Source organism: Syngnathus acus, chromosome 2 (genome assembly GCF_901709675.1).
Source record: "Syngnathus acus chromosome 2, fSynAcu1.2, whole genome shotgun sequence".
Taxonomy (NCBI): Eukaryota; Metazoa; Chordata; class Actinopteri; order Syngnathiformes; family Syngnathidae; genus Syngnathus; species Syngnathus acus.
This window is the reverse complement of record NC_051088.1, coordinates 24718270-24779217: the sequence shown is the minus strand read 5'-3', so window position 1 is coordinate 24779217 and position 60948 is coordinate 24718270. Positions and strand designations below refer to the sequence as shown.

Below are 60948 nucleotides of genomic sequence, written 5' to 3'. Positions count from 1 at the left end.
GCTGTAACCTACAGTCAAAATCGTACTTTAAATCGTTTTGAATTCAAGTTCAGCTTTTTGAATTGGAGTACTAAAATATTGACATTCATTAAAATGTATCTGTGTAAATACACAATCTACTCTTATGGTAACAGATGAATTGAATTTGACCTTTTGAATCCACCTGTTCGATGTTCCATTACTTTTTGCACAACTTGCTGACAAGACGAACGGTCAAATTCCCGACATGGACTTTACTATTCAATTGTGAAATTAGTTGCCTGTTGTTGTTCATGAGACCAGACTGACGTGTTGGTGAAAAATATCTGCTTCTTCATTTTTGTTGATTTTTCCGACAAATGTTACAGATCAAGCCAGCAGCTGAATCATCATGGGTAATTTGTGTGTTTTCTGCATTGCCCGTTTGAAATACTATTTAAATCCGATGAATCAGCCAAATAGTTGACAGGATTGTCAATGATAAAACAACAGCCGTAAAAGTCATTTGGGATTGAATTGAACCAGCAAATGTATCAGTCCATTTACGGATCAAACACCTATTTTGGTTTTTCCTTTCAGTGGAAAGCATGTTGTGCGAAATGCAAGAAAATACTGAACGGGCGCAGATACGTATATATTTCCAACTTTAGAAAAATTCAAAGAAGTTCACCTGTAAAGATTCCACTTAAGGTTGAATGTGAAATTTCATTTTGTGAGTGCCGTCTGACCAGCCTTCCTTCCTATGTGAGGGTCCACGTCGGTCGGCACGGCAGTGTGTTATTTGTGCTGCAAAGCATGTGTGATGGTGTTCAACATGCAGGAGTTGTCAAAATGGATTGACTTGAGCGCCCATTTCTATCTGGCTGCGCCGGAAGCAGACCTTTGCCCGTCCACGAGTGTGCTGACCTACCACTGGCAATTGTATGCATATACGTGTGTCAGCACCAAGGCTCGCGCTGCGCCCGGCCTCGTGCCAAACTGTCTGCCCGCTGCCAGGCGCTCTTCATTAAAGCTAGGCCTTCGCTGCAGCGCTTCTGCAACGACGGCTCGCACACCTCTCGGTGGGGGAGCGCCACCTGTGGACAGTATCCGCACGCTGGTAAACGGACAAGAATCCCGACAAGAAGGAATATATTAAAGACATCCTTCCTGACCCACCTGGAATATGTTCCTCCACACCGTGTCCAATACCTCCAACAGTCTGTCTCTTTCCTCACAGCTGCTAAAATACAAGACCCAAGGTGGAAGGAAGCGATCCCGATCCGTAGCAAACTCCTGCCCAGTAAAACAGAAAATGTGCAAAGGTGAATGAAAGCTACTGCGGAAGGCGTCTTCAAGGCATGCGATACACCTTCACGGGTGTTCACTCACGACGACACAGTACTCCACGTCGGCCTCCAGACTGATGGCCTCCACGTCGCAGATGTCGGCGCTGCCCAGCGAGCGGAAGAAGCTTGTCTGGCAGTCCTGATGGCAGGTCAGCAGCTTGCTGTCCGTGACAACCAGACAACACGGGATACATGGGGTGGGGGCCGTGCCTTGGGGGATGACCTGGAGGAGCGCAACTCGCCAATAAATCTTTGTGGCACTCCAGCAAATACACTCATTCGTGTGTTGTTGTTTTTTTAGGCACTTTGAAACAGCATGGTGGCAGTAACTGTTTTTTTTTTTTACCGACTGCAGTTTTTGGAAACGTGCCATAAAGGTAATCAAACGTTTGGTTGACTCAAAAAAAAAAAGTCTATCCTTACTCCTATGGAAACAGACTGGCAGAGCAGCTGCATCCACTCAGCCATGTCCTGTTCGTTGTTGGCACTGAGCTCCAGCGGGGGGCGCTCCGTCAGGATGACCTGAAAGGCATGCGGACGCTCGGTGCTGTTTGAACGACGGCACCCTCCGCAAAATTCACCCCTGACATAAGAAGGGAGGGAACGTGGGACCATCAGCTGGCATCAAAATGAAAATAAATAAATAAAAGAAAACTTACCCCATAGTGACTGAGAGCACAGGCGTCACATCAGTCCTTTCAGCATAGAGGTACAGAATTCCATTACTAGAAGAAGAACAAGTGATTAGATTGCGGAAAACACCACGACCAGAATGATACTGGAATTGGTTTAAAAGTCAAAAACTATTATTTTCAGGTAAAAATGCTTATGCTTCGAACATTTCGGGACTCTTAATCTAAATTCTTACAGTTTTCAACAAAGTGAAACTGCATACGCCCAATCCAATGTAAACTGAGCTCTAAGCAAAATAACGCTCAATAACACTCAATTTGTATACGAACTTGAGGACGAGGTAGCAACTTTTCCACAGTTCCTTGCCCAAGTACGTGGAACCGGACCGGTACTGAATCAGCCCTTCCTTAGCGCTCGTAGGTGACTTCAAGTTGGGCAAGGTTGCATCCATGGGATCCTCCCAGTGGACCAGTGAATACAGATGGATAGAGACTTCAGAGACCTGTCGGTAAACAGAAGTGGGTTTGAGTGATTCCCTTGGGCAGGTCATTTGATGGCTCTCAAATGTATTTACGACAAATAACAGTGATAGATTTGTGTTCAGCTTAAGAGTATCAGATTCTACATTTTTAAATAAAAGGCCATTTGCCATCAAGCGCGTCTTCACCTCGCAGTGAGATTCCTGGGCGACAAACTTGGTGAGGGCAAGTTTTTCCATCGTGGCGTCAGTCAGGATGGAAGGATACGGGGGCTCGCGGCAACCCTTCACCATAGCCGTCTTCAGAACGGACAAGAACCATCTGGAGGCGAGAGACAAGGAGATTGCTGTTGACAGCTGACGTGGTACAGAAACTCAGAGACACGTCGACGCACTCACAGGGTCAACGTGGCATCGGCTGTGTCGAGCAGGAACTTCCGTCTTCTATTAGTGCAAACTATGCTCAGTGTTTGTTGATCGAGGCCCACCTGAAGTCATGAAAACATTTGATCTAGATTGTGATTTTTCATTTGAGTTCAAGAGGTTATAGGTTACATGAAGGGAGTTTTGAAATGATTTATATTGGTCTCGTTTATTTTTTAAATCACAAAAAGCTGGCAACCAGGGTGTGTAGACTTCTTCTATCTACTGCAGACAGATAGGGAGAAAAAAAAAATCTTACTGAGAGATAGTCAAGCTCATTGTAAGAAACCGCATCTTCCACCGTGTAAGGCTTCTCTGCTGCACCTGTGCAGGGTCAGAAGTTTGATCACATCTTAAAGACACAGCGGCAAAACCAGCACTCAGAGGTCACACAACATTTCCTTGCGGACTGACTGACTGACCTTTCCTCAGCAGGTAGATGTAACAGTCGGTCAGTAGCAGATAAAGAGGCTGCAGGTCTCCTTCCATATGGCCTGTACTCATCCTCAGCATCTAAAAAGAAAAGGTCGAATGTTGTTACAGCGGACTGTATCATAAAGACAAAACATCAGCAGCTGCTTATGAATGAGGAAAAAGTTCCAGTGGTGCCTTGAGAGCCAAGTACCTTGACTTACGAATTTTTCGAGATCCAAGTTGCCAACAGTACAAGGAAAACTTGTGACTCAAGTGCATGTCTGACCCCCACCAATAGATGGCAGCAGCACACCTCGCAACAATCAGTGTCACCAAACATGTTTCCTTGCACTGTCAGTTGGTTTGAGGAATTAATCGTTAAACTGGTTTGCCGAATGTACAAAAAAAGGCCACTACATTAGGTACAGTCAAGTTTTGTGCTTGCACAATGGGGTGAGCAATTGTTTTTACAAAGTATCATCATTTTGAGTTGATTTTTTCTCATGAAAACATCTGGGGGGTTTTGAGAGGGGCAAATGGAATGAATTTCATTCATTTCAATAGGGGGAGATGATTTAACAAATGAGTTTTTTTGCGATCGTCAGGACACTCGGACCTCAAGGCGTTCCTGTGTACAAACTCATAAAGGTGATCACCCTGAAGAGTTGCTCCTCATTCTCTCTGAACACATGGATCATGAGGAGTAGTAAGTGGTTGTTGTCCACCCTAAAAGACAAAAAAGTGGCCATGAAACACACGTGACGTCATTAGAAAGAACAGCTGGTGGTGTCCTTACTTAAATTCTGCAGGATGGGAACTTTCGGAGGGACTGAGCTTCTCCTCTTGCGCAGCAGTCGTTTCACACCCGTCTGCGTCATGTTCCTCCTCGTTCTTCACGTGGGCTTCCCGTCCTGCTGGTGCTTTTGTCTCTCCTTGATCTTCATGGCCACCTGAAAATATTTGCGACTGGCGATGCTCTGTAGGGTCATGGTGCCCACCACTTGCGGGAGCAGAGTCTGGATCGTCGGGGGTAAAGCAGAGTACGTTTTGAGCGGCCTGCAGGAGGTCTGGGCTTGAGTCTGGAGGGTCCACCCGGGAGTCCTCTCGAAAGGGCTGCTGCGCAGGAGGCTCGGAACCTGCCGCGTTCTCGGGCGGGTCCCAGACCTCCTCGTTAAGTCTGTCCATGACATCCCGGAGGGGTTGGCCAACGCTATCCATGGAGGTATCTGTCATCTCGGGAAGCCTTAGAAGATCGTCCACGCCGTCCTCGGCGCATTTATCCGCCACCTCTGTCCCGGTCCTGTCGAGGTGGATTACAGTGCAGTTCAAAGAATCGGAATCGTCCCCGTTTAGCAAGCTGCTGTCCATTTCTACGTGCTCGGACGATATGGAGTTATGGATGCTGCTGATGGAATCTGTGAAACTCTTCCCACGTCGTTTTTTGCTGGATTTCCTCCGTCTTGCCATCCTGGATGTGGAGAGGAGTAAGACGTTGATCAAAATGTTCCCGCTGCCACAGAAAAGTCCGAAATAAAGTCAGCAAATCTATTTTACCGAATGACTTCCAGCTCGTTATTGGCGTCGTCTCCAGCGCATGCCACGTGAGAGGCGGCCACGTGAACCGGCGTGACGTCGGCTGAGGTGTTGGTGTCCGACTCGTGATTGAAAGGGTTGAATCTGGACGTGGGACTGGGCGGCGACAGACGAGCACCCGCTTTCATCTTGCCGTTGCGGGCGGGTAAGACCAGCGAGTCGCTGATGACAGTCAGGGGATCAGAACCGTTGGACCTCGGGCAGCTGGCCTGGTCGGTCAAGTCACCTTCTTTTGTGGAAAGTGACACCAAAGGCACCGAGTTAGGACGAGAACCGTCTTACATTGTTTGCTTTTGGAGTTGTAGAAATACACAATCACATTTTAAAAAATCTGTGTCTCATCATAAATGTAGCCGTTATATGATATGACAATATTACATAAATCGACCTCCGATTCAAATTGACCAGTGTTGTCAATTTGTAGACGTTGTGTATTTCTACATCCCACTTCACACAACACACGAGTTTGGGCTTGCGGCATTCTTGGTGTTCATCAGCAGGGTCCAAAACATTTAGAGGAAGCCATTAAGTAGTAGTAGCAGACAGGAAGACGTGGCACAGGCCTAGTTTAAGCATTTCTTTACAAAAAGGAGAAATCTCACATGACTAGCGTAATAATTGTCATTCAAATCAGTTGATCAAATGCAACAAATTTAGCTGATGATTAAAAATACAGCAGTTTTAGTACACTACTCTAAATCCAACTCCATTATTCAAAAGGTGTGAATGGTTGTAACTTGTCTATGTGTGCTCCAAAGTTTGCTGACACAGGCTCAGGCTCAACTTTAACGAGGAGAAGCGGTCAAGAAAAAGGATGGCTGGGCATTTGCTGATGACATTCTAGGCCAGTGTCACGTATCACACATCGAGAAGAAGCGTACAAAAGATGAGAAGAGTGACAAGAGCCGCATTCGTCTCACCGTGCTAAAGGAAAAGAAGGATTAGGATGCCCCCCACAGAATACTGGCTTCCCACAAGAAACAATTTGCCTGCTATCATGGCACAGCTGTGCATGCGACATACGTTAAGCAAAAGAGTGGTGCGATGGAATAGGACGGAGAAAAGGATTGACCAATTTCCCACCTTCCCAGTCTGCACTTGGCATTGCCTGCAACACGGGGAAGATGTCACCAAAATCATAATCTATAGAAACAAAAAAAAAAAGGATGGATAACATGAAACATTAGAGAGGTTTATACAAAATCAAAATTGAATTATGGCATGCGGACGAAAAAGGTGGGAGTGTAAAAAGAAAAGTCGGAGCTAGAACTATGGAATTCTTCATTGTGAACGCCAGTGATGCGCCCCATCGTCGTAAGGCTAAATCTCAAAAGTTAAATTGAATGTTGTTCAGCTCACCTTCACTTGAGGGCGCAATGGCACTGTCATCCCATTCCAGGTTGGTGGAGGTCAGAGAGGTGAAGGAGTGAAGGGACAAACTGTCCGAGCTGGGCAGCCTCTCTTCAAAATCCAACAGGTTGTGCGGTTTGTAGTATTCGGGCATGTAGGCGGCCACGTCCAAATAGGGCACATCCTGGAAACATGGCATGGGGAAGGTTAGATACACATCATTTGGGAAGAAGAGCGTTAAAGAGATGCCGACCAGTTCCAGATCGAAACGAATGAACTCCAATCCGGCTACCAGCGTGAGGAAGAGCGTCAGGTGGTCATGACTGCAGACCAGCGCGTTCCTACAGTGACAAAGAAATATGATTCAACTTCCATCACATTTGAAAGCGCTGCAACTTCTTCAATTTTTTGCTGTCAAGTCTATCATTTGAGTGCATTCTTTGAATGTAGAAAGGAGCGCCCTCTGGTGGACAAATATGAAACATTTAGATTTTATTTTTTTACACATTTAATGATTGACATTTGTTTTGTATTAAAATACATATACAATGAGTTTCAAAAGTGTGTTTTAATAAGTTTTGAATTTTAAAAAGTTTAAAGCTTGTGGGAATGGTAAAACTGTATTCATAAGTTTTTTTTGTTTTTAGCAATGTGACAAAAATGACAATCTGTCAAAATGGTTGCAAATGGCAGCTTTAACCTGAATACAGAGCACCAAGAATTTTTTAAATCTGATGAAATGTTTCAGGAAACTGAGTTTTTTTTGTTAGTTCTTTCTATGTAAATTTGAGATGTCCTACTTTGCGAGAGGTCAGTGAACACACCTCAAGTGACCAACTGACATGTGGGGACAGTGGAAGTGCATGACAGTCCCTCTTTATTAAAAATAAAATAAAATAAAAAAAAAAGTATGGCATGAGATGTCCCCCTGGATGGCACTTACTTGAAGTAGTACTTCTGTAGTAGTGCTTGGTTCTCTTGGAAGAGGCGTAGGTAGCTTTCTAAAGAGCTCTCGCTCAACGCCAGGTATAACCACGCCCGACCTAGCAGCACAGTCACCGTAAGGATTCTTGAAGCGCGAGTGCAAGTGAGGATGCACGCAAGACTCACTTCGACCCAGGTTAGTTGCGATGTGCTGAAGATCGTCGATCTGTCGAACAGCCTCTCCCCTTGTGAAGTGAAGGACAAGAACCCAGTAGCCTGAAGAGATATCCTGCAGCCTGCGGTGGGGCGTTGGGGGGGGGGGGGGTCATGCTTAAAGGGGATCCTTTTATGACATTGTTGTAGAAAGACGCCAAGTTTCTTACCCGTAGAGTAGCGCGTGGTCAAGGTGCTCGCAGAGCCGCTGAAGAACCCGGTCGTGGTTGCGGATGGCTGGAGTCTCATCTTCACATGCTGCAAAGTAACTCTGCAGCTATAGAAACACCACATGACCACTTGAACGTTGTATCGAAAATACAGGAAATAGTGGAGACGTTGGTTTGATTGCAACTTAGGATAGGCACATTGGTGGAACGAACTGTGGCACAAACCATGAGACTAATTAGTATTTGAAATGGAGGATTTGGTTGCCTAATCAGTCTGAATTTGTTATGTTTGCCAACTAATCCCTAATGTGAAAGACATAAATAAATATGGTTGAATGAGGCCAAGTGTGTCCTACATTGCCAACACAGAGGCTTTGTTTCATTCATCCGCCTTCACTTTCACAGTGACTATACGTTGCATTATGCTGGCAATAGGGCAATAGGTCGATTGATTGATTACAACATTAGGGGCTTTCCCAGTGACTACATTGTGAGCAGATTCAAACTTCCTCAAGCAATATCAATGTTACGCCAGAATCCATTGGACATTCACTGGCCTAAATAGTTTCATAAATTCAACAAACTATTGCAGATGTCACGGTACACTTTTAATATTGTGTTACATTTATTAAGTGGATCAAAATAAATAGCTGGCAAATATCATTGCAAGGCAGACAATATAGATATGTCGACATATACCACCTATAAATAAGTGGTATGTGTCCTGTCTTGTTCAGCCCCATACCACAAAGGTTTCCAAACAAAGTAGAACATAATAAACAACTGTTTATTAGATGAAAATTATTTTATTTAGTTTTCTTAATTTAAAGGTTTCATTCACTGGCATTGTTTTATTTATTTTTTACCTCAAATTAAACCAAAGTAAATCATATGTTGAATATAAATGATGTCAATAATAATAAAAAAGATTCAAAATAAAGAAAAAAAGTGTCTTTGTTTTTAAATAACGCTTTTGGTCATCTGAGCTTTAATGAGTTTACACGCGGCTGTCACAGTTTACTGATCTGGGATATTAATTATTGAATGTTTCCACTTAGCCCCTGCAATGTGCTCACATTCCCGAATCAGGGAAACATTTCCCGTGTGCCGCAGTGTCGCGATGCAGTCGTCATTTACTGGGACATGATGTCTCGCTATTGTTGAATTTGAAATGACAGGAAATAAGCAAAGGGAAACATTAGCTAAAAGATTCGGAGAGGGCGCAAGGTGCTGTACAATAGCTGCTCAAACCTTAGCGCGTTCGAAAATACCAAATACGGCTCTCACCTTCTTAACGGACAGGGAGATGTTTTCCAGAATGCGGTCCTTGACTTTGAGTTGATCCATCGCGCGTCTCTTGTTGACAACAACGGCGGCGGCGGCGGCGGCAGCAGACGGAAGCCTGTCAGCTGACTCCAGCTGGCCCCTGCGCAGCTAGTTTTGCTAAAGCTAACAGCGCCGTAGCCAGCAACAGCGTTGGCGGGGCATTTACAAAACGTTCAATAAACACATTAAATATCGTCGGTTTTATCAAATCAGAAAATCTTAATAGTACTGATACCGTCCTACGATAGTTAGCTAAAACACATTGAAGGTAGTAAAAAGAAATCACGGACAACTAGAAACAGTCTCTTACTATAATGTCAGCAAACGCGACGTCTTAGCATTGCTTCGTGCTCAAGGAGTTACTTTACTAGTACTGTTGTCCAAGTTATATACATTTTAGGTAGGGGCGGCTAACTTGTGCTAACTTTCTGCCCAGCATGGCTATCGGTTAATACGTCATACGTCACTGAAAGTCACAGCAAAAAAAAAAAAAGGGGGCCGCCCACAAAATATCTTATGCATAACCGAATGTTTTCCCCAAGCAATTGTACTCTCACAATATCAAAATAAAATATACATATTATTGCTATTTTTTTTTTTTTTTTACACCAACTTGTGGCTTCTTTGTGACTCTTCCGGTCGATTACTATCTCTGTTGCAAACTGCTGCTGAGACTAACACAAGTTGTACAAATTCTATTTTAACATTCAACATTTGTGTACGTGTAATATGTTGCAAAAACAATCTTGGCCAGTGTGGAATGTCAGTATTTTATTGTTTTTAAAAAAACAAGGCTTTGGACAAATTACCATTTGCAGTTTTTTTGTTCAGTGCATTGTGGCTATCACATTGTGAAACAAGGGTCACTTTAATATCCTGTTGTCGCGTCATCATTATTCCAAAAAAATTTCCACACCAAAGTACTATAAAGTAACATTAACAGAATTCCGATTTTTCACAGGCCTCAAAGTGTAAAAGAAAGCCCAAACACCCGCATTAAAACATCCACAAGCCACTTGAGTACCATTGTACTCCAACAAATGAATTCAAATTCGAGTTGCTTTTAAAGTTCTCATGTCATTTCACATTCTCCTCTTTCCAACGGATTAGTCGGCCTTTTCCTTCTCCTTCATGTGCAGGAAGACAAAGCTGAAGATAAAGAGTCCCGACATCATAGAAAAGACGCTGGCGTAGTAGGGGAACGCCGTAGGGATGAAGCGTTCGTACTGGGTGTGTTGCAGGGGACGCACCGACACCTACGGTGACAGAAAAAAGCGCAAATGATCATTTGTTGTCAGGTTATTTCCTTATAAAAGTATCAAGAAGCAGATTATAAAGTGGAACTAGCCTGAGTGGAGGAGTAAAGATGTGTGTATCCCAGTCGGTTGTAGTCCACCTTGAATTGGAAAACTCCATACACGTCGGGCAACTTGAACTGGACGCTGTATTGGCCATCTTTGAATGAATCAAAACACCTCTACGTTAAAAAGATCAAATCGGCGATAGCTCGTAACTCCATACCTTCTTTCTTCAGGTAAGTCCTGACGAAGGGGTCGATTCTCACAAACTCCAGTTGGATATCGTCACCGTCGAAAGGAGCCCATTGGCCCTCGGAAAGCATCTCGATGACGATGCTGTACTCCTGCATGTGCCACGCATTTTCAATTTCCAGCCATTCAAACCTTTACGCACCCTCGGACATAATTCTGTCAAAACTCACCACGAGGTCGGTGACGGTGTACGCTGCGGGGGGAGAGTCCTCTCCCACGGGATGATGCCGGACTTCACCCACCCTGAGGACGCCGGCCTCTTTAAACACCCAGCGAGAGAGAGCCTCAGCCAATTCCATGTTGCCCGTCAGCTCGTATCTGTGAGGAACAACAGAACAGCACAATTCCACTTCAAAAACACACACACGCTGCTATGACATTGATAAGAAAAAGGGGACTGACAGCTGAGATCCAGCCGTGGCTTTCTGCACGTTGGAGGTGAAAAAAGCGTCACTAAAGAACTCCAGCGAGCCACTGAAAACCACTCTGGCGTTGTTTCTGGCTTGCAGGCCGGCAATCAGCAGGGTGTTTTTGCCCACGGCGTGGGGGTACTACAGCAAAGAGCACAAATTAGTTGCCAAACACACAACTGCAGCGTATGTGTTGCATTGTTACCTGGGAAATGGGTCTGTCGGGGAAAAACGAGTAGGCAGTTGACGAGCCGGTGAGGATGTCCAGGACAAGAGGGTTGTCGGGGTCGGCCACCATGCTGAAAGAGGGATAGAGGCGGCATGTGATTCACATTCATCACTACATGGTGAAGAAAAAAACAAATGTTGGGTGAACTCATTCAAGACAACAACATTTGGGACATTCATAAATGATTGCCATAAATGTCATGTTAGAGGACATTCAAAATGTCTTCATCTTCAAAAATAATGTCCCCTTTCAATGTCATCTTACTTACCCAACACCCTTAAACAGCACTGGTTTATCGGTGTCTTTACCAACAATGGTCGGAGCTTTCAGCAGATTCTTTGGGTCAGCAACAATCAATGTGTGCTACAGGCGGAAAAAAAACCCCCAGATGACTTTGGGAATAACAACGGAGCGACGTGGCATGGGTACAATTCTATTACCTCTCCAGGATCAGACTTGTCGTAATTGTGATGGTCAATGACGGCAGTCCCCTCCTCGTCAAACTCGACGCCACATTCGCTCCCCAGCTCCCTCAGCGGGTCACCTGATTAACAGGCATAACATTTGAACATTCCAAATAATATTTAGCCGAAGAAAGAGCAGGTAGAAGTCAACTGACCAATATCAGAACTGGCAGCAACCAAGACATTTCCGCCACCATCAATGAATGACGTAATGGTCTCCACATTGATATTGCCTCCAAAATCTGTAGGAAGAGAATCATTCAGAACATACAGGACAAGAATGTGACACAAGAAAAGTACAAGTAACATACCTTCAACAGATGGTGAAAAGATGATGAGATGGTCATACAGGAACTGGCCATATTTGATGAGAGAAAGCGACGGGTCATCGGCAGTCTTGAACGTTAGATCAAAGCCACGATCTGAAAAGTCAACATGGGAAAACGTCAACATAACAGAAAATATTCTATATAAAACGACACGGTCATTTATAACACTGTAAAAGTCTATTTAATTTTCTTTTAAAAACTATATTGTTACATAACCGCTTCATTATGACAGATTACACATATCAAACAGTATTAGTCAAAGGCTTGGGCACTCTGATGTCTCAACTAATAATGTCACAACAACTGATTTGTTCCCAAATACTGGTAAGGAATCACTGTAAATTAGTTACACTGGTTCACAAATCTTTAATCTGGATGGCGCAGGTTACTGATCTATAAATTGCTACATGAAACCCACTAAATAAATGTTTTTCTTCTTTTCTCTGCAAAGCGTTCCCACACCTGTTAGCCACATTAGCATACACGTTCATATTGTGATTTTGTTTTTTTGTCATTTTCAAACAAAACAATTTCTTCTGCGGTTGTTTTGTTGCTTTTAACTTGGACTCTTACGAGGTTAGTGTCTTTATTATGTTTATTTTATTTTATTTATTGACTGGTCAGTTCAGGAGTTAACTTTTGTGCATATTTTCTTCTTTTCGCTGCAAAGCGTTCCCACACCTGTTAGCCACATTAGCATACACGTTCATGTGAATAATAAGTATTCATGTTTTTCCATAATAATTCTTTTAAATTATTATTATTTTCACCTTTGGCGGCTTGTGATGTGGCAGGGTTCTCTTCCAGCACAAAGCCAAATTGAGGGAGGGCTGAGTGTGGAATGGGTAACACCACTGCTCGTCTCCTCTGCCTCCTGCACTACCACAACCAGAACCAGTACGAAAGACTGGACCGGAATGGAATGGAGGCTAGTTCCTAAAAAGGTTCCACCAGCTGTCATTGATCCGGTACGTTGAAAATTATGCGACAGTGGTGACGTCATTAGGGTGCGCCAGAGATAGACAACCATTTCATAGGGCTGATTGTACTATAAAGTCCTCTGAATGAAAACCCCCAAATAGCAACTACGTGTTACAAAATAAGTATTATTCCTGATCGTTGTGTACTAATATTGCATAGAGCGGCCACAGTGAGCCGATTTTAATTGGTGGATCATGCAAACGTTAAGGCAGCTAGGCTAATATTAGCCATCGTTTGATCATGCTCAACACAGCGCTACAACCGTCAATGATTGAGCTCGTTCTTCTACACGAGGAGAACAGACATAAAAATGTAGACGCATATGACACCTTACCTGACAAACTGCGGAAAAAGATTGAATGTGTGTCCCTCATGTTGACGTTCTCCAGCAGGACCAGGGTCTTGCCGTTGGCCTCAGCACAGTGCATCAAGGAGGCTAGCGAAAGCAATAAAGCAACAATGCTGCCTAAAATGGTGGACCTCCTTTGAATCATCCCTGTTTTGGATGACAATCTAAAAACGTCCCGGTTTGTCTGCTTGACTGCTATCGACGCGGCCATTATGCTGCTGTGGATGGAAGTCGACGTCAGCGTTAGTGCTAGTGTTGGCTCGTGAGTGGACGATTCGTTCAAAAGACCGACTCCTTTCAGTGAACGAGTGAACGAATTCTTTTTTCAGGTCATATGACTTCTACCAGTAGGTGTCAGTAATGCGCATTGAAGCTGGTGCCACCTCACCGTAAAACAAAACGAAGAAGAAAATGACGTAACTTCCCGTTCACGAACGAGTCGTGAATTGCATTTCCCGTTCACCAACTGAACGGATCTGTGAGTGAACGAGGGAATCTTGGAAAACATGTTGGAACGCGGCCCCGAGGACTAGAGCTTGACACCTGTGACCTTTGACCATGATACTTCCCTAATAAAGTGGCCTGTTATTAGGTACACTTGAAAATGGCGGTGTACCTAATGGAGTGTCCGTGTGATTCCCTCGTTAAGTGCACCTGCGTGAAAGGTTTTAGCTCCTGCAGAACGTGAAAGTGACCAAAAACTTTTCACGCAGGTGCGCTTAACGAGGGTCACTTGGAAAACATGTTGGAACGCGGCCCCGAGGACTAGAGCTTGACACCTGTGACCTTTGACCATGATACTTCCCTAATAAAGTGGCCTGTTATTAGGTACACTTGAAAATGGCGGTGTACCTAATGGAGTGTCCGTGTGATTCCCTCGTTAAGTGCACCTGCGTGAAAGGTTTTAGCTCCTGCAGAACGTGAAAGTGACCAAAAACTTTTCACGCAGGTGCGCTTAACGAGGGTCACTTGGAAAACATGTTGGAACGCGGCCCCGAGGACTAGAGCTTGACACCTGTGACCTTTGACCATGATACTTCCCTAATAAAGTGGCCTGTTATTAGGTACACTTGAAAATGGCGCTGTACCTAATGGAGTGTCTGTGTGATTCCCTCGTTAAGTGCACCTGCGTGAAAAGTTTTAGCTCCTGCAGAACGTGAAAGTGACCAAAAACTTTTCACGCAGGTGTGCTTAACGAGGGAATCTTGGAAAACATGTTGGAATGCGGCCCCAAGGACTAGAGCTTGTCACCTGTCACCTTTGAGGGGACGATTCGTTGAACGATTCGTTTGAACGAATCTTTTGAGAGAACTTATTCCAAAGATTCAGTTCACTTAAAAGAACTGTAATGCACATCACTAGTTTGTGCGGCACTTTCCTATGACCCCAAGAAGCAGCCACTCAGAGAAGGGAACGCGTCATCTGTAGTTTTTCTTCCACCAATGGGATAAAAGCAAAGTTGTAGTCCACTTCCGCCCTGTCATACCTTATCTGGAATACGTCGTTGTGGCGCCACAAAGCATATCTCGCAATTTATTTTTTGTTTTAAATGGCATTAAATCGGTTCAGTTTACAAACAAATTAGGCATTTGCCGAAGGTACGCCAATGCACCACAATTCAGGATGTTTGGGGTGTACATTTCTATGGTTTCACCCTCAAACCCAATTTTTCCGCGTGTGGACATAAAGATAGGTTTGGCAAAATTGGCACTCAATGAATCCTGAAAATTGTTCACCTGCGAAAGCTACTGTCAAATTAGTAATACAACCAATCATTCCACAACACCACCATCACTCGCCATTCATTAATTGCCTTTAATTCAACTTATGCTAATTGTATAAATATGGCCACCATTTTACATTTGAAAAAGGGAACTCCACGACGTAAACAAATTAACGTCACAGACTTTGACGATGCAATTTGGGACAATTTTAATGCAATGCATTTTAAATTGTCCTTAAAAAAACAAACATAAAAGTGGTCATATTTAATACCACTGTAAGACTTGAAAGACAAAATAAGTATACTGTGCTCAAAAAAATCTTTCTAGGAAAATACTTAATACATAAAATAATTTCTTCAAGGAAAATGTACATATCCAAAGTGAGGACACCATGGTGACAAACAACAGCTCATAATGTTGTCTTTTTTTTTCCATAATCGACGATGCACTGTTCAGCAATACAATGCAAAAAATAAAGAGGTTATGTAAAGTACAGTGTTGGAATGATATACATTAGTAGTGCTGCGTCGACGGCTACCTTCCAAAGTATTGCGTCCACTGGAAGGTGTTTTGAACTGTTAACACAGCTTGAGCGGGAAGCTTTAAAAATAACAATGACTACACCTGAACCTCACACACGATTAGTTCTCCTTCAACTTTTCGATCCGTCTGGAGCTCAGCCAGCATCTCCATCTGCCCACCGTCCCCCTTCTTCCCATCGAGCAGTCCGTCTTCCCCTTGTGGCTCCTGAATCACGCCCTCTTCTAAATTTCCCTCTCCATCCTGGGCACGGAAAATGAGCTCCCCTTCCTGGATCACCTGCTCGGATGCCGTCTGCCACGTTGCGGCGCCGTCCCCCTCGGCGGCGCTGACTGCAGTGTACTGGTAGAAGTCAGAGTCCGCTTGAAACATGACCAAGGCCTGGGCTGTGTGAATGCGGATGTGCTGGGCTAGCGAATTAGCATCCAGGAATTTATCCCCGCATGAATCGCAGGCATAAAGTATCTGTGTGTTGGGGTCTAAAAACAGAAAGGGAGCCATTATATTATTTCATTCTGTTGAATGTATATATTTCAGTATATGTAAGTAATTACATGAATATTTTCAAACAATAAACAACTTGAAGTCTCTTTTTGAACTATTTTGCCCAAGTGTTGCTGTTGTGAAGTGAGTTGAAATGAGTTCTTATACTATCCAGCCTGTTTCAGTCTCACCTGCTTCCTGCACTTTCTCAACTGCCTTGGTAATTTCTGCTTTCAAAGCTTCGGTTGCGTCGGCACACACGGACGCATCCACTGGTAACACTGTGAACACGTCAACAAACATTTTTGAGTTCGCTCAAAACTTTGACATTGCCTATAGGTTTGAATATGAATGTTTTGTCTCTGTCAAGGCTTTGTGCAAAATACAAAAACACCGAAATATACTAGTTAGAAAGAAACATGTCACAAGTCCCATATTGAGCTTCTAGTGACCAATAGGAGTGTGAGAGCAATGTCAAATGCCACAGAGGTGTGCTCACTTAAGTGATCAAGTCTAACGTGTCAAATCGCTAACCTGTTAGCTGAGCCACAGTGCTGGCCGCCAGGGCTTCCGTCGCCAGGGTAACAATGTTCTCAGAGACGGTCACAATGTTGAGCTCGCCGTCTGAGGTGGATGCCTCAACACAGCCGTCAATCTCCTCATCGGTACCGTTGCCGGGCCGCCGCCGCCGCTTTATGCCGGCCTTGCCGCGGTGGACGGTTTTGATGTGAGAGCGCAGATTGTCGACGCGATTGAAGCCTCTGCCGCATTTGTCGCACAGGAAGGGCTTCTCTCCTGAAAGGCAGTCAACGGTCAAGTGAAAAACATCAAAAAAGGGAAGCTGGCACACGTTACCTGTGTGAACGATGACGTGCTTGGAAAGGTCGCCCACGTTGACAAATGACTTATTACACATTTGACACTGGTGAGGGCGGACGTTGTCGTGGTGGCGAATGTGGTTGGCCAGTTGACTGGACTGTACAAACCTACCAGGAGGAGACAAAAGATGCAGTACATTCAAAGTCATTCGCAAAACACTTTGTGTTTATTATAGATTCATGACTGCCGTTGACCTTTACTGACTAGAGATAGGCGAGTATCGATAACAGGCATCGATATTGGATCTATTTCAGGGTATCGGGTTTTTGCAATGGCGGATGATACCAGTCGCCAATACCAAGGAGCCCTCTTGTGGCCTTTTTAGCATCAGGAACTAAATGGCTGAGGAAACATTTATCTAATGTAATCATAGCCATGTCAATCCTCTTACATGCTCATTTAGATGCAAACGTTGTGATTAGCATCCTTTTAATGTCATTGATTGAATGTATCGTGGCGACATTAAAGCTCACAATAAATGTATCGTGGCGACATTAAAGCTCACAAGAGTGGTGACTTAGTGTCGGCATTACTCGTACTGGTATCGGAGTGCAAACAAAGTGGTACGGAACATCCCTACCTTTTCCCACAACGATCACACACGTAAGGTTTCTCTCCGGTGTGCTGGCGGACATGTGCAATGAGGGAGCTGGCCTGGGTGAAGGCTTTGCCACAGGTGGGACACACGCAAGGCTTCTCTCCTGTCAGACGGACGGCATTCAGTCAAGGCTGGAGGACGGAAAAGGTCTTGCCTTGCACTATTGTACCTGTGTGGATGCGCTCATGGCGCTGCAGAGCTCCAGGATCACTGAATGCTCTTTGGCAGTGTGTACAGACGTATGGTTTCTCACCACTGTGGACCCGTGAATGGCGCTTCAGATTCCCTGATACACACACACACAAAATTACGGGACATACAATAGAATTGTATTTCAAGTCCTTTTGACACTGCGATTACAGTAACAATAGTCCATGTGAAGAAAGAAAAAAAAGATCCCTGAATACACAGGTGTTAAAATAAAGGCCGGGGGGCCAGATCTGGACCGCCACATCATTTTATGCGGTCCGTCAAAGTAAATCATGTCTGCCAAACTTGATGACGCTCGCTAAAATGCGGTCTCAAATATTTGTGTGCTGAATAATGTTGTCATATTTTCCCCATTTTTTACAGCAACGTTTTACCAACGGCTATCCTTCATATTTTATTTAAAAGCTAAGCCCGCGCCAAAAATACATTTAGCAGGGCAGCGGTGGGTAAATTGAGACAGAGCAGGAAAACAAAGCGCTGAAGACACTTTCCTTACCTGAGGTGGTGAATTGTTTGCCGCATTCTCTGCATTTCAGGGGCCCGTCCGCGATATGGATTTTTAAGTGGGCCTTTAGATTTCCGGGCTAAACAGACCACAAACAAAGTTACCGCACCCATTATTAACTCTATAGTAACATCTCTGATTGAAATAATGACTTGCTGACTCAACAATTTCCTAGCAGTCGACATGACCTGATTGAAGCGTTTGTCACAGTGCGGACACTTGTTGCCCTTGTTGGCGTCGTGCGTCTCCAAGTGTCGCATCTTGGCGGTGGGGTCGGAGAAAGCCTTGTCGCAGTATTGGCAGTGGTACGGCTTCAGACCGCTGTGCACCAGGCGGTGGCGCTTCAGGTTCCCCGAGGTGGTGAAGAGCTTGTCGCACGACTCGCAGCTGTAGCGCGCCTCGCCGGTGTGCCGCTTGCGGTGCAGGTTGAGCAGGCTGATCTGACGGTAGCTCTTTCCGCAGATTGAGCAGCAAAATGGTTTCAGGGGGCTGTGAGGGGGAAAGGATGCTTACTCACAGCTCAGGAGACGGAAAGTTCAATCCAACATGAAGCCCACCTGTGCGTTTTCTCATGAGCTTTACAAGCCGCCGCATCAGAGAAAGCCTTGTTGCAGTCTCGACAGGCGAAAGGTTTCTCCCCCGTGTGAATGCGCACGTGTCTCTTAAAATTGCCAGTATGCGTGAATTTCTTCCCGCAGTCCTTAAAAGAAGAGCACAACATAAAGCATGTTCTTGTATTGTGCGTGCGTGCGTGCGTGTGACACGAGCGCCTCTCACCTCGCATTTGTGCGTCATAGAGCTGTAAGGCTTCGATTCGGATCGGCTGCTGATAGCGCTGCAGTGGGCCGCTCGTTCGTCCGCGTCGTTGCTTCCGTCTGCCTTGGACTGACTGGTGTCCGAGTGTGCCTCGGCGGTCTTGTCTTCTTCGCCAACCTCTTCACATTCATCATTCTCGCCTGGTGTTGTCGTGCTTTTCTCTGCTTCCGTTTTGATGCCTTTATCGTCTGCGTTGTAGAATTGACAAGTGAAGCTGAACAATTGCTACAGCAAGTTGCAAAACACTGACGGCTCACCATGAGGGAAGTTTCGTCGAGGTTTCCTAATTCGCCTACCACGGGAATTGGTAAAAATCGGGGTGGTTACTGATTTGATGGGTGCACCTGGAAATACAAAAAAACAACAACATCAAAGACATTTTTGGAACCGCTTTGACAAATCCAGCATAACAGTTTCAGAATCTTCCCTCGATAAAAAAAAGCCACCACGTAATCATTCATAGCATTTCCTCATCAGGAACTTACTGGGGGCGTAGTCTACGTCAGAGGGGTCATCCTGAAAAGTCGATGTAGCGTCTTGTGCAGCATCACTATCCTCCTCCTCGTTCTTCACAAATGCTTCCTTTTGTGTGGCACTACTTTTGGTTGTGTGCGTACCAACTGGGCAGTTTTGGGCGGTGTTCGTTTTCAAAGGGAGGTCAGTTTGGTCCTGGCCATCTGTTAGCTTGTTGTTGTCCTCCGTGGTTGTTGTGGAAGAACTCTGCTCTGCCTCTAATGGCACCTCAGCCAGCTCATTTTCACGATTCTCTATCGGCGGGCTTTCGCATACTTTTTCTCCTTTACAAGAAAAAAAAAAATACAAGAAATTGTAAATAATTCAAGTGTTCTCAAAATTTCCCACATGACCTCGAATCCTTCACCAAGACTGGACTCACCTTCAGCAACATCGAGTATGATATGGGATGGAGCCGGGTCAGCCACCGACTGGTACAAGGAGCAAGCGTTTACAATCTCTTGCATTTGTAGGAAATTGGCAACGCCCATCACGTCCTCCAAGTTTTCAGGAGTTAAACTCAACTTGGCTGTGTACATGAATTCCAGGACCTGGGCCAAACCTGCACGGGTAGAAAGCACATTAGAAAAGGCTGCAATTGCAAAGAAAGTGGAACAACGCACCCGTTACCACCTGCAGCATTGCTGATGTCCAGATGCACCACATCCTTCTGTTCCAGGAAGAGCGTGCGGAAGTAGACACTGCAGGCTGCCAGCACGCATTTGTGGGCCTTGAAGTCCACTCCATCCACAACAAATGTGCAGTCACACAACAAACCCTCCTTGCGCTGGTTGTTGAACTGCTCCAGAACCTTCCCACTGTGCCACGGGAACTCCATTGTCCTTCAAGGCTTTTTGGATGAGCAAGAAGCTGACCACAGATTCTGAGGGCAGTCGACGAGCGGGACGTTATGTCATTTAGTTATTAATAATGATAAGAAATGACAAAACTGAAACCGCCCCTAGACTCTTAATAACAAGTCATATTGAAACTGCACAGATGCTTATAGATTGGAGAGAACATGAATGTAATTCTTTTCAATTGCACAAAGACATGGTTCCAATTTCTTATTCGAAAAGTGGGAATGGGTGGAACGAAATGGTTTCTTGTTTGTTCAAGATGTTTAATGTTCTGAAGAACTCATCTAAATGTTAATGTGACTGTCAATTTGTTTTGTGTGTTTGGGTTTTTTTGGGGGGGGGGGGGGGGGGGGGAGGGGGGCAAGATCAAGCTGGTTCAAAGGACAAAGTCTCAAGGGTAAAGAAAGCTTTGGCAACCTGAATACTTAAATCTTACCAGTTATCGGCCTTCATGTATATTCATGGCTTCAGCTTTAATCCCCAATACTACTGTGAATGATTATGTTTGCTGACAGTAGTGTCACGCTACTGGATGAAAATGAAACGTCTCATTGATCAATTTCCTCCAAAACGATTGGGTGAATACCATCATCTGATCTCAGACCAAAATAAACGGTTCGACATTCACGTTTTAGCTGCCGGAGGATTTAGAGACGCCATTCAAAACAACTGCTTCCATTACATGCACAGCGAATGACTCATTTCAACGTTTTCGGTCTTTTCTGCTAGCTACGAAGGCTCGACAGTACAGTCAATCGATTACAATGTCGCTCTACGATCCTCGTTGTCGTGTTATCAGGGATGAATTTAGTATGCCTAGCGAGGATATCGTACGGCACAGACAAGATGGCGGACGCTTGTTGTTATTTTCAAAGCTGGCTCAGTAGCTGTTCCTAAATGCCCTCGAGCCCCGCCGTATTCTACCTACCACCGGAATCGCGTGTTTAGGCTCGCTCCTTAGATGCGTCCTCGAACCTGCAGCTCGGCTAGGAAAAGTTGCTTTTAGTAATGGACCCGATCGAGTTTTTCGGTGATCGGTCCTGTGCTGTTGACTTGGTTCAGCGCCATCTTCCTCTCGCTGATCGATTGATAGGGACCAGTCGGATGTGTTTTGACGAGCATGCGCAGTGGAAAACATTTGTAGTTGCTGTGTTTGACCGCGTGGCTGTGCTCAAACTCAGCTGCTCGATGTGTTTTCACGAGCGTGCGCAGTGGGAAATATTTGCAGTTGCGGTATTCGACCGCTTGGCTGTGCTCAAACTCAGTTGCTTGAACTTACATTTTAAGTACCGGCAAAATAAAGCTACTAAGTACAGAATATTCAATACAGCAGAGATAAAATTAGAAATTTGGCAGATTTTCGTAGATTGAGTTCCGTGATTTCGTTGTTGATGAAATGAAAATGCATTCAATGCAAAAATACTTCTTTCAAAATATATTAGTGCGTATCTGTCATCTAGTGATCTAGAATTATAATTGCTATAAATTACTGACTAAACGAGAAATGTCCTGATGTTTTTTGTTTTTTATTTCACTAGAGGCGACGATTTTTGTTGTTGTTCGGAAGACCAGAATAAAGTTGCAAAATATCCCGACAAAGCATTTTGTTTCCCTCTTATGAACTGAAAAATTCCTTTAGCCCTTTTTCATCAACACCACAACCCCGATTATTATGTAACACACCTTTACATACATCTTTGTAAGATCCGATGTCGCAAGGTGGGGGGGAAGCTTGGTTACTATGGGAACAGACTTCTCATCTAATAATGGGAGGCAAGAGTGCTGTTGCTGGTAGTGATGTAAGCGTTTAGCTTCCCCAAAAAGACCCACAGGTGTGTTGTAGAGTGTACCTGTGTGACAAGTCCAGAAATGTATTAGTTTTTTACTTCATACCATGCACAAACACACAGAGACACGACAGCATTGATTCCAACCATTGTTCACATTAGCATGCTGGAAATGGTCATTAGTTATTTTCTGTACAGTTTATCTTCTAATTTTCCTTAAATGGGCCAGAAAGTATTACTTAATTAAATAAAAAATATTATTTAATTTGATTGTGATTATGATTCAGTAATTGCAGTCAATACATTAAAGTTACTCTGAATTATACTTGTCAAGGTCAAAATGAGCTGGAGCCTCTCCCAGCTAACTTTGGGCGTCAATTACCAAGCCCAAAAAACATTCACACTCACGTTCTCACTAATAGAACATTTCTGTGAAGTTGGAGTGAAAATAAATGGTGGAGACAATGAAGTAGTCTATGTTTATAAGAGCTTATCACTCTGCTCACCATGCGCCCTTCCGGCACTTTTAATAACCTCTTGTTTATATTCTGCTTTGTACCACTCTGCTGTCTGCGGCCAGGTCGGCATTGCAAATGCGAATCTGTTCTCAATTGCTTCACCTCGACAACTAGAGTCCAACTAAAAAGAAATAAAAAGACATACATGTATGTAAGTTTTTGCTATGTTGGATCAAGGCGACGTACCCACTGAACACAAGCCTCGATTCCAATTAAGAGATCATGAAGCAGAAGCACATGTGCCTAATATGCATGGTAATTCAAATCTGAATCAAATTTAAATGATTCCAATCAAAAGCTATATCCTTCTTGCCACTATCATTCTAATCATCCCCAGACTGGATTTTTCCCCTCACACATTTGAGAGAGCAGGAAAAAGAGAGAGGGGAGGGGGTTCATTGGAGACGTCAGCAAACATGCATTCATACTTTCTCCCCATTTTCCGCTCTCTCTCTCACGCGCTGCGCTGCGCCCTCTCGCTCTCCTTGTGTCTCTTCCTTCCTCCCTGTTTGCCAGCTGCCCTCCCTCGTCATCTTCTAGCCACCATGAGCACCAGATAACCGCCTGCAGGCTTTCCACACACATCATGGGTTGCTGCCTCTGTAAAAGTCACAAAGGTCAGTCTCGAGATGTGCGTTTGTGAATGTGTGTCACAAAGGTCAATGTCGAGATGTGTGTGCGTGTGTGTGTATGTGTGTGTTTATGACCGCAAGTCTGAAAGTTACTCTGATCTTTTGGTGCTTGCGAGAGTGAGTGACATGTCAAGGGCATGAAGCGTCAGACCCTAAAAATACCCCAAACAAATAAAAATACAATCATGACCTAATTCCATCCAACAAATGATGAGTCAGAAGCACAAATTCATCTACAAAAAAACTTATCTTCATCAGCTAGCTATGACCGCATGAGTCCGGGAGCAGCCATGCCTTATTTGGATCAGAACTAAATCCTGATAGGACTAAGCCATTGAAAATGCCTCTCGTCATTTGTATTCTATGAGGTGATGTTTCCATGCAAATGCTCACTCAGCGCCTTGGAAAACTTCAAAATGAATGAGTTGCTGAAGTGAGTTGACATTCTTAGCAAAGATGAGATCAAAGTCTTATCATGTGCAATATTTTCTGTCTGAATCTGTAATGCACTCTGGAAATATTCAGAGCAGGAGGATGGCAAATCAGGGGTGTGTGCTTGTGTGTGTGTGTGCTTGTGTGTGTGTGTGTGTGTGTGTGTGTGTGTGTGTGTGTGAGTGAGTGAGTTTGTCCCCGCTCTGGTGACTTAAGTAAATGGAAGGGTATCACTCGCCTCCTGTTGCTGTAGTGTTTCCATAGCAACAGCCAATTGTCTTGACGCCACCTCTCAGGGGGAAACCCCAAGTGTGTGTCCACTGACCTTTTCAAGGATGTTAATTGTCATTTCCTCTTGTCATTCAATGAGACTTGCTTACAAAATGATCTTGGTAAAAGGATTCAGTCGAAGGGATGTTTGGGAAATCACTTCGCTTGACCTTTGGCTGGAAAAATAAAGAAAGTAATAGTTAGGAATGGCCTGAGCGCTGTCTAGAAACACACATGAGCACTCAGACAGTAGACGTGTAATTAGCGTGTGCTTTATCCACAGAGCTCTATCCCCTGACAGTGCTACACGAGGGTCATCCTCCAATCTCCGCCAAGGTGAGTCAACTCGCAGCCCAGAGGTCAGTCTTTTTATTATGTATCAGAAAACTAATAGTGTATGTTGTCTTGAAGCCAGAAATTTCTGCTAAATTTACTTCTGTTTAGAAAAATTTCTACTAGAACAGCTGAACTTTACTTGACGTTAATCTGTGGCACTCCTTAACATGGATTTGAATGATTGAACTCCGCTACATCCCCAAATATAAGCGGGTGTGCACACTTATGCAAGCACATAATATCAGTTGTTTATTTTTTATTTCCCCACCTGAAAAGATTTGTTTTCTTTTCATAACAATCATTTTAGTCTCTGTTTTTATAGCACGGAAACCTGGCATTTGAATAGGGGTGTGTAGACTTTTAATCCACTCTCGTTATCCTTCTAAATGTAGGTTTGAGGGTTGCAAACAATAAGTCTTCATTTCATAACAAGTGTGAGGTAAGCGTGATTCTCAACAGATTGTGAGTCTCAACAGATTCAATCTGCTCTTGCGTCACACTTGAGAAAATGCCAAAGATAATTCCAGTCTTCAAAAAAGTTGTCCAGATACTTTTGCCCTTTTCGTCATTCTCTGCCAATTGAGGCGGAGAAAGAAAAAACAGGTAGCGACTCCCCATCGATTTTATTCTCAGCATGTTGTAAACAGGTTAAAGTGAATGAAAATGGGGCCAGAGAAAAGAATTGCCGTCTCCTTGTCCGTATTGACCATAGCTACTTTGCTGCGAACATTTCATGCGTTTGACATCACCCCCTTTGATTGCATTTTTTTTCACCATCGCCATCAATCTGTCCTGTTATTATTTTGAATACAAGAGGAGCATTGTAATGTGCTCGACTTTCAGATGAAATACCAAACAAAACACATCATGACTGATTATTATCAATTGCTGATAATAACATTTATTATTATCATGACTGATGACCAACAATGAGAAAAAGTGACAACGTTCAAAGATAAACCAAAAGGTGCTTTTTAACGCCGATGCCTATTACATTTATAAAAACAAAAACAGTTTCAGCTAGCTAGCGAAATAGCTAATTCTATCTGAAAGTGATCCCACATTTCCAATGATCATGATGTTATTTTGTTTTCATTGACAAACCCTATGCATGCTATTTGTTTTTTTTTCCTCAAATGCTGTAATGAAAATATGATGTTGGCGTGCAGGATGAGCAGGCTCCATCAAATGGCCGAGCAGCAGAGAAAAGCAACCATTACAACATTGGCGAGCTTGCCACGTCCTCTTTGTTAGGTGAGATTGCGTGCGCATTTGTCAACACACAAAAACAAGATGAGCTTCACCATGAATGTGGGAAACATTGGAAGGTTCGGAATGTTATTTGGCTCTTCTGTGCTGTATTTTCATAGAAAAGTGGACAATTAAACATTCAAGTATGATGCCTATTAGTCTCAGCTCAGCTGCATTCCTCTTTTCATCATGTACTTTTTAATCACAGAAAAAATTGGTTTCAAACTGAGTTAAAGCCATTTAAAAGCAAAATAGAGATTTTTTTTTTTTTTACAAATAATTTACTGTGTATGTACAGAACTAGAACAGGATTTTTGATGACATGACTTACTGTGATTAATTAAAGTATGTACAGAACTAAAACAGGATTTTTGATGACATGATTTAAAAAAAAAAAATTCTAAAGACCATAAAGTGTCCCTCCAGAGATTCCACATTGAAGTTTTAATGAGGAAAGGGAGTAATATTGTGAAGTTTGGTCAATATCTGGAGTTCTCATTTTTGTTTTTACCAAAATAATCCCACTTGTGCCCATTTAACGCACAACGTCCATGTTGTTAACTGACTGATGACATCATAAGATTGACAGGACCGTCCATTTCATCCGCAAATTTCTGTTGAGTGACAGGCCAATTGCTTGCCTTTAGATGGATTTTTTTTTTTTTTTTGAAACCACGATGGGAGCCCACGTTATACAGATGTGCAAGGAATAAATATGAAATAAATAAATCTGAGTCCATGTTCAACGTGGAATCTCGACTGGCATCTATTTATTTAGTATGTGGAATGGTTGATTATGCGCTGCAGTCTAACCGAGTGACAGAAAGAGCGCATCATCAGTGACAGATTGACAGACATTCCGTCAATATTGACGTTGCAGAATTGCCAGAACGACTCAAACTTGTTGGAATCAGGTCTTGTCTACCGGTCGGGTGGATGCCGAGTGCATCTTAATGTCAAATGTGGAAGCAGGCAGTGGAGGAGGCTTGCTTGCTTGCAGCCTGCCTGGCTGCCAGTGGCCTTTTCCCCCCCCTCATATGTCGGCTTATTAAGGTCACTAGTGATTAAAACAAAAATGGAAAGAGAGTTGTTTCAATGATCAAAATAGCCATCTGATTGCAAAGTGTTTTGCATAAGGAAATATTTCAAATGTTGTGTTCATGAAAATAGTATTTTTCTGTCTTCAATTTCGTCTTGATCTCATCTGGACTTGGAATTGGACTCGGACCTCGGGGACCCGGACCTAACTTGGTTTCGGACCTTTTTTGTTGTGACTCAAACTTGCCTTGGACCCGATAAAGGTGGACTTGACTATAACCTCGGTTTGCGTGGGGGTCAGCGTACTGCAGAAATAGGACCAATGAATATTTCCGAACAGCCAAACAGAGAAAATGACGACAGCCATGCCATTCATTTTGCTAATCCAACAAAGCCGCTGGGACTGTCACTGCAAGATTTCATTATAAATTTCAACTTCTATTAATTTGTGAAAGATCAATATTTTTCCTTTTTTAATAGAGTTGTTCTTCATTTTAGGACTTTATCTCACCTGAATGACTTTCCACATTATCCCCATCCTGCCTCTGCTTGCACATCTTTATTTCATTCCCTTTATCAAGATGTATCCCTCCCCATTTAGGTCTGGTGGCCACCATAAAGGAGCACATCACCAAGCCCACGGCTATGGCTCAAGGGCGAGTGGCTCACCTGATTGAGTGGAAAGGCTGGGGAGGAGGCGGCGGCGCCGAGGCCCGGGCGGGCGGCGGCGGTTGGAGCAGAGGCTGGGCGCAAGGAGGCGGAAGTCGGGGCCCTGAGGAAGATGAACAATTTTACTCTCAAATGACGGATGAGATCAAGGAAGCTCGCTTTGCTGCCGGTGAGTCAGACAGAAGAAGGAATTCAGTAGAAGAGGGGGGAAAAAAACACGTGAATGTTTTTGTTCTCAGACGAGCACAATCAATACAGTTCTCGGGAACAATGACTCACATGGGGGAAAGAAAGAAAAAAAAAAACATGTTTGTGTGCAGGAGTAGCGGAGCAGTTTGCCTTGGCTGAGGCCGCTATGAGTTTTTGGTCCTCGAACGACTGCTTTGAGCAACCTTCGACTAGCTTGCAAGGTTGGTTGTCATGTCTGTTGGCGTTTCTTCTTCTCTGCATTGATGATCGAATTCCACTCCAGAGGTTCCCTTTTTAAAATCTCCGCAATTATTGCATTCTATAGAGGCAGCAATGAGCACACAAAAGATTTTTACCACGCGTCGTCGGAAAATCCATTTAGGCATCGATGTGAGAAGAAACTGCCCGTTCATACTCACCATCTCGGTTCTTGCGCATGGATGTTGATTTGCTGTCATGATGGAACGGCGACAAAGGAATAATCCAAAATGGTGAAAAGTTTTGAATTCAGACGTGACGTGGTGGAAGCGTAACGGACTCGCTGGAGTCTGAGCACGAGATCAGCAAGCGCAAAATAGGTTTTTCTTTTTTGAACATATCAAGTTCATTTTCGACATGTTCATTAGGGGCATCAAGGAGCCACCTGTTGTCTCACTTCCTGTTGGATGACGCGAGCATGGCCACGCCCCAGTACCTGCACAGCATCCACACCGAGACGCATGGCGACAGCCAGCTCGGCGGCCCGGTCGCCCCAGAAGCGCCCACCGTGGCCTCCGTTAAACGGCAGGACCGAAATTCGACCAGCGAAGATAAATGCAGCGGAGTCACGGCTGAGGCTGCTGCTGTGCGACACATAGACAGCAGCTCATTGTCTGAGGATGATGTGTTTTATAATTAAACACCTTCACATTCTAATCACAGCGGTGCCCCTGTGAGCAGGAATTGGAGACACAAGTGCTCGATGGTGCCATTGAACTCAATTGAACAGTTTAGCAAGTCGTCAATATCAATCTAACTATCAAACTAAACGTAAGAGAATGACCGATTGGTGGTGACCTGAGACCGGGCAACTGTGATGTCATTTTTAGTTGCTAGCAAATGGCTGAATTGTGCCGCTTAACTCGTAAACACCATATTCATCAGAATGCCATAGAATTTAGTGAAAAGAAAATTGAAAAGGGAATGAATTGAATTTGTATCTCAAGGCACCCCAGTACAAAAGTTGAACACCAGCAGTCACTGAAAATAACTTCATAAGAATTTCCATCATGTTCAACATTTGTGAATGTATAGTTGCTTTGCGACACTGGACTTTTGTATTCATTGTACATTAGAACTATTTTATTGTCTGTTGAAATTACAGCCAATGGAAAGTGCAGTATTGTGTAAATATCTTGGTATAAAACCAACCGTATGATTTGCTGCCCCTTTCTTGTTTATGATCCATTTGTTGCTTCACGAGAACTGCTACAGGATGAGGAATTGTGAAAATGTCATATTTATTCAAATATATTGACAATGGAGATAGTCGGGCACGGTGCAAGAATTGAAACAGCTCGTCCACAAACTCACACTGGCTAATTTAAAGTCAACCAATTAGTGCTCAGGCTCTTTATTCAAATGGTTCTCATTCGATGCAAATTAACTGCAAATGAATGAAAAGGTCAAACGTGGCTGTATCTCCTCTGGGCGCCTTAGATTTCTTTGGCCAAATCTTCTAAAATTCTTTTCATCTGGAGGACAAAACACATGTGTCTTCTTTAAAACGGCAAGAGGACAATGATCCTGAGTTACCTCTGACCATGTGACCCGCCCGAACAGCCTTCCTCTGTCGGTGACAAACACAGTCTGATCCCCAGCAAGGCTCAGGATGCTGAAAACCTGAAAGAAACAACACACTTCAGTCAATATCAGGCACAATGGTATGGACAGCCCAATAATTGCTGCGCCCCAAACTCACCTCCTGAATGGTGCTTTGAGGACACAACACAGCAGAAGAAGGTCGAATGTTGCATACCTTCTCTAAATGTCGATCAACTCTCTGAACAAAGAAAACAAGACTTTGTGGCGTTTGCGTGTCCAGAAAAGTCCATGAAGGAAGAAAGAATGGCACTCCTCTGTAAGCGGCTTATTTCTAGATTCAAGATGAGTTGGAAATGATATTAAACTGGATTCATAGGTTGAGGTGTATTTGGGTTTAATTGTACTTTCTTCATCTGTTGCAGTTTCTTTATTATTCGCCAACTCTGCTTGGGGGGATTTACGGTAATACAATACCGTTCAGTCACCCATTATTAAGCAGCTTCTCTGTTTGTATCTTTTGGGAGAATCTTTCATCAAGCACGTGCCCTTTGTGAGCGCCTGTGCTTTGAAATTGAATGACCTATCCAAGCTTTTCGCTTCAATACTGCTCTCGTGCGTGTGTGTGTGTGTGTTCTTTAACCTGAGAATTCCCGCATCGCCGCAGGAACATCAGCAGCTGCGATCGCATGACAAAGCCCAGCAACGTTGGTGTCTCTTCATTGCAGAGAAGAGCACATCACAAAGACTTTCATTTTTTAATCATTAATTACCATCAGCCCACCATGCGAGTCCACCACAGGGATTTGAGTCTCGCTGCTGCTGTTGACAACCTGGCGGACCTCCTCCGGGCCAGCCGCTTTCTGCAGCTGCACTGGTTTTGACGCTCCCAAAAGGTGTCCCACCTGAGTGGAGAGAAGCCTGTCAAAGAAGAGACGCGTTATCCTCAAAGCAACTTCCAGTCAGTGGCAAATGCTCTTATCACAAATTTGTCACCACAATTCTGCGGGGATTTAGGCTGCTACAGAGGGATACATTTGATTTGCTTCCCTGTCAACGGCGTTAAGGTTTGGATTCTTCTGTAGATATCATGCTTGGCATTAAAATGATAAGTTCTTGCGGTTTTTTTTTAAGGGAAATATACTTTAAATCATGCCACACGTGAAGAAAACTGATATCATCGTCCATCCGTCTAATATTCCCGACAGCATTTGGTGACCTCCTGAAAAAACGATTTTCAAGAGTGTTCACATCTCCTTGCTCAGGGACCAATAAGCTTGTCATAAAAGTCTTGGATATTAATATTAATATGGCAGGACCTTTTTTCAAATGTGGTCTACCAATTGCAACATGAACGTTGCAAAATGTTGTCATACCCGGGATGTGCCATGACGAGTGAGGGCAGGTGTGGCAGCTTCTTGCTGATGGAAACAGCGTCATAGAAAGATGGCCGGCCGCCCGCACGAGCCACGCCGTTGGCCAGCACAGTGGCGAGGAGGGAGGGAACAACATGGCTGAGTTGACCAGTTAATTCCAAGGCCAAGAGAGCCGGTGATAAGGTGTGCGTCACAGCCCCGGAGAAGGCTGCTGCACCTAATTATGCACAGTGGCGTCTTGAGACAAATGTGGTATTCCACTTCAACACAATACGAAGTGGCTTTTTACCAACAAGTGCGTATCCCCCAGGATTGATAGAAGACAATTTCTGTGTATGTGAGGAAATGTAAATGATTCCTTCTGCAAGCAAACGGCCCAGAGCTGCCCCTGGAAAAACACAAAAGAAAGAAAAGAAAAATCTGTATAAACTAACAAACCTTCTCCACAAATCTCAGCACTTTTTTTTATTTTTTTTATGTGACAATTCCTAATCCAACAACTAGTATTCCATATACAGAATATGCCTACACATCCCAGTTCAAATGCATTTAGTCATGTTTTTCCACTATTCATGTGTCCCAAAAAGAAAAGAAAAACTGCTGATGTAAATTAAATTTGTGCAACGGAAAATGACTATACTTTAATTTGTACATCTACGTTAGCACAAGTGCAGTCATTTTCAATGTTCTATGTTTATACACGCTACATTTGAAAAACACATTTTATGAATTGCTCTTAACTTCCTACAAAGGAGGTGGATGTCGACTTAGCAATAGCAGGCAGTGGCGGTGCTAAAGGGTGGGCTGCAGGGCAATTGCACCTTTCTGAAATATGCCCCCCCCCCCAGGCGCCAGACAAGATAATTGACTTTTGGGCATTCTCTAATTTTTCCAGAAATGTTTCTCCACACTTCCCCCCTTCACCAAGGAACATATACTGAATGTTAATCAGCATTAAAAAATTTAAAAAAGGAGGCTGTACTTGGCCACCCCAAGCTCCACATCCAAGAAAAAAACAAATCTTAGCTCCGCAGTGTTCTCAGGTGATAAGCACTGGTCCAAAAATGCCATGAAAATTCAAATAATATTTTTTTTCATTTGAATATAATCGAAAATGTGCCGTTGGCTAGGTCAATCAGGGCTATCTTTGAGTGGCCACTCGAAATCCAAATATTTTCACACAATTGCAGAATTATAGTCATCTTGTTTGTCTATTTCAATGACACATCCAAAGCAATTGTTACTTCCTCACTCACCATAAATGAAGACTGGCATGAAGTACCCGGCCGGGAGAGGCAGAGTGCAGGCAAGCGCTAACATCCACAGCTGAGAATCAACAACATAAATATGACTCACCGCAGGCCTCGCTAATCCAATTCACCGTTTGCCGCATCAATTTAGGTACAAAGGCTTATTATGGACAGACTGAAGAGAGGGGAAATATGTGAGTGAAAGGACACAAATCAAATCAGGAAGTGGAGGAAGAAAAATGTGGTCTTTCGAGAGAATAACATAATAAGAAAAATTGTGTTAAGATGAAGACTGTTGAGTTCTTGTCAACTTACCCTTCGGTAAAAGGTTTGCAAACACGGAAATTTCACGAATGGGCTGAATACATTATTTTGCCTTGAATGAAACGTTTGTTTTACCCAGTAACAACATGACCAAGACCACTGTGATTGGTTTCTCGTTAATCTCATGAACAACACATTTGGGAAGGAAACAGAAAAGCCAGTCACGATAAAACTTCTCAGATCTTTAAGCAGCTCATTGTCCTATGAAAATGTCAGCCGCTCATATTAGCACTCATTTTGTCTCTGCTAAATTCAGTCCTTTATTTGTACCTTCATGAGCAGAAAGACGGTCAGGGACAGGAAGACAGGATGCTCAGAGCAGCCCCAATGCGTCTCCAGCTGCCACGAGGCGTTGTGAGATTGAGACGTCCATGCTGCCTTTTCAAGCAGGGAGCTAAGGAGCTGCTTCATGCTGGACTGAATTCAACACAAAAGAATAAAGCAGTGCAGAGTCAAACAAGTGCTTTGTTGCAGCTGTAGCCGTTGTAAAATACGCGGTGGAAATAAAGTTTTATTGTATTAACAAATTGCGATCTAGTGGAAGAGCATTTCAATATTTAATTTGTCACAATACGTCACAATCTATGCTGTGCTTAAGCTCACTTAAACTCTAAAGCCCTAAATTCAAAATTTTTTTTTTTGGGATGAAGACCCACCTCGGAAGCCATGTGTTGACCCACGAAGAGCGGGAAGGTGAGCGATGCCAAAAAGAAGGCGACGACAGCAGAGTACACTGCTTTCCTGCACACAAAACCATCATTCATTTCATTTTCATTTGATTTATCTCGGCTTGAGTACATTGAGCCACCTTGCGTATGAACGAGTAACTCGCCCTTAGAAATAAAGCAGCCTTGCCTTCCTATTATTCTATTCATCATCAAGTAAAGGCTCCACCATTGTGTGCGTGTGTGTGTGCTCACTCTGTTTTCAGCATATTGATGAGGCCGGCGTTTGTGGTAATGAGCTGCAGCATGAGGCGATGCAAGGAAAGGTACAAGCAGCTCACAGCTCCACACAGCAGCCTGTTTGTGGCACGGATACACACACACAGACACACACACGCGCACAAAGTCATTAGCAGCCACAATGAGGCTAATTGGAACAATAACAGCTCAGAGTTTCCACATGACCTAATGTGAATATGAATCAGTCGGACGTCTTCGCAGGGATTGGAAGTCAATTGGATGTGAAGAGTCAGAGCTCACCCCAGCAGAGCAAAAAGCAGAATCTCCGACGGGAGGAAGGGGAAAGCCGTCGGGAAATTGGTTTGAAACAACACCTGAAGAGTCTCTGGAGGACACAACAAATCAAATCTTGCCTCATTGATGTTACTTTTATTTCTTCCATATCAGCCATTGATATACCGGTGAACTATTCAATCCAAAATAATGATTAGGCTCGTGAAAACAATTCTAAGGTGTGTATCTGTTTGCACACAGATAACGATTTGAAAACCGGCAGGCTGGTTTGACATGCTGAGTTAAAATATCCGACATCAGGCAGGATTTCCATGTCACTCCATCGTCTCTATAAATAGCTTTCCGGAAGCCTTTGGAACCTCGACGTATTGATTTGTGCCCTCCAAGCTGGAAGAGCATTCAAAAGGATCTGTTGCCGATGTTCCAGCGATAAGACTCAGTGGGAGTCTTATTGTTCCTCGCTGTGAAAAGCGCCTTGAGAAAATCTCTTGGAAGAAAAAAGATCAACAGATTGCTTGGACCAAATGGCCAACACCAAAGGTAAAACTAATGACTCCAAATTTTAGATGGATCTGTCATTATTCATTGGATTAAAAAAGAACATTTGATTGATTTGTGGGTCAATCATGTTTTACCTTCATCTCCACTCAACACTGATAACAAGCGGAAGGTTAAAGCACCGCAAACCACTGAGAAGAAAGACGGGAAGTAGTTGCGCATGGCAAAGTGAGAGGACATCACCTCCATGCTGAAGAGCACACCTACGGGAATAGAAAAGGAGAAAACAAACAATGTCATGAACTGTTCTGTTTGTAAATTCTTTGGTTATGAAATGTGTTAAATAAAGCTGCCTGGCTTTGCTTTACACGATAACAATCAAAAAACGGAAAAGACAAAAATTGAATCACAACTTAGAAATAATTGAGGTTTTTTTTCATACCACTTATAGGTGCTCCAAAGCAGCTAGCGACACCGACTGCGGCGGCGACAACTAGCATGTCTCCGTCTGCTTTCTTCTAGAGAACAGAAAACACACACACTGATTTATTTAAAATTCCATTTACCATAATTATGTGAGCGGCATGCTAACCGTCAGCAAGTCAACGGTGTTGAGCTAGGACATTCCTAAGTCTGTGTTATCAACTTGTGTAAATACATAACGAGTAATTCTTTGTTTAAAGTTTCAACTGAGAGCTACGTTAAACAAATTGAAGCCTTTTTGTTGGACTGTTCAATTTTGTTGTTAAGTGAATTGAGTTCACCCTCTTAAGTAGTATCACTCATATCCCCAAGTACAATTATATTTATATTCAAACAATAAAACATGTCCATTCACCTTCTTTGTGGTTTGCAGCAGCGAGCAAAGCTTGCTCAGGTAGCTCGCCATCATGGTGCAAAGATGCACAAATGGACCCTGATATTAGGAAAGAAAAAACCTTGACTACATCACCAAAATGATTTTGCAGCCACATGTGGAGGAGAGGAGGTAAGAAGCCTCTCACCACTTTTCCTAGGAAGATTGTGCTCCCTGCTGCCAGTGTACAAATGAGCCCCAGGAACTTGGCCATCATGTTGGTGAGCGATAAGTAATGTGGTAGTTGGATGCCGGTCAGCATGGTCCTCACTTCTGGTATTCCAGAACCTGATGGAACACCAATAAAGTCTCAAAGTAGGGCTAACTAAGATCCACCCATCCACTAGGGGGCAGACTTGCATCGTACGCTTGCTGTGTGTTATCTATATTTCTCTGGGATATTCTCTCAGCATTTACTGAAGGGATCCATAAAGAGGATTTTGAGGAGTTTAATATAGTATTAAATTTATAACTGTGACTGCATATTTATATTGGGAAAAGAATGAGTGGTTTGCACTGTCATTCTTTGTCTAAATAAAAATAAGCCATTTAAAAAGAAAATGGAGTAATTTGTTAAACTATCATTAGTTTTTTTGTAATAAACAACAAACTCCATTGCTTAATTGTTAAGAATGATCATGAAAACCTTTTATAGAACTGATTATAATTATATAAACAGATCATTTTTCATTATGCAAGTTTAATTAATGGACAATTTTATTGATTAACTTTATTCACATGCGTGTGAGTTGTTTACATAAATATGTCTCCGGTCAATTTTTACGCTATTTTATGTCTGTACGGCGATCTTGAGTGCCTTGAAAGGGGCCTTATAAATAAAATGATTTTATCATTTGATGATATAGCATCCTTGTGTACATCACAATCAATTGCATGGTCATTGGAATTCACCTGTGCAGTGGCAGACAAACCTGTGGAGAAGGGGCAGATGTTGTGGCAGAGTGAAGCTGAGATGGCACATAGGCATGCTGGGTAGAGAGTCCAGCAAAAGAACTGCAGCAGATTGTTGCCCTCCAGCTGGCTGTAAAGCCACTGGTGAGCTACAAGTACACACGACATCATATACTGCATCCGTTTGAAATTGATGACCTCCAAAAATTATTTTGTCGGATTTAAAAAAATGTTGTTTTTTTTTAAAACTTGAATTGACGGTTTTCATGCTTGTATCCTCCTAGTTCTAAAATTGTACACTGAACCTTTTTTGCAACGCATACGATAACATCATAATGTGTGTTTTTTGTACCTGTGAGGAGCTTGCTGACACTCAGGTCCATAAGAAAGCTGAGAACGGCGCTTAAAATTCCAAGAGCAGCATAGATGTACCATTCCATCGCACACATTCTTTCCAGACAACATGTTAGCTTCAAAAGACAACCTGTGCAATTAAAATCAATAACATGCATTAATTAAAATCTGTAAAAATCATCTTTAAAGCATTGTGGATTTGCTATTTGTTTCCTTTTCTGTCTCTCACCACACTAAGTGCGCGGCGGTTAACCTTCAAGTCGACCGCAGTCTGGTTATTTGCATTTAGAAAAAGACATGCTGTGTGTATTTTGCACATGCCCGAAACCACAGCATGTTTTTTTGCCATCCATCCATTTTCTTCATCTCATCTGAACAGAAACCTAAATGAAGAAAATGGATGGATGCTAGATCCTGTAGTGAAAGAAGAAGCTTGACCTCAATTATCTTAATACTGTAAATGTCAACTGCACTAAGGTGATGTATTGATGGCATCTGCGCCGATCAGAGTGGAATGTCAAACCTTTGACAAACCCACGGAAGCGTCTGTGGGGTTTCCCTGGATGAACGCGGAGCAGCGTTCTATTCTCCTTTTCATTTCTTCTCTCCTGCATGCGGCTGTCGCTTGCACTCTCACGAGTCTCATCCGGGAATCTCATGCTGCCTTGAAATGTTTGGGTTCATTTTTGTAACTAAAATGGATGTCGCCGCTTGGTTAATCAAGCTAAAACCCAAACTGGGAGGACTTACCTGAAAGACGCTGTGGATATGTGTGCAGGTACGACTGTGGACATTAAGACAATTGAGGCAGTCGCACTTGAGAGAGCTGCAAAGATTGCTAGCGGCCATTCATATGACCTGACCAGACAATCATTTACTAAAACAAAAAAATCACCCACAATCAAAGTCACACTTTTAAATGTAAATTTGGAAGAAAAGGACAAAAATCTTTTATATTGTCTACAAAAACACTGCACTAAAATTCAATTGTGTAGAACTGTAAATGGTAAAAGTATGTTGATTATGAAATGCCCTTCATTTGACCTTACATGTTGATTGCAGACCTCTGTCTCAAAGTCAGGCTCCCTTTAAAGGGAGAGTGTAAACAATGTCTTTCATGACTCCCATGACACACACACACACACACACACACACACACACACACACACACACACACACACACACACACACACACACACACACACACACACACACACACACACACACACACACACACACACACACACACACAAGCAGACTTTGACTTTGACACACACACACACACATACCTTGAGGAAAGAATGTGGTAGTGTTTGATTTTGCACATTTCCACCTCCCCTTCACACTTCCAATTAGCACTTGTGCTATTTTAGAGATTTGAGATCTGCAAGCATCAGTTGCACACACACACGCACGCACAGGTAGAAACTTACAAAACTTGTTTCCATGGAAACACTCCATCAAAGGGGAAATCTGAGTTGATTTTTGATTAACAATAATTAAACCCAGTGGCAGGAGTTGCATTTGGCACTTGGTCCTTAGCTTGCTCTGACCAACCAGTCGGAGGATAGGAAAACAATTCTGGCCCCCAGCAACTAATAGAAAATCTGACTGATTAGACGAACAATGTAATTATTAATATGATTTGAGTTGGATGACCCAGGATGACTGATTTGGAAGGCCCTGGGCAGATTACATTGACATGGTAAAAGGCAGAGGCTTAACTTTGAAATCTAACCGGAAGCATTTGAAAGCATCCAAAATCTAGCTGAAGCATATGAATGCATCATACATATGAAGTGTCAATTCCCACTCGCTGCCACCATCAATGCACAGGTCGCTAAGACACTGTGGCCGTGTGACATCACTGGCTCAGTGCAGGGCCGTAGCTAGTCAAGCATGTCCAGCCACCCCCGATACTTTTGTTCAATTTTGAATAAAGGCTGTAATTCAGGCTACTTTTGTCCTGTTTTGAAACTAGTTACAATCATCTTGTATTGCTTCTCATCCACTAAAAGTTTTTTTTGTAACATGAGAAGATCTTCCACCTACGGTGATGGGCTGTTTGTCTGTAGCCTTATGTAATGCACAGCAGCTGAAAGAGACACATGGTCTGTTGGGAATGTACACAAACAAACAAACGCATGACGCAGATTTAATGTCACTGCTGAGACAGGCTGGCTTAGTTATTTTTCTTTTTTTTTTCAATGAACGCATCCCGTCGAGCCACTTTCCCTTTTAGCAGCTGTGATAGATCCATTTGAGCTTGCTTTCCATCAGATGATTGGAGTTATTTCCGTCGTTGCCTTTTCATATCTTGTCTTCCTGCTGATTTGCTTATCTGTCTTGACAAGTGGACCATATAGAGTCATTGGTCACAACTTTAGGTGAAATGACATTAACTATGAAAGATGGACCCCAAAAAAGATGAGTATTATGTTGTATGGAAGAGGGAGAAAGCCAGAGAATACAGAGAGTGGGAAAGAGAGAAGAGAAAAAGAGAAACAATGAAAGAAAAATAGAAAAAAGAAAACAGAAAGAAAAGAGTGAGGGAAAGAAAGACAAAATTGCCTTTTTTTTTTATGCTGACTTGACTGTTGACAGTAATGAAAAAGACTAGCCATTTTCTAACCATCCTGTCAGTCACCAAATGAATACATTGCTGTATGAATGGTAGTTTCCATCTGCTTTGCACAGCCCACAATGATTTCCGCATTGAACATTCCCAGCATGTGAACATGCTCAAGCTTGCAAACACCTCCTCACGACATACACCGAAGCCATGAATTAAATGGGAATGTTTGAGATGCCATCGTGCAGACGTCACGTGCTGTAGATAACGCTAACAGCACGACACCACCAAGTCTCCCGGAGAGCTTTGTTTTCCAGCGCATTCTTTCCGTCTTTGTTTGGCTTGCAACTTCACCTCAGAGATACGATTTTTTTCCATCCTGCTCACAGCTTTGTTTGTCCGTCATGTATGTGTCAATCATTGTTTAAAAAAAATAAAAAACGTTTGGCGAACTTATGAGCAGTCGGGTGATGCACACACAATCTATTTCAGGCTTGACAAGGCAGGAATGGCAACTGTTACAGCTCGATGAGCTTTTCCAAGCACAGAGCCTTCCCGTCTGTCGCTCGCTCGGTGATAAAAATAGAGCATTATCACACACGTGCACACCTCCAGCCCCCACAAGGGCACTTGATGCTTATATGGGACATAAGAGGGGGGAGTGGCTCTTCAAAAAAGTGCCAATATAAGCCTTGCATGCTCCAAAACAAAATTGCAATTGATGATGAGGAGATAAAGAACAAAGAAATAAAGTCTTGTGATATTTACTAGCTGGAAACTGTGGAAAAAGGAAAGCGCTACCTCAGCCATCCATGAGTGCGAGCAACTCTTCTGCCTACCGATCGGAGCGGAGTTTTCATCAGACGTCGTCCTCCTCCTCCAGTAAGCCGTACGTGGAGAAGAGTCACGGGATGTTTTCGGAGGACTTTGGCCCCTTCATGAGGCCTGGGGGAGACAAATTTTCCAGTAAGTGAAAGGCAATGTCAGATGGAGACAATAGGCCAGATGAACAGAGCAATGTGTAACAAGTTTGATTCCTTCCATGGCCACGTTTGCTACATTATCCATCCACTTGGAGTTTTTAAAGGTTCTAGATCTTGGACATTGGGGACTGTGTCTCTGGTTTAGCAAATTGAGGTCCCACTTTTGAAGAAGCTTTGTTCAAAAATTCCTCTATGGTTATATTAAGTTTCCTTCAAGTTACTTAGGGCCCAGAATAGACTTGCAGCTCCTTTGCATCGGAAGGAGCGAGATGAGGTAGCGAAGGCATCTGGTTAGGATTCTTCACAGACGCCTCCTTGGTCAGGTTTTCCAGGCACAAACCATGACGCACTTGAGAGACGTTGGCCGTTTCTCAATAGCAGAAACTTCATCAGTCGCCCATCAAAAGTACGGATAAACAAAGAATACCAGGATGTTGTCCTTGGCAGCGAGCTTAAAAGCAATGGTTGGTTTTGTTCCTGGTGGTGTTTTTCGGTGACATGTGAATTCCATAGATCAATTTGGGGGATTTGTCACACAAATTAACTAGTTGGTGCTGACGATAACAATATATGGTAGACACGCAATCAAATGGGAACAAATCTGCAACTTCCATAACTGGATTGGTTCTGACTCCAACCTCATCAGCATGTGGAAATGCACTTCACAGATGAGAGAGAAAAAAAAAAAGAAAAAAAAGTCCACTGGCGCTGATTCTATTTTTCCCCACTCTCAAGGTGTTACCAATCACAGACGGTGAAATATATTTCTGTAGCCTTTGCGGGTTTCGGCTTGGTTTCACACTTTGATTTTTGTCTCGATCCTAAACTTGAAAAATCTCTCCAAATGTTTGGATATACCAAAAATAAATATCTTCCATAAAACCACTAATATGTGCACGTATGACCTTGACATGAACTCCACAGGACGACGTGGAACCATGATTGGTATCCTGTAGATAGAAAGAGCACATGAGTGGGCAGGGTGCACTACAATAGACACACTAACTGGAGAATGCTGGACTGCCTGCCATCAGCGTGACTTCAGACTATCTGAATAAGAGGCATAACCAAGCGGTTGCTCGGTTACTGGGGTGCACACAAATACACGTGCGTGGTATAGCTATGGAGTGAGGTCACAATGGCGCATGCACCAAGACATGCAGACAGCTGACACTGTCCACACTTCTATCATTGTTGACATGCGCCTGCTTGACTCATCTAGGCGTCATAACATTTACTTGGATCCACTGATGAAATGTCAGTAGGAAAGAGAAACTAGTTTCTGATGATATAAAAAGTGAACCATTTTAAATATATACAGTCATTATATTTTCACAAGATTAAAATCTGGTTGTCTTTTAAACATTATTCTAGTCAGAAGGGGCAAAAGTAGTTACACTATGACGTTAAGAACAAAAATAGACTGATTACAAACAGAAGTACAGATTCAATTGCTTTATGTAAGGACAGAAATCATACAGACTCTGAAACTACTCTTTGCAAAAAGAAAAGAATTATCTTAGAAGTGCATTTACAGTGTTCCCTCGCCTTCCGCGGTGATGCGTTGAAAATCGAGAAAACAAGCACTCCTCCTGTCTCGCCTGTGTCTAAATAGCCGAAATAGATGATGATGATGATGATGATGGCCAGCAGGTATGACCAGAGGCCAAAAACTTTACTCAAGTAAGAGTAATTCAAAAAGTAGGGCTCGAGTAAAAGTAAAAACAGTCCTCCAAATAAATACTTGAATTCCAGTAAATGAGTATTGGGTGAAAAAAAAAACTACTCTGGTGAGTCATTATTCTAACTATTATTTTAATATTATTGGATCAGAGCAATAAATAAAAGTAAAAAAATGTGTGAAAATTCAACTATCCAAAGACGATTCATAATCGATTATTTTGCCGATTCATCAATCAATAAAAAATCAATAAAAAATATTTCCATCCCTATATTTAAAGAGGAAATGAATTTAAGTTGACAACGTGGAAAATGCACAAACATTAATCAATTAACATTTAATTAGTTTGGTCTGTATTATGTCGTGACAAAGATTTAAAAAATAGAAAAATGATCCTTTTCTTGTAGGCGGGAGCGGCAAAATCAAAGCGCTCGGAGATTCCTACCAGTTCACAGTAGACGTTCGAGACTTCTCCCCTGAAGATGTCATCGTCACCACATCCAACAACCAAATTGAAGTCCGTGCGGAAAAAGTAAGCAATGCTTTCTTGCACTTTCATCAGAAATACCAAAGTTTACCATCTTACTTTTCACACAGTCCAATTGCTGTTTCACAAAAACAATAGCTATTGAATATTAATCACTTTATCTATTGATCCTTTCCCAGTTGGCCCAGGATGGTTCCGTGATGAACACCTTCACCCACAAGTGTCAGCTACCTGAGGACGTGGACCCCACCTCTGTGACATCATCACTCGGCCCCGAGGGGACGCTAACGGTCCGGGCGCGGCGACAACCGGCCAAACATGAGCACGCACAGACCTTCCGCACCGAAATCAAGATTTAGACAAGGATTCACGTTCCAAAATGGCTTCTTTTCATGTATTATAGTAGCAGTTGTGTGAATAAAATGCTCACGCTTTTGTGTTTTTGTCCTTTAGAGCCATCCAACATGTCCTATTCATCAAAAATATTCAAAGAATTCCAGAGAGAAAAAATGATCATTTGTAAATGAAAAGAAGTATGTAAAAAAACAGAGCAATTAAGATAATAATAGAGTACTTTACTTTTTTTATATGCTGGATAACCACATTTGAGTCATTGGCTGTAATTAATTTAACAACGTATTTATTTTTTATAATGGTGCTTGACCTCGTTAGTCACGGGTGAGCAAAGCATTCGTGCCACTTCCTGGTAGGCCGCTAAGCAACCACTTCCAAATATGGGCACGCTTGCACCAGCGTCGTCCAAGAAAACAAGTGCGGAAGGAAGGCTGCTTGGAGCCAGTCTGACCCCTTGTGGTAGGATGGTAACATTGCAGCACTACTTTCCAATCACGACCATTTATAATGTATAGTACTGCATTTTGTTGAACGCAATCTATATACAATACAATCAAGCAAAATGATCTAATAAACAGCAATACTAATCGCTTGTGTAGTGTCTAAAATCGGAATTCTATCACATGGCCAGCAGGGGGAAGCAACAACAATGTTTCGAAATACCTCAAAGTGTACTGCAGTAGTTATTGTGAAACCCTTATCCCCTTGTTAAGAAGCTTGGACTTGCCTACAAGATTTAACTTTGAATGTTAAAATACAATATACAAAGAGTAAATTTGACTCTTTTTTATTACAGGGATTCTTGTTTGGTCATCCTATAATAAAAAAGAAAAGAAAAAAACATTGGCTAGTCTGCATCAACAGACAGTTGGGATGTCAAGAGTTCGAATCTCAGCTGCAGCCTTCCTGCGTGGAGTTCTTCATGCTTGTGCGGTTTTTTTCTAGCCTAGCACCTCAAATGACCTTTTTTATTTTTTTTAACAAGTGTCAAAAACGTTTTATTTAATACGACAATATATGTGCGTAATATCCAGTTTGTTAATTATGGATCTATTTAAAAAAAACATGACTATGTAAATATGCAGGAAAATTCATGATGAGGAAAAAATGGCAATACAAGTGAGTTTAAAAAAGGCCATAGCTATAAAGGGAAAATAAGTGAACAAGTGTATAAAATGAGGTTCCAGAGATGTGAGCAATCAAGGCGTTGTCCAACTCTCAAATGTTGAGGGAATGTCAGAAGCATACATGTAATTGCTTAAAGCCGCTGGTGGCTAGAATACTGTTTATCCCACCGCGTCGTCTCTGAAGCGGCCTGTCCACATGTTGGTTGTCAAGTCGAACTTTTTTTTTTTTTTTTTTTACCTATGCATTCCGCAGCAAAAATCCACCAGTTCTTCTCTATCTCAGGTGACGGCCATTTTGCCATTTCCTGTCAGCTGAAAATGACACTCAGCTTGCAAACATCACATGACCCAGCTCAGAAAACAGGTGAGCCGTTACGGTTGTTATCTTTAGGCCCCTCAGGTCCTTGTAACTTTGCAACTGACAGAAAAATCAACATAAATTAGCTTTTTTTTTTTCCTTGATGATTTTTTGGGGGACAGCCACGTTTCAGTCATTGTGTTTATCTTATACTGGAACGTACAAAAAAAAGTACAAAACAATCTGCAAAGAAAAAAAAAGGCAGATTTTTAATGATTCCCAGTAATAATTACTGTTAATTACCGTAATTGTTAATCATTACCACATGGTAACCATAAAATGAAAAAAAGCTCTCAGTATGATGAACAATGGACACTATTGCACAAGCCATCAACATTCTCATGAAGCTTGAAAAAGAAAGAAAAAAAAAAGAAAGAAAAGCACACTTCTTTAGTTTACATTTATGGTTTGACATCGACTGGCCTTTTTGTGCCGACAATAAAGACGACCGCGTTAACGTTTGCCTGGACACTTTATCTTGGATCTGAACGTGAACGTGACTTCATCTCCAAACCGCCGCTTTCATTTTGAACATCCTTTCAAAGACGACCTGTAACAGCAGCTCCTTGTTCCTCGCCGCCCTTCCTTCTTATTTTCTTTGCGCACGAACGCCAAAGACAACAAGAGGAATGCTGGGAAAAGTCCCGAAAAGGCCGCGCAACGGACAACCGTTTTGTCCTCCGGCGGCGCGGCGAGGAAAAGCGCGGGGAACTTTCTGTGGTTTGCGTGCACATGTGAAGCTTGTTTGGTTTGTTGAATGGCTTGCATCTGCGAGGGACTCCCAAGGCGGCAGACACAATGAGAGCATAATATTAGGCTAAGGCTCACATGACATGACAGGCGTGGTGATCTACGTATGTGTGTGTGTGTGTGTGTGTTCAACGCTGCAAAACCACCGTCTGCTTCCCTCCCATTTGCTGAAGCTCGAAAATAGTCTTCAGAGGATGTGAAAGAGGCAAAGCTGCTCACAAAGCTGGTGAGATCTGCAACGGCGACACCAACAGGAAGCGCCTTCTTTTTAGCGAGCGGACCACCTCAGCCCTCCCGATGGAGGAGAGCTGAGCTGAGCCGAGCCGAGCCTCGGGGTCTAACTAAAACCTGCCCTCCATGTGCTCCCTAATTGCTTTAATGACCCTAATTATCTGCCGGGGTGCATGTTGGACGATTAATGGCCTCCACAACATATGCAGACAGGCGGAAATGAAGAGGGGAGGGGGTGAAAAGTAAGGAAAGAAAATCCATCCACTGTGGATAGACATCCTGCTGGCTAAAATAAATAATCATGACGCAGTACTGGCAGTCTGTCTTTTGACCAGAATAGCAAATTGGTTCGACCAGCTTTTGCTTCTTGGCAATTTGGACATGTGCAAAGGATGCGGAGCCCACGCACATTGAAGTCAATAAATCAGAGGGGTTATTTATTGAAAACTCTGAATGTCATGTTTCAGAGTCCTTATCGAGCAAACGGTCAGCAGCTCGATTGTGGGGAAATTTAAAGAAAACAAATAATTGCACACACACACAGTTGAAGTCAGGGAAAGTGTGTTTTGAAAAGTGTGTCATCTCGGTTCAAGGCGTAAATTCTTACAGTTGAGCCATCGCGGAGCTTGGAAAGGAAATTATGTGCAAAATCCCCATAAGGAGAGACGCAGGACGACCAATATAGACAGAAATTGGAGGATGTGTTTTCTGGTCAGGAACCCAAAGCTAAAGTTAGCCAGGATGTAAATTCCACAGCATGGCTTTTTTCTCTCTCTCTCTCTCTCTCTCTCTCTCTCTCTCTCTCTCTCTTGACAAAGGAGGACATAAAAGAAGTTGAAAGAGAACTTATTTGAAGGTTCCCATCATTCTCTCTCATCTGGCCTACACACGGAGAAAAGATGTGAAAGACGACGCAAGAAGATAGAAAAGCAGAGTCCCCACGCTTTGGGCACAATGGCCCAAACATGCTAATGTGACCTGGTGTAAACTTTCAGCATGGCTCCAAACGCCAGCGAGGCTCCCTCCTCTCTCGCCTGGCTGGCTGTTATTTACAGTCCTTAATGACAAGATGCAAAGTTGCGCACATTCAGCCCCTGCCGAGCCGGGATAATCGCATTACGGGCGACGACGGGGACATCAAGCGCAACTCTGCCGGCCGGCGCTGGATTTGGACACGCTCGCGTGTGGATTTGCATAAAAGTACAAACCTCTGCCCCTCTTTTTCCAGCTTGCACTGGAAAAAAAAAAAAAAAAAGAATCCACCACTGTGAGAGAAGGGATGGAAAATGTCTTTCTTCGTTTTGAGCTGCCACACAAAGCCGCGACTATTTTGAGGCCTTCTATTGGTCAGAGGGGGGGGTTGGCGAGAGCGCCAAGTCAAGGACAAAGCCTTGCCGGAGACTTAGTGACAAATCCCAGTTCCCAGGCTCCTTTTTTACGGATGAATTGAATACTTAAACATTGACATTCCTCTTTCTTATCTGAAGAATGTATTTAAAAGCTTTGTACTTGAATCAGTCATTTTGAAGGTGACGGCAAGCGTGATAACACCGATCGACCTTGTGAAAAAAAGTCAAATGTTCATATTGCAAAGAAGGACCTGAACACAAATGCTTTTGCTAACCCGTCCAACGCCTTTTGTGCTTTTCAAAAACAAATATATGGAATAATCTGAGCAATTAATGCACTCTTGGAGAAGTTGCATGTCAAAATGTAACTCGTGTATTTTCTAATTTGAAGGATTACCATTTCAAGATCAAATCATCTGTAAAGGCCCTTTTAATGTTTAAAAATAAAAAGGTGAGCGCTTGGGGGGGAAAAAAAAGTTTGATTGGGGCATAGTGTGCTGTGGTGAGTATCCACGACGAGAGATGTTGGCCAAGTGATTTGAGAGTAAATAGTGGCGATGGGTGGATAGATCCAAATATAGATATATTGATATCAAGTCAGTATCATTATTGGATCGATACTAGCAGTAGATAGATACTGAAATTTCTGTTTCGCTCCTGTTTTTTTATGCAGTTTGGGAATTTTGATTATAGTTCGTTCTTAGTTTTTTTTTTTTTAAATTTAGTTCGTTTTGATTAATTTTCATGTTGGATTTGCTGGTTTTGATAGTTTAAAAAAAAAACCAATTAGTGTCGTTTTACATGTTTTTTGTTTGTTTATGTTTTTCATTTGTACGTAAGATTTAAAAACTAGTAACAATTCAACAGAAACATGACTTTAAAATACTTTGATAACACAGGAACACTTTTAACAGTCCACAGACTTTGAATTACAAAAAGTGCAATGCACACTTGGAGAAGTTGCAGGTAAAGTTAGATAGATGCATGCATGCACCCTACTTTATTCAATTAAATAAAGCTAAGGATGTCTTGTTTGCCAAGTTGCCGATTTCTGTGGCTTGAATACCTATTAAGAAATATTAAACCCAGGTGTGCAGTGTACTATTTTCTTTAAATACTGAATATATACTTTTTAATATATGAAGCAAAATTATGAAAGCACTTGTTACCTCGCGTGGCGTTTCAAGATGAGTTAAATCACAAAAGCATTGTCGAGCCGAAAACGTAAATGTGCATACACCTACACGTCTCCTAGCAATGTCGTCATCATATGTCTTTTTTTATTGGATGCTGTTTGATGACGTCACTACCGTGCCAGACATTAAGAGGACTACAACACCCAGAAAACTGTTCGACCTGCTCGTGTTCCGGCTAGTATAATTTAAATAAAAATCAAATGATTCAAAATGAATACATTTAAAGTTGACCTCAAAAGTTCGTGTATAAAATTAATTGCCAAAGATGAAAACGAAGGACATATTTGCTACGCTATAGTTAGTTTTTGTTTTCTTAAAATAGCATTTTCGTTTTTGTTTTGTTTCGCTATGAAATATTTTTTCAATTTTAATTTGTTATTTATTTGGTTTTTGTTTAGCACAGAGTGGCTTCCTTTTTAACGAAAAGCTTGGGGCTAGTTTAATTGTTAACACTTTTAACAATGTTTCAATACTTGTTATGAGCCGCTCACCTTTATCAACTTGATCTTATTAGCAGAACTCAATATTTTCTCCACAATGACCCAAATCTCATTACTCTCACTTTGCAGAACTGTCATTCTATGTACATGCAAAGAAGCTCACATACAAAAAGGCCGACAGCATTGTGTGTCAAAAATCAGGATTCCAGACTTTATTGCTCCACATGTGCATGAAAGCAAACTGAACTTTGAATATTTCAGCTATATATGCGACACAGCTTTTTTTAATGACAGAGCCACCTTCAATTATAATCCAAGCTCAGTGTTTTATCAGGCTGAATAAATAGAAGTAAAAAATAAATAAACTATTAAATACATTTTGGAAAAAAAAAGGAAGGTCTTTGACGAAAGATCATTTTTGGAGAGGAAGCTAAAATGGCTTTGGATAGAAATCATGGAAACTGTACACAATGATCTGTTAAGTGACATCATAATATGTAACACCAAAAGAATCCCTTATCCAAAGCTACATGTATCATCTACAAAAGGATCATTTGAAAAATTCAAGTCAAGAAAAGTGTACATCAGTAACACAATAATTTGCAGTCATCAATTAAAAAACAAAATCAAACAGGCACTTCATTGTCAAAGCATTTCTTCCCCATGTTCTCCACAACAGCACATGAGAATGTGGGTGTAGTTTACAAAAATAGACAAGGCCAAACTATTATTTAGTCGGAAATCATCCTCACCACGACAAGACTCATCCTCTTGACATCTTTTTTTTTGCATTCTGGCAACGCTTACCCGCTCCATCTTCATTACCGGCAGATCAGATAGAGTGCCTTCTCATTTTCACCATTGCTTTTCATTTTGAAAAGCATAACAAGCCATTTCCTGTCACTTTAAAACAAACCAAAACCACAATATTTTCAAAGCAAGTGCTACATTAGAAATTCTTTAATCCCAGTGGTTTGGGTGAATTCCCAAATACAAAGAAAAGTGGATTATTTACAGAGTACCTCATACATAAGCCTCATTTTGCTTACAAGATTATAGCTTAGTTTAGTTTCGGTCATCTCCAGCTACTTTCAGACGTCCTCGCCCGATGAACAGGAAGTGGAAGCTGGGCCCTTCCCTTTCTCCCGCCCCGCCCTCACTGCCACACCTTCTGCGTTTGCTCCATGCATGTGAAGCCATTCCCACGAGTGCTGTTTCTTTCTTTTTTTTTTTTTTTAAACAAGGAATGAGTACTTGAGTCCTTTTGCGTATTTCCTCCATGGCTCGCCGATGTTTGCTGCGAGCGCGAGTACAGGATGTTTGTTTTTGCTCGTGCTGCCCCCTGCGGTATTGCTCCAGCTCAATTTGGGAGTCCAAAGGGGCGCACAGCTTCAGTGCTTGAGTTCAAGTCTCTGTGATGGCGTTCACACTGCAAACACACTCAGCGTGCTGGTCTGGTCCTTCAAGCCCAAAATGCTGTAGGCGATTCTTTTTAAATGGCCAGGCAGCCTCACCCCGATGTTCTTGATGTCCCTGTGATGGAAGCGACATGACATTTTGTGAGCGTTTGCAAGCCCTCGGCCAAGACTTTTCACGCTCCCGTGCCTTGAAGTCATTAAACATCCGCTCGCCCTCCACTCATGCGGAGCGAGGTTAAACGTAACAACATGAAAGGACGACACTTTTCGGCAAAGCCTTCATTAGCGGTTTTAATGATTTAACAATGATTCAATTGGCTGCCGGTGGCCTTGAGAGTGTTTGCAGATGGAGGCGCGCAATCGCACCATTGGCCACGACAAACACTTGAAAGGATTTTGTCATCTGCTTGGCAATCATTGCAAATCACAGCCACTTGAGATGTGAACGGCGTACAGCAGGCAGGAAAGATGCCGCCGCCTCTTGCGGCTTCCTTTGGGCTGCTCGCCCGCTTGGAAAAACCTCTGGCCCTCATTATAGTCCCCAAACAAGCAGATATGATGTGCTTGACTAAGCCTTTTCTCCAAACGTTGGGGCAATTTCATTCAATTCAATTTAAGTGTTCCCATACATGGGAGAAGATAAGACTTAACTCCTCTTACACCTTCAAATTGTGAAGAATCTTCTCTTCCCTTTCAAAGCCTCCCTCCAGATTGAGTTTGCCCTCAACAGCCAAAAGTGACTTTTTGAGGGTTTGCAAAAGCGCCGCTCAGGGCAAAGTGTGTGGGCAGAGGGAGGGATGAAGGGATGAGAGAACGAAAAAATGGCGTGACCTCAAAAAAGAAAAAAAACGCCACGTCTTTCTTCGTCCTTTTTCCATCACAGGCATTTGACAAGTTCTGACTGAGGCTGCCGATGAGAATGACGCCAGCCATTTAGCAGATTCTAGAAACGACTTGGACCAAGTCGGGAACAGATGTCCCGCTGAGAGTGAAAACACACTCTCTCAACAGAACGTATCGAGCAAAAGAACCCCCCCCCCCCCCCCCCCCACGATAATATAAAAGAAATATGTGGCGTCAGCAAACATGAGCGCATGTCCAACTTACTCGTTCTTCATCTGCAGGACTTGATCCATGCTGACGATGCCAGCGCAGCTGAAGTTGTCGCTGTATTGGCTCATTTTGATGGATTCCAGCCACTCGGACACGGTCCTGAAAGGCGAGCCGTCTGGACCGCTGACGCTGGGCAGGCGGATGGATACGCTGCAAGAAGTCAATCTCGTGGTTATTAGAAGAAGAACAACAAAGCAAATGACTTTAATAACATTAGAAAAAGACACAAAACCAGTTGGAGCAGTCAGGGGGAAAAGTGACGATTGAGATGTGACAAAGTTGGCCTTTTGTCTCTTTTCACGGTCATAAAAAGGAAAAAATAAAGACCTGGCTTCTTCCACACAAAAGACAGTTGACTGTGACATGACAACAGAGTTGTCAAACCCTGGCTCGTGGGCCAAATGCGGCCTGCAGTGTAATTATATTTGGCCCGTACTTGGATACAAAAATTGAAAATTGTCTTCACTTTTAAAAAATAGAGATTATTTATTACCATTCATCTTTTTTAGAAAAAAACAGATTTGACTAGTTTCTGATTTCAAAACTAGTTATTTATCAGTTTGTTGTGTAGCCTATATATAATATGAGATGTTCATACATTGATTTGGGTTGACACTCATTATTGCTCTCAGAAGGAAACTATGACTAGAATGCGGCCCGTGAAAAAAATTCTTTGACACCCCTGCGTGGCTGACGCTGAGACACACCTCTGACAAAATCATTTTTGAAAAATGATTCACAGTATGATGTAAAATAATTCATACTGTATGATCCCTGTCCATTTTTCTTAGCTTGCCGCTAGCTCTATCTTCTACTCTTAAAATGGATGGATGAAAAGTAACCTGTCCTGGAACATTTCAGACACACCTCATACATTGTAGCCACAGTTTCCCCTTCCATGTCATGTCATTTGGATGATTCCATTGAAATAATGCTTACCGTGGATCAAAGTCAGCAATGGTCTTGAGGGAGTCTGGACTCCGTAGGAGTTTGTCCAGCAGGCTGACAATGTCCCCGAAACGCGGCCTCTTGGAGCGATCCTGGAGCCAGCACTGCAGCATGAGCTGGTAAACAGCCGAGGGACAGTCCATGGGCGCCGGTAGCCTGAAAGCCTCGTTGATGGCTTTCATCACCTGCGGACAACCCCCGCTGATGACTCCGAGCGATGGCTAGACATAAGGTGCGGCCTAAAAGAAAAAAATCTCACCTCGTGATTACTCATGTCCCAGTAGGGCCTTTCGCCAAACGCCATCACCTCCCACATAACGATACCAAAACTCCACACGTCGCTGGCTGACGTGAACTTCCTGTACGCGATTGCCTCCGGAGCCGTCCAGCGAATGGGGATCTTACCTCCCTGTCAAATAAAAATGCCACTAAACTCTTCCAGACGTGCCTTCAAATCCAAGCCATCCACTGTACTGTACTTCTACTCACACTGGTGGTGTACGTCCCCTCGGGATCGTCTTCCAGCACTCGGGATAAACCAAAGTCTGAGACTTTACACTCCAGGTTGTTATTGACCAGGATGTTGCGAGCCGCCAGGTCGCGGTGGACGTAGCTCATGTCAGAGAGGTACTTCATGCCTGCGGCGATGCCACGTAGCATGCCCACGAGCTGGAAGGAGGAAATCTCACCGTCTCGGTCCTGATGGAAAAATGGAAAAAAAAAACGTTAACGGATGAAGCTAATTTTTTTTATATATATAAGCGGTATAGAAAATGGATGAAGCTAATTAAAATGGCTCGTGGATTATGAAAGTGTAGCATGGAGCTATTTTTGAGTCTTTTGGGCCACCATACATCCATCCCGTTTCCCCCACTATTGGAAATTGAGTGTAAACTCACCCTGAGATATCTATCCAGTGCTCCGTTTTCCATGTATTCCGTCACAATCATGGCGTGTTTAACTGCACACAAACATAAAAGCATGTTCACAAACAAGTGAAAGCATGTTTGCAAAAAGTGCAAAAAGTCAAGCTTACATTTGGTGACCACCCCCTCCAGGCGGATGATGTTCTGGTGGGAGAATTGACCCATGATGGAAGCCTCGCCCAGAAAGTCTTGCCTCTGTTTCTCCGAGTAGCCTGGCTTCAGCGTCTTGATGGCCACGGCCACTTCCTTCCTGCCTGGCACTTTGAGAATACCACGATACACCTCGCCAAACTCTCCTGTCAAACACAATGTATATAGAAGCAAAGTCAGAAAACGGACGTCTGTTAAAAAAGTTGTATTTGTGTAAAATGGATGCAGGGAAAAAAGAAAGGGTGTGTGTGGCTGTTTGGCTCGAGGCTTTCCCGCTGAGGTGTGTTCAAGGCTGAGTGTTGTTAAAGCGGCGGGTGGCCTGTGGTGTGGGAGGATGGGGAGAAAGACAGGGAGGGGGTTCGGCCATGGGAACCGACCGGGGTGGGGGAAAAAAAAAAAGCTCCCACTTGAATAAACATCTCACGCGTGGGAGATGGGGAGGGGCCGATGTATCACAAGAGTCGCCATTACAGGACAGGTAGATTGTTATCTTTACCGAACTAAGCCGCTGTCAGTCGGCAAGTTAACTGGTGGAAAACGTGCTGTGTAAACAGCCCCGCTGGGGATTGCGACATCACTCAGCGTGCTGGCCGACTGTCACTCACCAGCTCCGATGACTTTCTGTTTACTGATGTGGCTGGGGTGGATTTCCGTGGCAAACTTCAGTACGGCTGTGTTGGGGTCCTCGTAGGTGTGCGGGTCCACGTAGGTCTTCAGGGGTTTTAGTTGCTCTAAGGGGTCAGAGAACACCAAGGGTCACGACATGAATGATGTGAGAAGAAAGAGAGATTGTTTTTCTTATTTTCGGGTACCCGAGCTAGAGAAGTATGCGTCTTCCGGTCCTTGTCTGGTGTGAGAATTTCTTTTCCTGAATAAGACACACAAAAGATCACTTTTATTTACCACAAATTGAATGTGAGCTCATTTGAAGATTGTTTTGGACCTCCTGTTAAGTTGATTGACTCAAGGGGTTGTCAAAACAAAAGTGGAAAATAAATAAATAGATAGATAGATAGATAGATAGATAGATAGATAGATAGATAGATAGATAGATAGATAGATAGATAGATAGATAGATAGATAGATAGGTAGGTAGGTAGGTAGGTAGGTAGGTAGGTAGGTAGGTAGGTAGGTAGGTAGGTAGGTAGGTAGGTAGATAGATAGATAGATAGATAGATAGATAGATAGATAGATAGATAGATAGATAGATAGATAGATAGATAGATAGATAGATAGATAGATAGATAGATAGATAGATAGATAGATAGATAGATAGATAGATAGATAGATAGATAGATAGATAGATAGATAGATAGATAGATAGATAGATAGACCCCTAAAATTCTTCAGGAAAACTGGTCAGGATTCCTAATATATTCCGTACAGGTGGGTGGAAATGTTGACAAATTGGCAAATAACCAGAAATCAATTAACTGGCCTGGATCCTGAAGGTTCTAGCATTTTTTCAGAGGGGGGGTCAGTGCCCCCACAGCCCACCTCTAACTCCGCCGGTGCCTACAACACCTAAGAGTAAATAATGAAATACAGAACATGTGCTGGCTTCGTGCTATTCTTTAATTGTTCATATAAAAGGATGGAAGGAAAACCATTGGCTATAAGGGGGGTTAAAATGTGTATTTTGTTTACTGTGCAAGTATAATATAAATTCCACTGTACGTCATCTGTCGTTCTGAAAGCTAAGTGTCTGGAGGGGGGTTGGGTGCATCTTGTGCTTCCTCATACACCAGGCCCGCCCGCCCGCTTTAATATGAATGGCACATAGCAACCTTTGTCACGGCTTTCACAAAGCATCTCTTTGATCAGCGCTAACGATGGGCCGTGTTTGCCGAAGCCATTGATTCAAAGAGGTGACAGAAGGAAGGTTGAGGAAGGTGGACGAGCGCAACCTTCAGAACGCGACGACAACGCTTCAGAGGCCTATCCGTCTTGTCGCCGACAATTTCCTTTCAAAAAGACCCCCGACAATGCCGAGTATAGAACCCATGAACGTGCAACACTTTGGTTTTGTTCCCTCGAGGGTTGGAACAGATTCAAATAGTTGACAAAAAGGAGGAAAGAAAAGAAGAGGTGGCAAGCGATTGAATGCAAAGGCCATTTGGAGGTCCTGTCCAGGAAGAGGAACGCTTACTGACCGTCTGCGGAGGAAGACCACCAGGACCAGGATGAACAAGACAGCCGCGCCTGCGATCGGCACGCCGAAAATAAGCGCCGGGTTGGTCTGAGTCAGCGGTTCTGCAAAAAAAAAAAAGACACATGAATCAAAGTCATGCCGTTGCAAAAGGTGTCAAAGCGACTTGAGTGATGACTACCTGCAGATGAGGTTTCAAACTGTTCCTCCACACTGGAACCTGCGGGACTGCCGTCACTGCCGACGGCCTGCACCCGGAACAGGTAGGCCGTGCCTGGGGCCAGATCGCTGATCTCGACAGAACTCTTCTCCAGGATCAGCACCGTGTAGGTGGTCACATCCAGATTGTCATCCTGAGAGGGAGGATACAGTCATTCAAGTAAGCCCGATTTGCTTTCAACAAAGATATCAACATCAGGCCCCATTTTGCTTCACAAATGTCTGAAAAATAATTCAAAAGTCAATTTATCTGGCAGGTGACACGTGTAGCAGAAAAATTGTTTTTGGAATTCAGACAAATTTGCAACATTTTTATTTATTGGTAAGTGTTGGTATTATTACGTCTCAATTCATTTATATTAATTGACTAATAATTAAAATAATTTCTTGGCTTTTAACTGGAAGGAACTTGTGTTTTTACTCTTCACAAATAATATCAAGTCAAAGATTTTAATTGAATATTGTGTACAGTATCATAGTTGGAGCAGATTTCTTTTTGTTTAAAAAATATATAATAAATTTAGGATGGCACTCCGGTTTTATGTTAGCCCATTTTTCCAAGAATTTTTGGGGATTGCAAAAACATTTTCAACGCATATAATTAACACGTTGACGTTGATATCTTACGCTAATATAGGGCTCCACTTTTCATGTTACAGATGATATAAATGATTCCCAGTTAACATTTACATTCACTCTCATCAACCCCCTAGCGTAGTTTCAAAATTCCTCCGCTCAACTTCCCATGGAAACTTTCTGGACTTTTTCCCTGCTATATAGCAAGCACACTCACAATAAAACTATAGTACATATTCTCTTTATTCACTGAAACGTGTCTCACCTATTTTAAAACCGCGGTGCTTAGTAGTGCAGATTTGAATGCATCAAGAAAAAAAAGAAAATCACCTTTATTCTGCATACCTTTGACTTTGATTCATAGAAATTGCAAACAAGTTGTTCACTTGAAAGGACAAATGTGCTGTTGCAATCGTGTGACTTGAAATGGAAGAAGCAAAGCACCTTCTTGCGATAGGTCAGCTTGTAGCGGAAGGGCCGAGGTTGGAAACGCGGTCGGGGGGACACGTCCCAGAAGATGGACAACTTGGTGGCCGTTCTCTCCACCATTCGAACGGAGGTGATTTTTGGGGGTTCTGAGGAAAAGGGGGGGGGGGGGGGGGGGACTTTTTCAGTTGTTTTTTCCAGTTGCAGAAGAAATGATATGACTACAGAAAGAAAGCATCCCTCCTCACCTGTGTAGTGCAGAGATGTAGTCAGAGCACTGGTGGAAGGCGTTGCCGGACTGGCTAACATGGACACGCCGCTGTGAGCCTCCACGATGAAGGTATAGTTGAGGTGAGCGTCCAGCTCGCTCACTGACACCTTGGTGTCGGTTAGGCCGGAGCTGGATGGGTCGTAGTGGATCTTGTCTCCGCACGGCTGACAGGTGGCGCCCTCGCAGCGTTGGCATTCCACGCTGTACGTCAAATCTGTTCGACCTCCGCTGTCATCTGGCGGGCTCCAGGAAAGCAGGAGTTTTCCAGCGGATAGTTGCGTGGTGGTGGCCATGAGGTCTTTGGGAGCAGAGGGGAGGCCTGAGCATGGGAAGGAAGAATAAGGAAGAGATTCAAATACTGAATATGGGTTGGCAAATTTAGGGCCCGGGGGCCTTTTACTGCCGGCAGCGTCTACTAAAGTTAGCTATTTACTTGGCTTACTTAATGCTAACAAGTAATCCAAAACGCTATGAAGGTCTAATGAATTAGCCTTGGTGTCACTTTATTATAAAAACAGTACTCATATAGGCATATATTCTTTATCCTCTGCAAAGACACATCTAATATTTTGCTGCAGCTAGTGACAATCCGATGGCACCACGAGTTGAATCACTGATGCAGATCAAAATGTCACAACTTAACATCTGCCCAGGACACCCACTTGAGATTGGATCTCAATTGGATCTCATTTCTCGATTATGAGTTTGTCAAAATAGAAAATGAGCCCTGAAACTGATGTCGCACAACAAAATGGCCGACTTATTGTGTCCCTTGTTTTTCTTTGTGACCCTTGGAGGAAAAACTTTTTGAAACCAAAAACTATTCTAAAATAAAATTATAATAATAAAAAAAAAAAAAGTAAACTCTTTTTGGAAAAAGATTTTGAAATTTTGTATAAGCCTCCATTTTTTTATTTTCGCAAGACTGAGCCAAACAAAACTTTAGCGAGCCGTAATTCCTGTCCCAATACTTATGTCCATATGAGGTCACACTTGTTAAAAAGGAGATCAGGGCGTGTCATCACCTGAACAGGGTCCGGTTGGGGGGTCACTGGGGGCCCGAAAGAAGCCGTCCACGCAGGAACAAAATAAAGCCCCGGAGCCCGACCCTTGGGTGTTAGCAGGACACGGCTGACACGTCTCACCGGAAGCTTCCGCTTTGAAGAAGCCGGGCTGACATTCTGCAAAGAAGAAAAAGACATTTGCAAGTGTGACTTGAGGCAAACATTACGTGTGACGTACACAAGCCGGTCCGGCTGCCTTGAACATTTCACCAGCGTGAACTTTTTACCTCTTGTGTGTGAGACACCAAGCTTCAGTGAACGTTTCATTAGTCAAAGGTCAAAGGTGACAGAGATATGAGAAGGAAAACAGGGGCTGCGCAGTGTGGATTCAAGTCATTACATCTCGCCATGGCTGCAAGACTGCCACCGATACGTCTTGTAACACGGCAAACGGTTGCCTCGCTTGTAACAAAGGCAACCGGTCGTCCCACATTCCACGGCGGCAAGATGAGTGCCGTGCGAGGCTACAAGTTCCAGTCATGCATCATCCCGTGTGAAACTTTCAAATCAATTCCATCTGACGAGGACATCTGTGCTATATGAAACACTGAGCCTGTGTATCGGGGATTGTCAACCGGTGGTCCGCGGCCCCTTAGTGGGCCGTGGCGGTATTGCAAGTGGTCTGCAAAATTGGAAATGGAAAACAATTGTAACATTTTTCAAAATAAAATGGATTTATTATTTCAACTTGGTTTATTTTCCAGCTAATTCTGATTTTCCCATCCAAATGATGTCAAATGTAGCTGAGATTGCCAAAATAGACAGATGCAAATCAATGGCCTGTATAGGTCTATCCTACTTTGGTGCAAAATAAAATAATAATCCGTCAAAGCATTGGTCCCCGAGTTGCTTCTTGGTTAGAATAGTACTAGTCCCTTGGACAAAACCAGTTGAAAGCCAAAAGTACTGCTGGGTTGAAACTTGAATCGACCCAGGAAGTCAAATTGACCCAACTTTGGGTTGCTTTGAGCAAACCAACCCAGGAAATTGAGTCGGTCCCAAATTGGGTTGTTTTGAAACCAGCGTTTTTAGGGGTGTCATGAAAACAAAAACTTGGTAGAGAACATATTGTGACTAAACTAATGATGATGGTGAAATGACTATTGACTTGTTTGTTTGTTTGTTTAATGATTGAGAAATATTTGATGAATGAAGGGCACTCAACATTCTGGCACATTCTTCATGCTTTTGAAAGCGTATGGCCCAGATAAGGTGACACTTGTTCTCACACATTTGGCTTTAGTGGACGGAACTGCAGGTAGCCTGCCTGCCCCCGCTGTGCGTCGGCCTGATGAAATATGAACTTAATACGGCGTGAAATGTCCCAGAGAGCCATCCATAAAAAGTGAAAACGATGGGGCCCTCTTTTGGCCGCCGACATTCCGCCCGCCGGCGGCGGCAGCGATTGCGGCCGCTGCTCGAGTCTTCACACCATGGCACGTTCACACGAGCCAGCCAACATACGTTGCCCCCTTGTCCCACTCGTGAGACACGTGGCAGAAAACTGCAAATGAACGTGAGGACCGTCCAAAAACTGATGAGACCACAAGCTGACTTAAGCCATTGAAATGGACTCATGGCGTGTCTTCCAAACAGCCAGTTTACAGAAGACTTTTGACTCGCCTATCTGCTGCCGTCGCCAGACCATAACACCAGCAGCAGACGAGCAAGTCGAAAGTCCTCTGTATAAAACACGAGATGACGAGAGAAATGTGCAGGACGCCGACTGAACTACAATCAGAGGAGAGGTGAGGTGTCTTTTCAAATGTTTTTTTTACAGTGGTGCAAAAAAAAGTTGGGAACAGCTGTTAACTGTTCTTAAAAAAAAAAAAATCATAAAACCTCATTGACTAATCGACATACTGCTTTTCAGTTGCACACCAAAAAATATATCCGTATTTATAGAAAACCAAATAAAGCCACCGATTGGCTGAATTGAATCTTTTTTTTCCTCCCCAAATTGGAGCTATTGTGAGTTGAAAATCACATTCCACTACAAGGCTCAAAATTAGCGGTTTTGCATTGCAATTTGCGAGTGAAAATGAGCATTTTGTGTCTTCGAGAGTTATTATAGTTTACTTTCATTGCATGTCCATTTTTATCTGTTTTCATCTACACATTTCTAAATTTAAATTTCACTGGTGAACTTCTGTTTGTATGACTGGCCATACCGCATAAAGTGAGTATAAAATGAACAACAAAACAAACATTTTGCACCTTAGACAGAAATTTCAAAAATAAAGTTCATGACTGCGAGTAAAATCTATTATGAGTCAAAATATAGCTTACCAAAACACACATTTCTTTTATAACATTTCCAGTACGATACTGAATGCTAAAATATTGGATAGCTATAGCATTACATAAAAACTCCTTTATGTTGTCATTTTTATTGTTTAATAAAACCTATGTGCCTGGTGTAAAAAAAAAAAAACCTCAATTACTAAATTGCTCCTCAAATCAAAAAAACGATTCAAGCCTCAATTGTATCTAGAAGGCAGAAAAGAGAGCAGCCACTCTGCATCATATCAATAAGATTGACTCCTTGACGTAGAACAGACGAGCTCCTGCCAAGAGGTGTAGTAGTACATTAACTCAAAGGGCGGACACAGGAACAAAAAAAAAGACTAGTTTGCGTGAAAAGAATGCGCCGGCGTGTCACTCAAGCCTCCCGATAAGACAGAAGCGCCTCTCTGCCTCGGCCAGCTGCTTCTCTACTTATTAACCGGGCCAAAAGAGGTGCCCTGGCAGAAGCTGAGGCTCCCGCTGAGGATTGACAGAAAGGAAGAAAGAAAGACACAGGGCAGACCTGACTCGCTCGGTCGGTCGGGCTTTTGAGAAGGCAAAGCAGCTGCTGCCCCGCAAGTCGCATTCATAGCTCTACCTCTCCACACTCGTAATCCCCCAAATTCCTTCCTCCCCTCTCCCCAGCTAAGCCATTAACGTTGCTATTCACCGGCAAGCAGCAGGCCAGGAGAATGCCACGCCATTCAAGTGCTAAGAGAGGAGGGAAAAAGCCTTGCGGATGGATGGATGGATGGATGGGAGTTGCCCAAATGCCACATGGCAAGTGAAAAAAAGAAAGGAAAACCGACAGGCTGGCTTTTCTGTCTGCAATGCATCTCGCCGGCCGCGCGACCTTCCAGTCACATGGAGATGAATTCCAGTGAACACTGCGCAACAGGAGGTCCCAACCATAACAAGCCGCACGGCTACACTTTCAGTTCCTTTCGCTGTTGACGAGGAGGAATTCAATGTTGTCGAGAAATAAACTACAGAAATGAAACCAAGCACTGCGTTTTGCAAACACAAAAACAAAATGTTTTTTTCTTCAGCTGACAAGAAATGTCGGCTGAAGCTGATATCAAAGATTCAGATTTGTCACAATTTGTACGTAGACGACCTTTGATAGTAATCACGTTCAAAAAAAGCCCAATACATTTTACAGATGAACTTAAGTGCTTCAGTGCTTTTCTTTTCCTCACAACTTTGTTCTCGAAAAAGTAGCTGAATGGCAAAATTGAGATGATGCATCCATGAATGAACTAATTTTGTCTTTTTGTGACTCGCCCTTGCAATCGCTCTCTGTCTCAACTTGCTGACAATACTTTGACATTCTACCTCTGGTAAAATGTTTTTTTTAAGCCTCCTAACAACGAGGTATTGTTGATCTATTGTTAGCGGAGTTTGATTTTGTACCGGTTCACACTGGATCCTTTTCACTGCTGAGCTTTTAAACACGCAAGGTGTGACTGACTGCAAGGTGTGGTGAAGCTAAACAATATAATGTTCAGTCAAGGTAAATATGGCTAGAACGGAGACTGAACGTTCCGAAATGGAAGCCGCAGAGCTGCTAGGACATGATGACAGAGTAGAATGAGAAGCTGTATCAATCTGGAAGGTTTTTTTTTTTTACTTCCCCCCCCAAAAAAATCTGCCAGACCAAATAAACATTTTATGCAAGTGTTGCCGGACTAAAGTAGCAACATGAGCAATTTGCTCCACCACCTTAGCCACAAGCTTGTCTTGGAATATCAAGAATGTATGAGGCAAGCAAAAGAAATGCCGAGACATATGTCTCTTCAACACGCGTTTGCTAGCTTCTCAGCGACGCTAATCAAAACACTTGCTAGCTTCTCAGCTACGCTAATCAAAACACTCCAGCAATCAGTTTTTAACAGCAGTGTTTGTGGTCTTA

The 60948-nt window shown here is 43.0% G+C and overlaps 7 protein-coding genes across 10 annotated transcripts in view; 2 read left to right on the top strand and 5 right to left on the bottom strand.

Annotated features, from left to right (window-relative positions):
- Positions 1–326: 326 nt before the first annotated feature.
- Positions 327–9296, bottom strand: plekhm2 (pleckstrin homology domain containing, family M (with RUN domain) member 2). 2 transcript variants are annotated; one of them, XM_037246215.1, is made up of 20 exons: positions 8793–9296; positions 7506–7612; positions 7309–7418; positions 7142–7241; positions 6452–6539; positions 6208–6382; positions 5932–5991; positions 4810–5077; positions 4052–4723; positions 3912–3981; positions 3264–3354; positions 3101–3165; positions 2818–2906; positions 2608–2740; positions 2270–2442; positions 1967–2032; positions 1731–1890; positions 1351–1530; positions 1138–1254; positions 327–1055 (listed from the first exon to the last, which is right to left on the bottom strand). In XM_037246215.1, the coding sequence occupies exons 1-20, from the start codon at positions 8850–8852 to the stop codon at positions 918–920; spliced, it is 2922 nt and encodes a 973-aa protein (XP_037102110.1). In that variant the 5' UTR covers positions 8853–9296; the 3' UTR covers positions 327–917. The 2 variants fall into 2 exon arrangements, with proteins under 2 accessions (XP_037102110.1, XP_037102111.1); XM_037246216.1 differs by lacking the exon at positions 5932–5991.
- A 286-nt stretch (positions 9297–9582) lies between these two features.
- On the bottom strand, positions 9583–13416 carry ddost (dolichyl-diphosphooligosaccharide--protein glycosyltransferase subunit (non-catalytic)). The gene is made up of 11 exons (XM_037242539.1): positions 13129–13416; positions 11796–11906; positions 11640–11726; positions 11461–11564; positions 11289–11383; positions 10997–11090; positions 10784–10932; positions 10552–10699; positions 10353–10473; positions 10180–10286; positions 9583–10087 (listed from the first exon to the last, which is right to left on the bottom strand). The coding sequence occupies exons 1-11, from the start codon at positions 13352–13354 to the stop codon at positions 9938–9940; spliced, it is 1392 nt and encodes a 463-aa protein (XP_037098434.1). The 5' UTR covers positions 13355–13416; the 3' UTR covers positions 9583–9937.
- Positions 13417–14938: 1522 nt separating this feature from the next.
- On the bottom strand, positions 14939–21406 carry zbtb17 (zinc finger and BTB domain containing 17). The gene is made up of 15 exons (XM_037241564.1): positions 21200–21406; positions 20045–20294; positions 19794–19973; positions 19384–19695; positions 19156–19242; positions 18860–19086; positions 18640–18782; positions 18271–18571; positions 18074–18161; positions 17537–17653; positions 17350–17470; positions 16746–16876; positions 16425–16685; positions 16082–16171; positions 14939–15886 (listed from the first exon to the last, which is right to left on the bottom strand). The coding sequence occupies exons 2-15, from the start codon at positions 20247–20249 to the stop codon at positions 15486–15488; spliced, it is 2664 nt and encodes an 887-aa protein (XP_037097459.1). The 5' UTR covers positions 20250–20294; positions 21200–21406; the 3' UTR covers positions 14939–15485.
- A 1616-nt stretch (positions 21407–23022) lies between these two features.
- Positions 23023–28510, top strand: fam131c (family with sequence similarity 131 member C). Its single transcript, XM_037245624.1, has 6 exons — positions 23023–23193; positions 24194–24246; positions 25416–25500; positions 27137–27373; positions 27525–27614; positions 28020–28510. Exons 1-6 carry the CDS (start codon positions 23163–23165, stop codon positions 28289–28291), a joined length of 768 nt encoding a protein of 255 aa, XP_037101519.1. The 5' UTR covers positions 23023–23162; the 3' UTR covers positions 28292–28510.
- Positions 28511–28971: 461 nt separating this feature from the next.
- On the bottom strand, positions 28972–37122 carry clcnk (chloride channel K). 3 transcript variants are annotated; one of them, XM_037245623.1, is made up of 20 exons: positions 36713–37122; positions 36486–36626; positions 35961–36092; positions 35629–35757; positions 34845–34984; positions 34679–34756; positions 34283–34358; positions 33978–34103; positions 33349–33433; positions 33064–33165; positions 32800–32884; positions 32414–32560; positions 31826–31895; positions 30859–30957; positions 30570–30786; positions 29978–30114; positions 29837–29910; positions 29354–29434; positions 29188–29274; positions 28972–29126 (listed from the first exon to the last, which is right to left on the bottom strand). In XM_037245623.1, exons 2-20 carry the CDS (start codon positions 36619–36621, stop codon positions 29088–29090), a joined length of 2040 nt encoding a protein of 679 aa, XP_037101518.1. In that variant the 5' UTR covers positions 36622–36626; positions 36713–37122; the 3' UTR covers positions 28972–29087. The 3 variants fall into 3 exon arrangements, with proteins under 3 accessions (XP_037101518.1, XP_037101516.1, XP_037101517.1); XM_037245621.1 differs by having other exon boundaries at positions 36486–36622; XM_037245622.1 differs by having other exon boundaries at positions 34283–34355; positions 36486–36622.
- Positions 37123–39231: 2109 nt separating this feature from the next.
- On the top strand, positions 39232–42137 carry hspb7 (heat shock protein family, member 7 (cardiovascular)). Its single transcript, XM_037245625.1, has 3 exons — positions 39232–39500; positions 41606–41730; positions 41865–42137. Exons 1-3 carry the CDS (start codon positions 39347–39349, stop codon positions 42042–42044), a joined length of 459 nt encoding a protein of 152 aa, XP_037101520.1. The 5' UTR covers positions 39232–39346; the 3' UTR covers positions 42045–42137.
- A 6132-nt stretch (positions 42138–48269) lies between these two features.
- Positions 48270–60948, bottom strand: part of epha2b (eph receptor A2 b) — a 22566-nt gene continuing 9887 nt past the window's right edge. Inside the window, exons 4-16 of the mRNA XM_037275253.1 lie at positions 56712–56867; positions 55664–56005; positions 55434–55564; positions 54376–54547; positions 54199–54298; positions 52858–52913; positions 52651–52776; positions 51869–52191; positions 51459–51668; positions 51229–51378; positions 50961–51154; positions 50016–50171; positions 48270–49023 (exon numbers count right to left, since the gene is read on the bottom strand). Coding sequence (XP_037131148.1) covers positions 48915–49023; positions 50016–50171; positions 50961–51154; positions 51229–51378; positions 51459–51668; positions 51869–52191; positions 52651–52776; positions 52858–52913; positions 54199–54298; positions 54376–54547; positions 55434–55564; positions 55664–56005; positions 56712–56867 — 2225 coding nt within the window. The 3' untranslated portion in view covers positions 48270–48914. The remainder of the gene's footprint in view (positions 49024–50015; positions 50172–50960; positions 51155–51228; positions 51379–51458; positions 51669–51868; positions 52192–52650; positions 52777–52857; positions 52914–54198; positions 54299–54375; positions 54548–55433; positions 55565–55663; positions 56006–56711; positions 56868–60948) is intronic.

Excerpts from the sequence above, each read along its gene's own strand:
- plekhm2 (XM_037246215.1), bottom strand. The coding sequence starts at position 8,852 with ATGGATCAACTCAAAGTCAAGGACCGCATTCTGGAAAACATCTCCCTG. Across the intron at positions 7,419-7,505 it reads GACCACGCGCTACTCTACGG|GCTGCAGGATATCTCTTCAG; the intron begins GTAAGAAACTTG and ends GCCCCACCGCAG. Across the intron at positions 2,033-2,269 it reads AGTTGCTACCTCGTCCTCAA|TAATGGAATTCTGTACCTCT; the intron begins GTTCGTATACAA and ends TTCTTCTTCTAG.
- ddost (XM_037242539.1), bottom strand. The coding sequence starts at position 13,354 with ATGGCCGCGTCGATAGCAGTCAAGCAGACAAACCGGGACGTTTTTAGA. Across the intron at positions 11,091-11,288 it reads GTGCTGTTTAAGGGTGTTGG|CATGGTGGCCGACCCCGACA; the intron begins GTAAGTAAGATG and ends TCCCTCTTTCAG. Across the intron at positions 10,700-10,783 it reads GCCACGGCTGGATCTCAGCT|ATACGAGCTGACGGGCAACA; the intron begins GTCAGTCCCCTT and ends TGTTCCTCACAG.
- zbtb17 (XM_037241564.1), bottom strand. The coding sequence starts at position 20,249 with ATGGAGTTCCCGTGGCACAGTGGGAAGGTTCTGGAGCAGTTCAACAAC. Across the intron at positions 17,471-17,536 it reads CCATGAGCGCATCCACACAG|GAGAGAAGCCTTGCGTGTGT; the intron begins GTACAATAGTGC and ends TCCGTCTGACAG. Across the intron at positions 15,887-16,081 it reads TGAGAAAGTGCAGGAAGCAG|ACCCCAACACACAGATACTT; the intron begins GTGAGACTGAAA and ends TTCTGTTTTTAG.
- fam131c (XM_037245624.1), top strand. The coding sequence starts at position 23,163 with ATGGGTTGCTGCCTCTGTAAAAGTCACAAAG. Across the intron at positions 24,247-25,415 it reads ATCCTCCAATCTCCGCCAAG|GATGAGCAGGCTCCATCAAA; the intron begins GTGAGTCAACTC and ends GTTGGCGTGCAG. Across the intron at positions 25,501-27,136 it reads TGCCACGTCCTCTTTGTTAG|GTCTGGTGGCCACCATAAAG; the intron begins GTGAGATTGCGT and ends CTCCCCATTTAG.
- clcnk (XM_037245621.1), bottom strand. The coding sequence starts at position 36,756 with ATGTCCACAGTCGTACCTGCACACATATCCACAGCGTCTTTCAG. Across the intron at positions 34,757-34,844 it reads CAATCTTCCTAGGAAAAGTG|GGTCCATTTGTGCATCTTTG; the intron begins GTGAGAGGCTTC and ends TCCTAATATCAG. Across the intron at positions 30,115-30,569 it reads CTCGTCATGGCACATCCCGG|GCTTCTCTCCACTCAGGTGG; the intron begins GTATGACAACAT and ends CTTCTTTGACAG.
- hspb7 (XM_037245625.1), top strand. The coding sequence starts at position 39,347 with ATGAGTGCGAGCAACTCTTCTGCCTACCGATCGGAGCGGAGTTTTCAT. Across the intron at positions 39,501-41,605 it reads TGGGGGAGACAAATTTTCCA|GCGGGAGCGGCAAAATCAAA; the intron begins GTAAGTGAAAGG and ends CTTTTCTTGTAG. Across the intron at positions 41,731-41,864 it reads TTGAAGTCCGTGCGGAAAAA|TTGGCCCAGGATGGTTCCGT; the intron begins GTAAGCAATGCT and ends ATCCTTTCCCAG.